We start from the raw sequence: 72,089 nt of genomic DNA on the forward strand, positions 1-72,089 counted from the left end.
AATCTGAAACAACAGAAGACAGACCAGTACAAATAATGAGAGTCTAAGACAGGAGATTTAAAAAAAAAAAAAAAAAAAACTTGGGAAAATCTTGAAAAGAGCAAACTGATTCATCTGAAAGAGGATCAGCAGTAACAACTGACATCAAAAATAATGCAGGCTAGAAGGCAGTGAATCATGTATTTGATGTGATGGAAGAAAAGGAACTATCAACCAAAACTTCAAAATAAATGCCAAATGAAAACATGCCTAGATTCTAATTAACACCTAGAAAGTAACATTGCTAGCCAACTTACTTTAAGAGAATTGCTAAAGAAAACCCAAAAGGCTGAAAGGAAGTTATACAAGACAATAACAAATCCACTGAAAGACTTGAGGATTATAAAAATAAATATTTTTTATATAAAAGACTAATTAGACGACATGTAAAGTGGTTTGTAACAAAATAGTTTAAATTTGGGGTAAGGAAATTAAAAATTATATAGTTATTGTATTTTTTTCAGATTATATGAGTATTATGCTAAAGATGACTTGTAATGCATATTGTAATTACTTGGGTAGTGGCTGAGGAAGCCACAAAAATACAGTTAAAAAATCACATCCCCTTCTGGAATGTGAACACAAGAAGCTTTGCAGACCTGCTTCCCAGCAAAACAGCCATATCTACAGAAAAATAAAACAACCACTTAAAATTGTCCTAATGGCATACAACAAAACAAAAATTTGGATCATTACAAACAAGGCCTAAAATTCAAGAAATTTAAAATATACAGAATAGTCAAAATAACCTTTAAAGAAGAAAGTTGGAGCACTCGCTCTTCCTGATTTTAAAACAACTGGAAAACTAATAAACCGGATGTTGCTGATCTAGGGATAGACATGTAGATGAATGGAATAGAATTGAAAGATCAGAGATAATCCCTCACATTTATGATTAATTGAATTTTGACAAGGGTAACAAAATTTAATAGTGGCTAACATAAATGCCACTGAGAATATCAGATATTTCACATACAAAAGAATGAATTGAAACCTTACCTTATATAAATATCACCTCACAATGGACCAAAGACCAAAATATGAGGTAAAACTCTTCGAAGAAAACAGGTGTAAATATTGTGACTGTATTAAGCAATTATTTCCTAGTTTTTTACAACAAAAGCCCAAACAACCAGAGAAAAACATGTATGAATTTCATGAAAATTAAAGACTTGTGCTTCTAAAAATACTATCTACAAGCAATAAAAAAATAACCTATAGAGTACTAAATTGTGAATCATGTTTGATAAGGTACCTATCTCTAGAACTTTTAAAGAACTCTTACTGAAGAGTAAACGATAAACAGCCCCATTAAACCAATCAAAGTTTCTTACAGAATTTGAAAAAAAAAAATCTGAAACTTAACAGAATCTCAAGGGATCCCAAATAGCAAAAGCAATCTTGGAAAAAAAAAATAATAAGCTACAGTAATCATGATAAGAGTGGTACCAACATAAAGACAGAAAACAGACCACTGACATGGAATAAAAGCCAAAAATAAAGATATATGTGGCCAAATGATTTTCAGCAAGTGTACCAAAACCATTCAGTGAGAAAGATCTTTCAACAAATAGTATGGAGAAAACTAAAAAGCCACATGCAATAGAATGAAATCATATCTTTATGCTATATACAAAAATAAAGGGGATCAAAGACCCAAATGTAAGAGATAAAATTATGAAACTCTTAGAAGAAAACTTCAGAGAAAAACTTTGTGACATAGAATATAGCAATGGTTTCTTGAATATGAAAAACATAAGTAGCAAAAGATAAAATAGACAAATTGGATTTCATTAAAATTGGGGAAAGTTTTTGAAAATCATCTGATATGTTAATATTCAGAATGGATAAAGAACTAAAATTAGGGCTGGGGTTGTGGCTCAGTGGTAGAGTGCTCACCTAGCATGCATGAGGCACTGGGTTCGATCCACAGCATCACATAAATATAAAGATACTGTGTTAACCTAAAACTAAGAAATAAATATTTTAAAAAATAACTAAAAATAAAACAATGAAGCAAATAGCCCAATTAAAAAATGAGCAAAAAAACTTGAATAGACATTCTCCCAAAGAAGGTAGCAAATGTCCAACATGAAAAAAATGTTCAATATCATTAATCATTAAGGAAATGAAATGAAGTAACAATAAGAAGCACCTCAGACCCATGAGAGAGAACGAGAGGATGGGGAGGAAAGAAGTGTTTACAAGGAAGGAAAAATTGGAACCCTTATGCACTGTTGCTAAGAACGTAGAGTGGTACAGCAAGTGCAGCAGTTCCTCAGAAAATTTAAAATAGATTTACTGTATGATCCAATAATTCCAATTCTGAGTTTATATCCAACCGAACTGAAAGCAGGGTCTCAAACATACTTACTCAGATATTAACAATAGCATTATTCATGATAACTGAAAGGTGAAAGTGACCCAAATGTCCATTGATAGATGAATAGAAACAAAATATGATGTGTATATGTACAATGGAATATTCATCAGCCTTAAAAAAAAGAAGGGAATTCTCACATTCCACATCATGGATAAATGCTGTGTGAAATAAGCCAGGTACAAAATGATTACACTTATATGGGGTACTTAAAAGATATATTTGTAGAGACAGAAAGTAAGCTGGGTGTGGTGGCAATAAGCAACTCAGTGAGATCCTGTCTCTAAATAAAAATACAAAATAGGGCTGGGGATATGGCTCAGGGGGTGAGTGCCCCTGAATTCAATCCCCAGTAACCCCCCCCCCATAAAAAAGAGATAGTAAATTTTATGTGTATTGTACCACAATTTAAAATAAAAATTTTGAAAAAAATATTTAAAACTCCAACACAACAACAGCAAAACTGAGCAAAGGAGTCTGAACAGACATCCAGATAATGAAATACAAATGGCCAATAAGCATGTGAAAGGTTGCTCAACAACATTAATTATTAAAGAAAAGCAAATCAAAAAATCACAAGATAACACTTCTCATAAATTAGGATGGCTATAATTTAAAGATAGGCAATAAGAAGTGTTGGCAAGGATCTGAAGCAATGTGAACCCTCACACACTGCTGGCAGGAATGTAAAATGATACAAGAACTTTAGAGAACCATCTGGCAGTCCTTCAGATAGCTAAATATAGGGTTTTCATATGACCAATAATTCCATTCCTAAGTATATACCTAAGAGAAATGAGATTTGGGGTTTTGTTATTGCAGTATAATCTAGCCCACATAATTCTATATTGACATGTCATTTTTGGTACTATTCCAAATCTCAAATAACTAAAATATTGCTGTATCTTCTTCAGGTTAAGAAAGTGTGTTTATCAACTTGGCCATGCCAAGTTGACATTATGTGTGTTCTTCCTGTCCTTTTTCTCCTCTGGTATTCAAGTCTATGTGACACATGAATTTTAATGACAGCCGACAATGAGTTCAATTTTTAGCTGAACCTAATACTCCAATTTTTTAAAATCTTAACCCATTTATTCATATTAGCCATCACCCATAATTATATAAGAAGCTGGGATTTCTTGTGGCCACTTTCAGTGGTATTCTCTATTGTTGTTTACTCACCCTATTGGAGGAAATGAGTATTTCCTTATTTCATGTGGATATGTAAAAATGAGGGTACAAGTTAGCTGTTCTGTGGAAATTGTGCAGTCAATACCAGACAGACCCATTCATAAGTCAGGTTTTCTTTCTGTTGGTGAACTCAGAATATAGTTGACCCCAATTTGTTTTCTTTCTTTTTCTTTCTTTCTTTCTTTCTTTCTTTCTTTCTTTCTTTCTTTCTTTCTTTCTTTCTTTCTTTCTTTCTTCTCTTTCTCTCTCTCTCTCTCTCTCTCTCTCTCTCTCTCTCTCTCTCTCTCTCTCTCTTTTCTTTGGTAGTGCTGGGGATTGAACCTAGAGTCCTTGTGCATGCTAGGCAAGTATACCAACTGAGCTATACCCCTGAGCACCCCAAATTTGTTAAAGCAGGTGATACAGTATGAAGTGTTGACTGAAGTAGCAAATACTCCATGAAGCTTATTTAATCATTATTAATAATTAAATGGTAATAATTATGTAAACTTGAATGTATGATTTCTACTTAGTGACAGTCGTGACTTCTTTGAGAAGGAGGTACAGAAAGCCCTCAATTCATAATAGGCAATTCAGGTCATTTTGTGTGATAGAGAAATTGACATTATATTGACCCATTCTGTGTGTGTTGGGAGATAGATTTGCCTAGAAATTGTTCAAGATACCAGGGATTTTACAACTCATTTGGCTTCCTGGATCATAGGGTCTCTGAAGAAGGGGTTGCTTACTCAGAAACATATCCTTGAATCCAAAACCTTGATTTAAAATTTCCTCAATTCAAACTCACTATAATGACTTCCAGATTATATACTATATTGTGTACTTAGGTTCTAATGCATGTATCCTTGGGCCAACTTATATACTAGTGTACATCCAACTCATCAAATTTCTAAAGCCAAGTTATGCCCTTTCTGAGATTGCTGAGCTGCTTCAGGGTTAGGATGTTAAATATGGAGATTCTACTTTAATATTCTAGAGGGTAATTTAAAAAGATATTCTACCTGCTCTCATCCATTGGAATCCAAATATGCTCATTCACATGCCAGATGCTGAGTTTTTTGTTTTTTTTTTTTTTAAGGATAACAATTTATCCCCTCTTTTTTTTTTTTGGTACGGGTATTAGGAAACACATAAAACATTCTCACTGCTGGAAAGAATTGTTGAATCCGGCAGATGGGCACCCACCCACAAAGCAAAACAAATACATATGTCCTGGAACACAGGCCTGAACCAAGTAAAACCTCCCTGATCTTACCCCAGGGTCTAGTTGAGGATATGCTCAGGCCCTGAAGAGATGGTGAGAATTCTTCCTCTAGTGGGCACCTTTTATTTGGTTTATATGCACAGTGAGAATGAATTATAGGCGCATCCATCTGTGGAGTCTTATTCAAGACTTACCAAATCAAAACACTCTTTTCCCACAGCAATTTACTGCACCAGTTTCCCTCCAATAAGGGGCTGCTCTGCAATTTTCTACCATGACTCTTACCAGGTTTGGGAAGGGCTAAACTTAAGTTGTTACATATGTAGTTAGACTGAGTTTTTTTCTTATCTTCCTTCAAGAACTGTACAAAGTATAGTCTGCTCATGTACATATCCATCTAAGCAAGCATGTGAGTTATAAATGAAGTTGGATGTTTTCCCCCATTTTATCAAACTCTTCGAATAAGTATGCTTTCATTTAAACCTAAATAAATGGTTCCTTCTACAACCATGAAAATTTGTGGCCTAGGTTCAGTAACAAAAAAGTCTCTGAAATCTTTCTAGGATTTTAATTGCAGCCTGGCAGTATTGGCTATAGTAGATGATTTCTTTCAACACACTTCATGGTTCTATGATCCTTCCTCTCCCCCTTCCTCTCATAGTTCCACTTGAACTCTTCCAACTGCCATTGCTTTCAGTGGGTTATCTTATTTTTGTTAGACAGTTTTTTGTTTTTATCTACTACTACTGTATTTATTGGTAATGCACCTCTTATTTTAAATTCTGTTCGCTTGAGACATCTTATTGAGATTAGGGTATGGTGGAAGATCTTGAGGATCTGCCTTTATCACTTCTTTCCATTGGTTTTAAACCTTTGGTGGTGGGAGGGAGCTTCTTGATTGGCAGATTTAACTATCTTCCTCTCCTTTTCTTTGCTCCCTCCCTCCTTTTTCCCTCCTTCCCTCCTTCCTTCCTTCCATAATGAGGACTTGGTTTGTACTTTAAAATCAACAAGGCCCCCTCCCCCTGCGCCGGCAAGGTAGACGGAACTGTGACCACCCACAGAGCAGGTCCAGCGGCCTGCTGAGGGGCAGAGCCGCCCCCCACCCCCCGCGCCTGCCAGGTAGGCGGAACTGTGACCACCGACAGGAAAGGCCCAGTGGCCCGCGGCGGGACAGAGCTTCCAATCACTCCTGCAAGGTAGGCGGGCCTGCGACCCACCGGCAGAAGAGGAGCAGCGGCCTGCTGAGAGGCAGATCCGCCCCCTCCCCCCGCGCCTGCAAGGTAGAGGGAACTGTGACCACCATCAGAACAGGCCAGACCTGCAACCGACAGACAGAACAGGCCCAGTGGCCTGAGGAAGGGTAGAGCCGCCCCCCCCCCCGTGCCTGCAAGGTAGGCGGGCCTGCGACCCACAGGCAGAACAGCCCCAGAGGCCTGCAGAGGGGCAGTGCCGCTGCCTGCGCCTGCAAAGTAGGCAGAACTGCGACCACCGACAGAACAAGCCTAGCGGCCCGCAGAGGGACAGAGCAGCCGCCCGCGCCTACAAGGTAGGCGGACCTGCTACCGACAGGCAGAGCAGGCCCAGCAGCCTGGGGCGTGGTAGGCACATTGCCCCAATTGGAGGAGGGGCAGAGCCGCCGCCCCCGCCTGCGAGGGAGACTTTGCAACTATACAAGACCAATATAAATATATAGGGGGAAAATTCAATAGCACAACAGTTTCACCAAGTAGAAAGGAACGCGAACAGTATGAAGAGACAAGGAAAGAAAGGACCACAAGCAATGCAGGTCAACTCAATGTTAGAAGAGGTAATAGCTGCAGCAGATGGAATGTCAGATAAAGAATTCAGGATATACATGCTTCAGATGATCTGGAGTCTCAAGGAAGACATCAGACAGCAAAATCAGACAATGAAAGATCACTTCAACAATGAATTACATAAACAAATCCAAGAAGCAAAAGATCAACGATACAGGGAGATAGAGGTTATAAAAAACAAACAGAAATCCTAGAAATGCAGGAAGCAATAAACCAACTTAAAAACTCAATGGAGAATACTACCAGCAGAGTAGAACACTTAGAAGATAGAACATAAGACAATGAAGATAAAGTATTTCAACTTGAAAAGAACATAGACAGCTCAGCAAGACTGTTAAGAAACCATGAGCAGAACATCCAAGAAATATGGGATAACATCAAGAGACCAAATTTAAGAGTCATTGGGATACAGGAAGGGACAGAGTTTCAAACCAAAGGAATGAGCAATCTATTCAATGAAATAATACGAGAAAACTTCCCAGACTTGAAAAATGAGACAGAATCCCAAATCCTAAAAGCCTACAGGACGCCGAATGTGCAAAATCATAAGAGACCCACACCTAGACACATTATAATGAAGATGCCCAACATACAGAATAAGGAGAGAATTTTAAAAGCTACAAGAGAAAGGAAGCAGATCACATTTAGGGGTAAGCCAATCAGGATAACAGCTGATCTTTCAACACAGACTCTGAAAGCTAGAAGATCCTGGAATAACATATTTCAAACACTGAAAGAAAATGGGTTCCAACCAAGAATTGTGTATCCAGCGAAATTAAGCTTCAGGATGGAAGATGAAATTAAAACCTTCCACGATAAACAAAAGTTAAAAGAATTTGCAGCTAGAAAACCATCTCTTCAAAACATCCTTGGCAAAACATTACAGGAAGAGGAAATGGAAAATAACAATTAAAACCAACAGTGGGAGGTAGGACATTAAAGGGGGCGAAAATAATCAAAGAGGAAAACAAACCATGTTTAGTAACATAAATAAACAAATATGGCTGGAAGAACAACCCATATCTCAATAATAAGCCTAAATGTTAATGGCTTAAACTCACCAATTAAGAGACACAGGCTAGTAGAATGGATCACAAAACAAGACCCAACAATATGCTGCCTACAGGAGACGCATTTGATAGGAAAAGACATACATAGGCTGAAGGTGAAAGGTTGGGAAAAATCATATCACTCATATGGACTTCACAAACAAGCAGGAGTGTCCATACTCATATCAAATAAAATAGATTTCAAGCCAAAGTTAATCAAAAGGGATAAAGAGGGACACTACATACTGCTTAAGGGAACCATACACCAACAAGACATAACAATCATAAATATATATGCCCCAAACAATGGTGCAGCTATGTTCATCAAACAAACTCTTCTCAAGTTCAAGAGTCTAATAGAACACCATACAATAATCATGGGAGACTTCAACACACCTCTCTCGCCACTGGACAGATCTTCCAAACAAAAGTTGAATAAGGAAACTATAGAACTCAATAACACAATTAATAACCTAGACTTAATTGACATATATAGAATATACCACCCAACATCAAGCAGTTACACTTTTTTCTCAGCAGCACATGGATCCTTCTCAAAAATAGATCACATATTATGTCACAGGGCAACTCTTAGACAATATAAAGGAGTAGAGATAATACCATGCATCCTATCTGATCATAATGGAATGGAACTGAAAATCAACCATAAAAGAAGGAAGGAAAAAGCATACATCACTTGGAGAATGAACAATAGGTTACTGAATGATCAATGGGTTATAGAAGACATCAAGGAGGAAATTAAAAAATTCTTAGAGATAAATGAAAACACAGACACAACATATCGGAATCTATGGGACACATTGAAAGCAGTTCTAAGAGGAAAATTCATTGCTTGGAGTTCATTCCTTAAAAAAAGAAAAACCCAACAAATAAATGATCTCATGCTTCATCTCAAAATCCTTGAAAAAGAAGAGCAAAACAACAGCAAAAGAAGTGGAAGGCAAGAAATAATTAAAATCAGAGCTGAAATTAATGAAATCGAAACAAAAGAAACAATTGAAAAAATTGACAAAACTAAAAGTTGGTTCTTTGAAAAAATAAACAAAATCGACAGACCCTTAGTGATGCTAGCGAAGAGAAGAAGAGAGAGAACTCAAATTACTAGCATACGGGATGAAAAAGGCAATATCACAACAGACACTTCAGAAATACAGAAGATAATCAAAAACTATTTTGAATCCTTATACTCCAATAAATTAGAAGATAGTGAAGGCATAGATAAATTTCTTAAGTCATATGATCTGCCCAGATTGAGTCAGGAGGATATAGACAACCTAAACAGACCAATATCAATTGAGGAAATAGAAGAAACCATCAAAAGACTACCAACTAAGAAAAGCCCAGGACCGGATGGGTATACAGCAGAGTTTTACAAAACCTTTAAAGAGGAACTAATACCAATACTTTTCAAGCTACTTCAGGAAATAGAAAAAGAGGGAGAACTTCCAAATTCATTCTACGAGGCCAACATCACCCTGATACCTAAACCAGACAAAGACACTTCAAAGAAAGAAAACTACAGACCAATATCTCTAATGAACCTAGATGCAAAAATCCTCAATAAAATTCTGGCGAATCGGATACAAAAACATATCAAAAAAATTGTGCACCATGATCAAGTAGGATTCATCCCTGGGATGCAAGGCTGGTTCAATATACAGAAATCAATAAATGTTATTCACCACATCAATAGACTTAAAAATAAGAACCATATGATCATCTCGATAGATGCAGAAAAAGCATTTGACAAAGTACAGCATCCCTTTATGTTCAAAACTCTAGAAAAACTAGGGATAACAGGAACATACCTCAATATTGTAAAAGCAATCTATGCTAAACCTCAGGCTAGCATCATTCTGAATGGAGAAAAACTGAAGGCATTCCCTCTAAAATCTGGAACAAGACAGTGATGCCCTCTCTCACCACTTCTGTTCAACGTAGTTCTCGAAACACTGGCCAGAGCAATTAGACAGACGAAAGAAATTAAAGGCATCAAAATAGGAAAAGAAGAACTTAAATTATCACTATTTGCAGGTGACATGATTCTATACCTAGCAGACCCAAAAGGGTCTACAAAGAAACTATTGGAGCTAATAAATGAATTCAGCAAAGTGGCAGGATATAAAATCAACACGCATAAATCAAAGGCATTCCTGTATATCAGCGACAAATCCTCTGAAATGGAAATGAGGACAACCACTCCATTCAAAATCCTCATAAAAAAATAAAATACTTGGGAATCAACCTAACAAAAGAGGTAAAAGACTTATACAATGAAAACTACAGAACCCTAAAAAGAGAAATAGAAGAAGATCTTAGAAGATGGAAAAATATACCCTGTTCATGGATAGGCAGAACTAACATCATCAAAATGGCAATATTACCAAAAGTTCTCTATAGGTTTAATGCAATGCCAATCAAAATCCCAACGGCATTTCTTGTAGAAATAGAGAAAGCAATCATGAAATTCTTATGGAAAAATAAAAGACCCAGAATAGCAAAAACAATGCTAAGCAGGAAGTGTGAATCAGGCGGTATAGCGATACCAGACTTCAAACTATACTACAGAGCAATAGTAACAAAAACAGCATGGTAGTGGTACCAAAACAGGCGGGTGAACCAATGGTACAGAATAGAGGACACAGAAACCAATCCACAAAACTACAACTACCTTATATTTGATAAAGGGGCTAAAAGCATGCAATGGAGGAAGGATAGCATCTTCAACAAATGGTGCTGGGAAAACTGGAAATCTATATGCAACAAAATGAAACTGAATCCCTTTCTCTCGCCATGCACAAAAGTGAATTCAAAATGGATCAAGGAGATTGATATCAAATCAGAGACACGCCGTCTGATAGAAGAAAAAGTTGGCTACGATCTACATACTGTGGGGTCGGGCTCCAAATTCCTCAATAGGACACCCATAGCACAAAAGTTAATAACTAGAATCAACAAATGGGACTTACTCAAACTAAAAAGTGTTTTCTCAGCAAAAGAAACAATAAGAGAGGTAAATAGAGAGCCTACATCCTGGGAACAAATCTTTACTCCTCACACTTCAGATAGAGCCCTAATATCCAGAGTATACAAAGAACTCAAAAAATTAGACAATAAGAGAACAAACAACCCAATCAACAAATGGGCCAAGGACCTGAACAGACACTTCTCAGAGGAGGACATACAATCAATCAACAAGTACATGAAAAAATGCTCACCATCTCTAGCAGTCAGAGAAATGCAAATCAAAACCACCCTAAGATACCATCTCACTCCAGTTAGATTGGCAGCCATTATGAAGTCAAACAACAACAAGTGCTGGCGAGGATGTGGGGAAAAGGGTACACTTGTACATTGCTGGTGGGACTGCAAATTGGTGCAGTCAATTTGGAAAGCAGTATGGAGATTTCTTGGAAAGCTGGGAATGGAGCCACCATTTGACCCAGCTATTCCCCTTCTTGGTCTATTCCCTAAAGACCTAAAAAGAGCATGCTACAGGGACACTGCTCCATCGATGTTCATAGCAGCACAATTCACAATAACAAGACTGTGGAACCAACCTAGATGCCCTTCAATAGATGAATGGATAAAAAAAATGTGGCATTTATACACAATGGAGTATTACTCTGCATTAAAAAATGACAAAATCATAGAATTTACAGGGAAATGGATGGCATTAGAGCAGATTATGCTAAGTGAAGCTAGCCAATCCCTAAAAAACAAATGCCAAATGTCTTCTTTGATATAAGGAGAGTAACTAAGAACAGAGTAGGGTGGAAGAGCATGAGAAGAAGATTAACATTAAACAGGGATGAGAGGTGGGAGGGAAAGGGAGAGAGAAGGGAAATTGCATGGAAATGGAAGGAGACCCTCAGAGTTATACAAAAGTACATACAAGAGGAAGTGAGGGGAAAGGGAAAAATAATACAAGGGGGACAAATGAATGTCAGTAGAGGGGGCAGAGAGAGAAGAGGGGAGGAGAGGGGAGGGGACGGGGGATAGTAGAGGATAGGAAAGGCAGCAGAACACAACAGACACTAGTATGGCAATATGTAAATCAATGGATGTGTAACTGATGTGATTCTGCAATCTCTATATGGGGTAAAAATGGGAGCTCATAACCCACTTGAATCAAAGTGTGAAATATTATATATTGTGGTAAGCCATTCTTATAGACCGTGGCCGCCATTAGAAGATGGCGCCGGCTTCCACTGTGGCCTGTGATAAACAACTCCTTTTTTGGAGAGTTGGCGCGCAATCCCTTACCACCCTATGAGAGAGATCCATGTGGCAGCTTGGGATTGGTATGCGGGAGGCTTTATTAGGCTGTGCTTGGGCGCTCGGCGGGGGGGTCGCTAGAAGATGATACATGAAACAAGGCCTGAATAAACTGCTGAAAGAAGAATCCTGTCTCCTTTTTTTCCCTTGCCGGCGAGGGGTCGCGACAATTGGTGGCCCGCTCGCGGAATTATATTCCTCGAACCCAGGATCCAGAACTTTCAGCAGTCAGGGTGGTGCACCGGTAAGTTCCCAGGTAAAGTGGGAATCCGCAAGCAAATATCGGGCGCTCTCTCTGTAAATAGAGAGAGAGCGGGAAAAAGGATGCTCCCCTGTAAAAGGAAGAGAGCGGGGATTTTTGTACTTTCACTTTCTTTATAGCTCTAAAAACATTATGGGCGCTACTTCTTCAAGCCCAATTTTGTTGGCCCTAGATGGGTTGCTACGTTCAAAAGGACTTAAGGTAAAGCAGAGCACTTTGCAGATGTTTTTGAGAGAAGCTGCCGGGGCCGCGGCCGCGGTCTGGGCATGAGGATCGCGGTGGGCTCAGTCAAGATGCAGCCACCATGCGAGAACCCGGCCCTGGCCGCGGCGGTGGTGGCGGCGGACAGCGCTCTGCGCCGCAGTCCCAGTGCCCGTGAGCCGGAGCGCGAGCAGCCGCCGGCGTCGCTGCGGCCGCGGCTGAAGGACCTGCTTGCACTGCTGCGGAGCGGGCTCACGCTGCGGAGAAAGCGGAGCGCCGCTGGGGGCCGGGACCGGACGGAGCCGGTGTGGGTTCCAGAACGCCTGACAAGAAGAGCCCCGACATATAAATCTGAGGTTAATATAACCACTTTGGCCATTACTTCCCAGGTGTTAATTCCGTTGTCTCCTTCCAATCAGACCTCTAATGCCACTCATTTTAAGGCTTCTCCTTATTGCACCCCTGAGTATGGCTTCCCTCCTATATTCACGTCTTGTCAAGATCATTCTTGGGAGAAGCGCCAAGTTGCTGTGGGTTTCTCTCTTTCCCCTTCTCTTAAAAGGTATTTGTATAATTCTTCCAAGGATAATTCCACTACAGGAACAGGCTAGTCTTTGTTTCAATGGTTGATTTCCAATGAAAAGGGAGCCACAGCTGATATTTCCGCTTTGGCTCAATTACGAGGAGTCCAACGTTGGCTGTTTAATGTTTCTGGCAGTACCCAAGACTCGGGGTGGGATAGGAGACTCAAATCTATTTCACACAATGCACTATTAGGTAATGCAACGTTACCCTCTGCAGCAGTCTGTCTCCAATCTCCGTTTCTGTTCCTTTTGGCTAATGTTACATCACAGGGGATGCTTAATTGTTCGAATACTACCTGTTACTTGTCTGAGTGTTGGAATGGATCCTGGCCTATGGCAGTGGTTATGAAAATTCCAACTTTTGTCCCGATTCCGGTTACTGCGGATCCGGACTCCTTCCCTATTGTTGAGGTACTCAGGAGCCGTAGGGATTTTGGAATCACGGCAGCTATTGTGACAGCGGTTGCAGTGTCTGCTGCTGCAGCTGTCACAGCTGGAGTGGCCATGGCTAGTCAAGTGCAGACTGCGGCCACGGTTAATCAGGTCATCCAACAAACTTCCAGCATTTTAGAGTCTCAAAGTAAAATCAATCAACATATTTTATCAGGAATTTTGGCCGTTAATCAAAGGGTGGATCTCCTCCAAGCTCAGATTGAGGAATTGTCAGACCTAGTACATTTGGGTTGTGTTGATCATCGTGCACATCTATGTATAACATCTCTCAGATTTAATGATTCCAGAAATACCTCTCAAATCATCGGACAGTACCTGGCCGGAAACTGGTCCATGGAAGCAGAGAAGTTGATCCAGACCCAACTGACACAAATTGCCATGTTGAACAACACTCGTGTGGACCCTGTGACATTGGGCCAATTTACGAATTGGCTGTCTTCTGCCTTTTCTTTCTTTAAGGAATGGGTGGGAGTAGGCATTTTTGGAGCGTTGTGTTGTTTTGGGGTTGTCCTTTGTCTGTGGCTTTTCTGTCGCCTAAGAGCTCGTCATAGCCAAGAAAAGGCTATGATCGTCCAGGCTTTTGCAGCCCTAGAGAATGGTATCTCTCCACAAGTTTGGCTTGCGCAACTTAAGCAATAATTTCCTGGGTTTTGGCCATTGCACCCCAAGTCATCTTTGACATTGCACTGGGTTTGGCATGCCCTCCTCTTCCTGCTTTCCCAGTTATGGAAGGCCCATGCACTCTGCAGGCCTTGTTGCCATTGCACGCAGGTGGGCTTCCATGCTGGCGCTGCACTTTATGCTTTGGACCCTTCGTTTTCTCAGGGGCTGAGGGATGGTGTTGCCACTTCCAACCTCATAGTCACTGTCGGGCTACTTGTAAAATCCCCTTTCTTTTTCACCGTCATCACGATGCAGGATGCGAGGCAAGGCTCTGCACTTGAGTGATCCCTCAATGGACCTCAAGGAAAGCATGTCCTATTGCATGCGGGTTTGACATCCATGCCCCGCCCTACGAAAAAAGGCGTCGGCTGATATGGGACCAGGTCTAGGGAAGGGCCCTCCTTAGGACTGAACCATACATTGCAGCCACTTCTGCACAGTGGGATAGGACCTCTACTTTCGCCTGCATTGTTTTATAAAATAGAAGGGGGAACTGTGGTAAGCCATTCTTATAGACCGTGGCCGCCATTAGAAGATGGCGCCGGCTTCCACTGTGGCCTGTGATAAACAACTCCTTTTTTGGAGAGTTGGCGCGCAATCCCTTACCACCCTATGAGAGAGATCCACGTGGCAGCTTGGGATTGGTATGCGGGAGGCTTTATTAGGCTGTGCTTGGGCGCTCGGCAGGGGGGTCGCTAGAAGATGATACATGAAACAAGGCCTGAATAAACTGCTGAAAGAAGAATCCTGTGTCGTGTTTTCCCTTGCCGGCGAGTGGTCGCGACAATATATCAAGAACTATGTAATGTTTTGAACAGCCAACAATAAAAAATTCAAAAATAAAAATAAAAAAAAAATAAAATCAACAAAAACCTTCCCTAGCTGTGCTGGCATGCCTCACCTATTATTTTGTGAACATTATTGAACCTATGAAATCTGTGGCTGATCTTTTAAGGATATAATCCACATAAAGATTCTGAATTTTCAGAGCCAAACCTTTGTGGTGAACATTTGTCTAAAGTCTATAATAATAAAATTGTTTTCTTTTTGTCAGCTAAAGGTCAATAACTGTTTGCCAAATCAACTAATTATGATGCTGAACAAAAATCATTATGCATCATTCGTTCTTTCACAATTTTTGCCATAATTGCATACAACACAGACTATTGGCTTCTTATAAGTTTTCCTAAAATTGACTTACTTTTAAACATTAAATAACTTTTAGCTACAATTTAAACATAGATGGTCACTATTTAATGTTCTAGTTATGTGTAATTTTTCTAATCCATATTAATTATACAAGTATTAAAACAAAAAAAAGTTTTACACTCAGCTCAAATTGTTCTGTATAACATTAGCAGTAAATATACCATAGATTAGAGAAGACAGATAAATTATTGAGTGTTTTACTCATTGAGGAAAGATTCCAAGGGTGAAAGGTGGTATTTCTGTTCTTTTGTTTAAAAAAAAATGTTTTTACATGGCAGTTTTCCTCCAGTAATTCTGAAAACATGTTATTTGGTAATGGACATACCTAATGTGGCCCAGTGGAATCACATCCCTCAATGAATTTGAATTTTTGCTAAGAAATTATCTAATATTTTTATAAATAGACTATATATATCATTATATAAATATACTTTATAAATAAAAGTTTGTTAAAGTAGAGCAAGATCAATTTGTACTTTTGTGTTTAATTCTCAGATGCTTCTTAGCATACCTTGAGAGTTTCATTATCCATTGTAGGGATGTAGGCTTCCTACATAAAGAATGGAATGGTATGGATACTGTATAGTAGTGACAAATTATCTTTTTTGACTACAAAGCTTTTGACTTAGAACCACCAAAGAGAGTTGACATAGAGTCTTATGTGCATCTGCAGTACTATGTATAAGTTTGTGTTCCTAACTGGGGAATGCATAGTAAACAGGAGGTCTTTATGTGGTAGCTCATTATCTGGACAAGCATTCATCTTATGTTTTGATGGTGTAGTGATAACTTTTATCTACTAAAATCTCAAAAGAAATGGTAGTATCAAAGGTGTTTATAGTGGGAGAGTTGCCTGGAAACTTGGTTTTCCAAGAAGGTCTTAATGATATGCAGCTTTGGTAAATCTTTGACCATAATTTGCCTTTCTATTTTATCTACAAGAGTAGACAGACAGAAGGTTGTTGGAGCATAAATAAACTTTCCAGTGTATCCTAGTTGAATTATATTTTTTTGTTACAACAAACTTGGATTTATTATTTCTATATTGAAATTTCTGTGGTTTCTACACCTAAAGTTCTGAACCCACATTCCAGATCACAAGCATTAACCTACTGAAGGTGAGAATTAAAATTCTCATAACCTTCTCCAGAACTTTTGAAAAAAATGTGTTCTTTTAAATATCATATCATTTTGATATATGTGCTTTTTTTGTAAGTTGCTTTGACAAGGCAATAGGAAGAGTCAAAATCAGTAAATATGACTTAAAAATCTCTGATGTGTGCAAATTGTATTTTTATGTATGTTTGAATAAGCTGGATCTCCTGTTTGTAGTTACAGGATACCAACCTCTGAAGACAAGGTCTTTGAATCATGTAGCATATTGCTCTACAATGCATGTAGTGAGTGAACAAAAATAATGCTATTTATCATAAGAGAATTCATAATCATTTTGAAATATATCCCTTTATTTTTTTTTAAACCCAGACAGTGTAAAAGACAAATGTTGGTGTGTTAGAAGGTTTTGAAAGGAAAAACACAAAGTCAAATTTTATTTTAGAACAGATTACAGCCATAGGATAGTAGGCTGATGTAAGTAGTCTTTTGATGGAAGTTTGTTTAGTTCATTGGAGATCTGAGTTGAAAGTTCCAACTGAGCACAACCATTAAATAGGCTAACACATTTAAAAGTGATTGACTTTTCTTATATATGGACCACTATGACAAAACCATACATATTTTTAATTGATCCCGGACACTGTGAAAATGATATATGTGAAATTCCTAAATCCAACAAACTATCTGGTCTAATAAATCATTTTGTTGATTTTAAAATACGTAAGTCTCCTAACCTCACCCACATCCTGAACTAGCTAAGGAGTTACACTAGTATAAAAATAATGAACATTTAATCAGAAATATATAAACAATATTATTATAGATCACAGTGTCTGCCCTACTAATCTAGTGAATTAAATCTTAATTTAATAAAGAATTATTGTCATGCATTTATTAACCCATAGGCCAATGGCATATACTTAGTTCAACTGGACTACTATAGTATAAAAATATATGACCTACAGCTTGCTGTTAAAACATGAAGAATTCTTATGCCATTGTCAGAAATGACACAAATAACTGATAAACTTTTGAGAACTGTCTTTTTTAGAGTCAAAAGGATAAAGAAATAAGAGTCAGATTAATATATTACAAAAGTGTCCAACAGCATTTTCTTAAAGGTTATTAGTATTCTGATTTTTAAAAATTATATTAAATAATTTTATTAACAGAAATTTCAAAAAGATCCAGCAACATTTAAAAAGCTTCTGCATTATCAGTCTCTATCTTCAGCAGTTTTAGGAAGCAGATGTTTTTGATGATGCTACAAAGTGCTTCCCAAAGAATGACTATATACTGTGCATAAACTGAAAGTATGAAAAATGCAGATTCCCACATCATATTCTCATATCAAATGCTAATTTGTGTTTAAGAATATGCATTTGTAGGTCAGGGTTGTGGCTCAGTGTAGAGTAATTGCCTATCATGTGTGAGGCACTGGGTTCGATTCTCAGCACTGCATTTAAATAAATAAAATAAAGGTCCACTGACAACTGAAAAATACTAAAATATAAAAAAGAATCTGCACTTGTAACAAACACTTGAAATGAGTTTTTTCCCTAAAGTTTGGGAACCACTGGTGTGATTTTTTTAGCAACTCCGACAGACAAGATTTTGAAGGCTAACTGAAATGGCTACCAATTTATGAAAACTTTCTATTTGAACCTTGGATAATTTAAGCAAATGAAAAATTGTGAAAAACACAAATAACAATGCAAACTTTCAAGTGACCTATCAGCATTATTAATAGGTGCTTTGTAGAAAATCTTATGAAATTACATGAAAATATATTTTCAAAATTATGAAGATCGTTATTTTAAACTAATAGTACATGTTATGGTCTAAATCAAGCTTCCCCAAAATTCATATGTTGAAACTTTTTTTTTGGTGGGGCAGGGGGTGGGGTGTACCAGGGTTTGAACCCAGGGGCTCTCAACCACTGAGCCATATCCCTAGCCCTATTTTGTATTTTATTTAGAGACAAGGTCTCACTGAGTTGCTTTAGTGCCTTACGGTTGCTGAGGCTGGCTTTGAACTCGCAATACTCCTGCCTCAGCCTGTGTTGAAACTTTTAACATGCTCAATGTGATGCTTTTTGGAGATAGGGCCTTTGGGAGGAATTAGAGTCAGATGAAGTCAGAAGATGGCCCCCTCAGAATGGAATTAGTTCCCATATAAGAAGAGAAATTTGAAAGGGGCTTCTCTCCCAGTTACATGAAGACACAGTGCAAAAAACTACCATCTGCAAATTAGGATCACATGACGGTTCCCTGATCTTGGACTTGCAGCCTCCAGAATTGTGAGAAAATAAAATTCTATTATTTAAGCCACCTCAGTTTATGGTACTTAGTTTTGGCAGCCTGAGTTCACTGAGACACTGCACAAATTGTTTTTAAAATAACAATTTTTATCAATTCCAGACCTTGCAAATAAAGCAGACTGTTCCCTCTTTAAATTAATTAAAATCTTCTTAAGAAGCACTGTTGGTTAACAAAAGAAAACTAATTGACAAAAATTGTTGATGATTTAGGCAAATGTTAAATCACAAAGTACAACTATTCTCAGATAAATTATTCAAAAGTGACTGTATCAACTATTTTTCACATTTCATTTCAGATTATTAATCCCAAATTTTGTTTATAGTGTAACTTGATTGAAATAATGGCTGCCTGATCATTAAATTTCTGTGCCTTGTGCATGGGAAACATAACATTTTTGCTAAAAATGGTGTGTCCAGCTTTGCCAGTTAGTGGTGGTGTTAGTTTCCCCTTTCATTTCAGCGATTCTTTTTTTTTTTTTTTTTGCTAGATTTTTAAAAAAAAATTAAACAAAATCTTTCTTTCATGAAACTTCCTTCATTAATTTCTGACATGTAGAGTTTTTGTTCAGCTAATATTTGTTGAATGTAAACTATACAAAGTGTTCTGACAAAAACCATTGAAAATTTTCTCCTTATTCTCAAGTGTTTGTAAATAAAATGGGGGGGGGGCGCCTTTCCTTTACTCAATCTGTGGGATCTCATGTATGATCAATAATAGGATATCAATGAAGCACAAGAACAGCAACTACTTCATATTTCAAATAATACATCCAGGACCTAATAGCAAGAACTGTGGCAATTCACAATCTTTCCCTCTACATGTCAGTTACTCCATCTGTGAAGTACAGGTTTTAGAAAAGTTTGCGAATGAGGATAAAACCAATTCTAAAACTCCAAGATTCCATTTCCCCATATCATAATCTAAAAAGATGAGCTGTGGAATAAAAGCTTGCACTTGATTCAAGTCACTGAAATGTTCGCAGATAATGCTAAAATTCGAAAAGAGCAAAGACTGCCAAACCCTCCCAAGGACAGAAAGCGACCAACCGCTAATCTCGCGCAGTTTTACAAACTGAAAAGCCGACCAACTTCTCAGCTCAGAAATTTTGGCCGCTAGACATACTTTCTGCCCAGAAAGAAGTTTTTCTTCTCTCCTTCCTTTTCCCCCTTCTTTCTCCCCGTGTAGTTACGTGAGATCACTATCCCTCAGAACTGCTCACGAACCGCAAGGCGGCGAGTGTGATATACCACTGGCCGTCGCCCCCCTTCCTCCAGGAGCGCTCCTCCCTCCTACAGAAAAATGCGTTTCCAGGCAACGGCGGGCCGCGGCGTCACTTCCTGCCATTTAAACTCCGGTCCCCACCCCCTCGCAGCCCCTTCTTGTTTCCACTCCCCCTCCCCTCGGTCGTGGGCTGCATTCACGCTTCCCCAGGCTCGGGAGGGGGCGGAGCGGCCGAGCGGCCCCGAGTCCGGTGGGCGCCGCGCACCTGTTGTTTGCAGGAGCCCGCGACCCTCCGGGCGGCTCTCTGCGGGCGGGGGAGCGGCGCCGCGGAGCCCACCCGGCAGGTGGCCGCGGGCAGGGCGGGGAGCGCGGTGCGCGCGGGCCCGACCACCCCAGCGCTGGGACGCGATGGCGGCGGCCGAGCCCGCGAGCTCCGGCCAGCAGACGCCGCAGGGCCAGGGCCAGGGCCAGCGTCCTCAGTCTCAGCCTCCCCAGGGGCAGCCTCCGCAACCGCCGCCGCAGCTCGGGAGCGTCGGAGGCGGCAGCAGCAGGCATGAGAAAAGCCTGGGGCTGCTCACCACCAAGTTCGTGTCGCTGCTGCAGGAGGCCAAGGACGGCGTCCTGGATCTCAAAGCGGTAAGCTCGGGAGGCGGGGATGGGGGCGGACTTCGGAGCTCTTAGCCTGGGGAGAAGCCCAGCCCCTCGCGCGTGGATCGGGCGGCGTTTGTGGACGCGCTCCGCGGTTAGTGGGCGCCCGGAAAGTGGGAGCCTGTGGCCTGCGCTGGGGCCCTGGATGCTAGGGATGGGGGAGGGATGAGGGACCTGGATGGCTCGGACCCGTGGCGTAACCAAAAGAGTCCGGCGCCGCGCGGCGCTTTCGACAAAGAGCCCGGGACCTCGAGCGCGCCCGCGTGGCTAGTCTCTGACGCAGGGACCCGAGGGCGGCCAAGTGTCAGAACTGCTCCGCGTCCACCTGTGGCAGAGGCTTACAGGGAACCCGGGTGCTTTGCCCGGAGTTACCGAGCTTGATTTGCTGTGGGGACTCGCTGGTTTTAATAGGGGATTCCGATTGGGACCTTATTCTCGTTGTTCAAGAATATGTTGTGCCACTTCTTCTGCATGAAAAAATGAAAGTGAATTTCTTTCCACACTCTTCCCCATTAACACTATCAAAGTAACATTAAAAACAAAAAAACCTCTTTGTGGTACACTTCCTTTCATCATTCTAACGGTCAGGAAGGGATATTTGACTTGTGACTTGATTTGGAGATTTCTAGAAGTAAGATTTGCCATTATATGGAAAGGGGATGTTTTATAACTTTCACTCAAAAGAGGTGGAAGTGCGTCGTAAACTTTCTCCTGTTTTATGAGAACGTGTGTTTCGCTCTTTGCTGCTGTTCAGATTTTTCAAAGAACATTTCATCAAAAACTGTTCGGTCATACAGAGTGATTTAACCGTTCCAGGCAGGCTTTGGAAGGATTCCACATGGCCCAGGGAAAGGAGATTTGGATGATTTGAATTAAAATTCGGTCAGCGCAGGAAGCAAAGTTTTAAAAACCGACAAAAAAATGCTAACGAGTCAGTAATCACTGCAGATTCCTTCTTTTGACTCCCTACATCTGATCTCACTAGGATGATTGTTCCCAGCATCCAGGAAAGTGCTCAGACCACCCACCTGGCTTGACCTACCCTGCCATCTTCCAGTTACCCTGAAGCAACGGAAGTAGCATCTGAGCTGGAGGTCCTCCAATACTCCCTGGATGTTGGGACCAAAGCCTGTGGGGGGATCAACTCCCTGTCTTCTGCTAGGGGCCCTCCTACAGGGTAGGCCAGAAGGGAGGCGTGACTTTGAATAGCCTCCCCTTTCTTTGGCTACCCTAGGTGTTCATTAAGTGACTATTGAGTTAAATTGCCTGAATTAGTCTACTTTATGCAAATGAAGCACTTAGAACATATTTTGCATTTCCTAGTTTCTGCTATCTTTTATAAAATGTTATTCCTGAAATTTTTTCCCACCTTGAGAAATTCCCTGTACCTTTTTTATCCCCTCCCCACCCTCTTTCCTCCTTACTTAAAAGTGCCTTATGGTATCTATAGTATTTGAATTGTGCCGAATTAAAATGGGTTCTTTTAAATAATTCCACAGAAAACCACGAGCTTATAAGAGAAAACCAGGGATGTTACAAAACAAATTGCAAACTGCTATTCAAAATTTTAGAAGTTCAACTGTAGACTGTGACTTTTGTATAAGAAATCAGGAAAGTTTGGGGTTTTCCAGATAAAACAACTCTGAGGACTAAGCTTCTCCATCAACTTGCCTCACATTAAAAAAAAAAAATTTGTAGTTGTAGAGGGACGCATGCCTTTATTTTGTTTGTTTATTTTTATGTGGTGCTGAGGATCAAACCCAATGCCTCACTCACATGAGGTAAGTGCTCTACCACTGAGCTACAGCCCCAGCCCTGACCTCACATTTTGATGGAACTTTGCCCTTGCTTGACTGAGTTTTTTGGCTTCCTCCTGTTTCATCTGTGGCCATATAATTTCTCCACACAAGTCATAGAAGTAGTACATAGGAAAAAGAGTGTGATATTTCAACATTATTTCATTTCTGCAGTGGTACTATTTCTTATTATATTAATGGCTTTATATTTATAGAAAATATTTTGAATATCATTCTTGATATATATTACATATAGAAATACATACATTTTATTTATACATTTTCAATGTAAAAATTACTTTGAAGTCTTTCCAGTGATATTTTTTATTGTGTACCATACTAAAAGATCATAAAGACTTATATATATATATATATATATTTAGTTATAGGTGGACACAATATCTTTATTTTTTTAAATGTGGGACTGCGGATCGAACCCAGTGCCTCACACATACTAGGCAAGCGCTCTACCTCTGAACCACAACCCCAGCCCATAATAAAGACATTTTTGATAATAACATGGTTGAAGATGTACCAACATAGACAATTATAAAATTTCCTCTAATTTGAAATTATAAAGACAGATTTTTTTCTTATATTCTGTTTGGGGAGTGAGTATATATGTTAGCATAAGCTATTGATTTTATTATTATTATTACTACTATTTTTTTATTATTATTATTTTGTTCCTGGATAGGGTTTTGTCCATGCTAGGCAAGCTCTCTGTCCTTGGGCTTTATCTCCAGGCCCCCCTCTCCACCATTTTTAAGAGTGGGGAGACACAGTCCTGCTAAATTGCTTAGTCTGACTTAAACTTGGGATCCTACTACCTCAATCTCTCTGGTAGCTGGGATTACAGGCATGCACCCCTGCACCGGGTGCTATTGATAATTTTAAGTTGTACAAATTTTAAAAATTAAGTTAATCTTACCATAAATATCCACATATCCTAAGCTGGGTGCAGTGGCACACACCTGTAATCCCAGTGGCTTGGGAGGCTGAGGCAGAAGGATCACAAGTTCAAGGCCATCCTTAGCAAAAGCAAGGCACTTAGCAACTCAGTGAGACCTGTCTGGAAATAAAGTACAAAATAGGTCTGAGAATGTGGCTTAGTGGCCAAGTGGCCTTGAGTTCAGTCCCCAGTACTCCAAAGAAAAAAAAAAATCCACATATCTTGGATATTTATAAAATACTCAAGACCACATAGGTGCTGTTTTTCTTTTTCTGACTTATGTGGTACTAAAGAATAGAACATAATGCTGTATCTTATGTTTCTTTTTTAACAACAACCAATTGAGGACATAGCCTACTTAGCAAAGCAAATCAATTCTAATAAAGCTATTCTGGCATAATTTAACAATTAGGAGAGAATAGAAATATATTGGAAGCAATTTGAGAAAATTGTATTCATCATCTGCCCACCTGCTTTTCATAATTAGTCTCTAATTTACAGTAGTGGAGGTGGGGTAATTATTAATTCATTCCAGTCAGATGAGAAGTTATATGATGTTGGCTATATGGTTTGCAGTTTATGTTGTTGCAGTTAACATTTATTGAAAGCATACTGTGTGCTGGGCATTTTACATAAACTTACATTTACATATACTTACATGTATAATTTTGGGGGTTAAACAGAAATTGAACTCGGGGGCACTCAACCACTGAGCCACATCTCCAGACCTATTTTGTATTTTATGTTTTAGAGACAGGGTCTCACTGAGTTGCTTAGCGCCTTGCCATTGCTGAGACTGGCTTTGATCCTTCTGCCTCAGCCAGCTTCCATATGTAATTTTATCCTCTTAATAACTGTGGAAGTGTAGTTCTAATATTCCCACTTTTTAGCTGATAAAACAGGTTGAGTAGGCTGAGATAGGTTAAGTAACTTGCCCGCTGTCATAAAGTAGAAAGTGAGAGCTAATATTTGAAGTTAGACCATTTGTTATTATTCTCCGTTCTATAGTACATTTCAGTAGTCCTAAAAAACAAATTTAGGTTTTCATGAGTGTAAGGGTATGGGATCTGTCTTATAAATAAAAATGCATGATTCTTTTTACTTCTTTTGTAGAGGAGAGGGAGATAAATGGAGTTCCTGCATTGAAAATAATGGTTTGAGCTGGGAATGTAGCTCAGTGTTAGAGCACTTGCCTAGTATGCATGCCCGTACCACTAAAAAAAAAAAAAAAAGAAAAAGAAAAGAAAATGAGGGTTGGGATGGCAAATTCCCTGTTATTTCACAAACAAAATTAGGATTCTGTTTTTCACAGCTAAGAACTTGAAGATCTGTTAAGCTAATTATGACTCAGTATTGACATGCTATTTTGAAATTTTTAAAAATTTCTTTTAAATATAATTTATAACTGGGTTTCTATATTTCCTTTTTTTGTATCATCTTCAACATTTTAATAAAAATATGATCTAGATTGCTTATCTCTTATTGTGATTGCCTAAGTAACAAATTGCCTGAATGATACCTGAGTTAATGTGATAAAGTATTTATGGTGTTTCTTATCTCACATGTTCCTGAATTATACCCATTTATGATAACTTGAGTAACACACACCCTGTAAGGAACAAAAAACGTATCCTAAGGCCTTAGTTTAAAACACTAAGCAAAGATTTTCAGTAAGTGTTCACCCATGCCTACAGGAGGTAAACAGCCAGAACTTCAGTGCTGCTGAAAAATTTTCAGGACAATTCCACTCCTGGGTATACACCAAAAGAATCAGAAGCAGGGTCTTCAGCATGTATTTGTATACCCATATTTATAATAATTTCATAATAGCCAAAAGGTGGGGACAACACAGGTCTCCATGAGTGGATAAGTGGATAAACAAAATGGTTGATTATATACAATGATGATTCAGCTTTAGAAAGAAGAAAATCATAACATATGCAACAATATACATGAATCTTGAGGAATTACGGTAAGTGAAATAGCCAATCACAAAGAGACAAATACTGGTTGATTCTGCTTATATGAAGAACCTATTCTTAGAAACAAAGTTGAAGAGTGGTTGCTAATGGCCAGGGAAAGGAGAGAATAGAAGTTGTTTAAGGGGTATTAGGCAGAAGTGTGTGCTTCCAGAATTCATGTTTGAAATCCTAACTCTCAGTTCCTCAAAAATACATCTGTATTTTGAGATAAGATCTTAAGAAGATGAATAAGTTAAATGAAGCCATTAGGATGGGCCCTAATCAAATCTGATTGGTGTCCTTATGAGAAGGGGAAATATTGGACATACTGGAAGATACCAGGAATGTTTCCACACAATGTGAAGGTGACTATCTGTAAGCCAAAGAAAGAGTTTCAGAAGAAAACAAAGTGGTCAACACTTTGCTCTTGGACAGAGTTTAGCAGAATGAAGTGTTCTGGAGACTGGTTGTACAACAATGTGAGTGTACTTAATGCTACTCATCTCTTACACTTTAAGTGAGCAAGATAATAAATTTCATGTTATGTGTATTTTACCACAATTAAATACACATATATATAAGAAACGAACAATGAAATACCATTATATACCTATTAGAATGATAAAAATCTAAAACACTGAGAACGCCACATGCTGACAAGGAACTCTTATTCACTGCTGATGGGAATACACCAAAGGTGATGTCCCAATATAGATTGGTTTGGTTTCTCCCCTCTCCCTCCTCCCTCCCCCCACTCTTTCTCTTTCTCTTTTTTTTGGTGGTGTTGGGATTGAAATCAGGGAGGGCCTCACACATGATAGACAAGTGTTCTACATTCGGAGCCCCTTCTTTTTATTTTGAAAGAGGATCTTGCTAAGTTGCCCAAGCTGGCCTTGAATTTGAGATCCTCTTATGTCAGCCTCCTGAGAAGATGAGATTACAAGTGTGTGCCACCATACCCAGCAAAAATTAGTAGTCTTTTAAAAAACTAAACATACTTTAACTATATGATCCAGTAATTGTGCTCCTTGTATTTACCCAAAGGATTGGAAAGTTCATGGAAAGCTGCTCATGATATTTATAGCAGCTTTATTCATAATGGCTAAAATGTGGAAGCAACCAAAATGTTTTTCAGTAGGTGCATGGATAAACTGTGATGTATCTAGACAATTAAATGTTCAGTGCTGAAAAGTACATGAGCTATCAAGTTATGAAAAGATATAGAAGAAACATAAATGCATATTACTAAGTGAAAGCATTTGGTCCAGAAAGGCTACAAACTGTGTGATCCAGCTATGGAACATTCTATAAAAGGCAAAACTGTAGAGACAGTAAATCATTAGTGATTGCCAATGGTTAGAGGGGAGGGTAGATGAATAGAGTGAGAACAATATTTTTAGGGCAGTGAAACTATTTTGTATGAAAGTATAATGGCAGGTGGATGTCCTTATACATTTGTCAAAACCCACAGAATGTACAGTATCCATGGACTCTGGGTGATGGTGATGGGTCAAGTATAGGTTTATAAGTTTTGACAAATGTCCCACTCTGGTGGGGAATGTTGATCATGGGGAGGTTGTGTTGTGCATCAGAAAGGGGTATTTGGGAACTTTCTATACTTTTTGATCAACTTTACTGTGAATCTAAAATTGCTTTAAAATGTAAAGTGTAGGGGCCGGGGTTGTGGCCTAGCGGTAGAGTGCTCGCCTAGCACATGTAAAGCACTGGGTTCAATCCTCAGCACCACATAAAAATAAAAAAATAAAGGTATTATGTCCAACTATAACTAAAAAATATTAAATGTATTAAAATACATAAAGCTGATGATCTGGGTACATCTATTCCAGGGTCTAATTATTAGACAGCTATTTAATACAAGATAGTTGGCTCAATAGAAAAAAAGTTCTCAGAAAACTAAAGCTCTGCAAGATTAACAAAAATGACTACTCATACCCAATGCTGAGTAACTGGTACTGTGCCAAGTACTTTCTTCCTGTGAGTTTATTTACTCCCAGAGGTAAAACTGAAGGATACCTCCATTGTGCTGATTAGGAAATTGGGGATAAAAGAGGTAGTGATTAACCTGATGTCCACAGTAAATGAAACTGAGCAGCACTATAATCTGAAGTTAGAACTGAGGTCCTGAACCACCATGCTAAGCAAACAGTCTATCCAGTACAAAGTTTTAGACTGATTTAAAAAAAAAAAAAAAACAGCTTTATTAGAGAGGGGCAGAGCTATCTCATTTTTTCAGTTCTGTACAAGATAAATTGACTGTTTACAACACTAGTTTTGAGATTTTTTGGTTTTGATGTTGCTATTTCCCATCAGTGAACAAAGCCATGAAATTTGAATAGAGGTACCTATCAATGGACTTACACATATATTTGTCTGGGTGTCTATATTATATTTTGCCATTTCTTTGATATGATAAGTTGTTTAAAATATTTTTTGTTTTTGTATCATTTTTTTAGATCTTGCCAGTGAAGACTGACTTTTCCCAATTAGCCCATGAGTCTGTTTATATTTTAATGTGCTTATGAACGGGAGATCTTTTTTTATGATTTTTCTTTCTATACTTAAAATACAGTTTTACTCAAGTAACATAAAATATTAGAAAAGTGGTAAAAGGTTAATAAATTCTTGAATAAAAATGACCTAGGATGCCACTACCCAGAGAACCATGTTCAACTATTTTTAATATTTCTTCAATTTCTTATACCTTTTTATAATGGAGATCAGCTTTATCTTGCCAAATTATAAACATAATTTTAATACTTTTACAATTCAAGCTATCTTATTATTTAGAATTAACCATTAATTATATTAATTATAGAATCAATTCTAGGTATGTATGTAAATTGTTGCTAGGCTTTTTTTTCCCTCCTTAATCCAGTGTAATAATTTGGATCTTAAATGTCCCTCAAAGGCCAGTGTTAAGGGCTCGCTTAGTTTTCAACTTGGCACTTGTGGAGGTGGAGGTGGAGGAAACTTTAATAGGTATATCTTCCTAGTGGGACATCTTCCATATGTTGAAGGCAAGTCCTTGAAGGGGATATTGGGACCCTTGCTCCTTGCTGTCTCCTCCTCCTCATTCTCCTCTTCTTTCTGCTTCTCTTTGCCCCATCTTCCTTCCTCTCCTCCTTCCTTGCAGTTTTGTTCCACCACACACTGCCACCATGATGTTCTGTCTCAACACAGGCCCAAAAGTGATAGGGCCAGCCAGTCAAGGATTGAAACTTCCCAAACTGTGAACCAAAGTAAATCATTTCTCTTTATAAGTTGATTTATCTGAGTTATTTGTTGTAACGATGGAAAGTTAATCAGCATATTCAACAGATGTGAGTTAACTTATATGTGCCCCAGTTCAATTCAATTTCCCCAGCTGGAAATTCAGAGTTGCACACTTTTAAAAACTCTAAAAGTGGGACTTTGGAAGCACTTCTCTGAGCAAAAGTTTGATGATGCAAGGGCCCTAGAAGGCTTCTGGGAGCAGCTGGAGGCTCACCTGAGAACAAAGAGACTCAAAAAGTCAGATGACATTGACATACATAAAACTCAAAAACTTGAGATCATGTTAGAATAATATCCAAATGCCTACACAGCCCTCCCTGTTGTGGCCCTTCCTCTCATACATCTTCTAGATCATCCTACTCTTCTAGGCCTCTCTTTTAAGCGCCCTCCCCTACCTTCTCCTTCACCTTAGGGCTACAGCATAAGCTCTTCTGCTTGGAAAGGCATTTCTACTTGAAAGAATTCCCCACGCAAAGACACTTCGCCGGGAGAATTCCAATTTTATTGCAAAAAGCAGTGTGCTTATATAGAACTAAGGGGGAGATGGTAGGGTTTAGATAAATGGCAGGCAACCCGTTTATTGGCAAGTTCTTTCAGATATCAGCTCCGGAGCCCAGGAATTAGTTCTCATTGGGGCTATTGGCGCTGGCGGGAGAGTTCACACGGGCGGGAACTTTTCGCGCCACTGCAGAAAAGAAGAAGGTAGGAAGAAGAGGTGCTTAGGCGCCATGTTGGGGTTTTTTCTCTGGGGTATGGCTGCCGTTTATACTTTTCCCAACACTACTCACACACAAATAACTGGCCACTTTAAACCCTCTGGGTGAATTTAAATGTTACATCTTGGATGCTTTGGTAGGTGAAATAATGGCTCTTCAAGGACCTCCATGTTCTAATTCCCAGGACATGTGATTATGTCCAGTTACATGGCAAATGGAAGTTATGGTTAAAGTTGCTAACCAGCTGACTTTAAGGTGGTTACATTTTCTTGGGTTATTCAGTGGGGCTTATGTAATCATGGGAGTTCTTAAAAGTGGAAAAGGAAAGAAGAATCAGAGCCAGTGAGTTGAAGAGGGACTCAATCTGACCACTGTTGGAGGAAAGGGGCCATAGCAAAGGAATGTGGCATGTCTGAAACTGGGAAACATAGAGATAACTTCCTTCCTAGCACATCTAGAGGGGAACTGCACCTCACCAGTACATTGATTGCAACTCAGTGAGGACCATTTCAATCTTCTGATCTATAAAACTCTAAGATGATAAATTTGTGTTGTTTTAAGGCATTAAAATTTGTGGTAATTTATGACAGTAGCAATAGAAAATGAATAAAGGTACAATTTCTGATTCTTGCCTTGTGCTAAAGTGGCTAAAGTAAGTTCCCATTTATTCTCTTTCTCAGCAGACTATTATTTTCCCTACTATCCCTTATCACAAAATATATTTATTTATTTGCTTGCTTGTGTTTCCTTCTAGATCAAGTGCTCTGTGAGAACAGGAACTGTGTCTTGCGTGTTACTATTGCTGACTCAGCTAGTCTATTGTGAGCTTTCAACAAATAGTTGAGGGAATATATCTTAGTATGTTTTATGTTCCTATAACAAAAGTTTGAGACTGGGTTCTTTATGAAGCAAAGAGACTTATTTGGTTCATGATTCTGGGGAGCTAAAAGGCCTGAACAGTGTGGTGCTGGTGTTCTGAAGGTTGCCCCACATGACAGGGAAGTGTATATGGAAATGGCTGCATGCAGAAGAGGCTAAGTGTATGGAATGGCCTCACTTTATAACTGTGTTCCATGAGAGTAGTACCCCTGTGGCCTAATTATCCTCCTACTTGGTTCCACCTCCCAACACTGACACATTGGGGACCAAGCTTCCAGCACTCCAGCCTTTGGGGAACACACTCAAACCACATCTAAACCGTAACAGAATGGATTGCTGTTAACAGAATGAATTGAGTGATGTGAAAGGGCATTCTCAGTCAGCAAGGCAGTAGATCTCAGAGGCCAGAGAAAGAAGTGGGCACATTTGAGATGTAAATCAGATGATAGTTGGATGAATATTGTATTGCGGGCAAGGTTATAAACCTGAACTAGGGCAGAGGCAGTGGAAATAAGAAGCAGAGAGATTTCATTGATTTTTTTTTTTTTTTTTTTTTTAATTTACCCTACTGCAGTGCAGAACTTGGCTGCTAAGTCTATAAAATAGGAAAAATCATAGATGACTGCTCCATCCCTGGCTTGGTCAACCATGTGAATGGCAGTGGTTTTTCATATACAAGTTATGAAAAAGGAAAGATGGAAGAGGAAAGAGAAATTCAATTTTGGACATGTGTGAGATACCAGTGGGACAGCCTAGAAATGTCTGGCATCTTGTAGGAATTATGGGCTTAAAATTCATGATGAAGATGAGGGCCACCTACTTGATTTGGATATGGTTGTTTATGAGGTTTATTGTGAAGCAGATAACTTCTAGTGTAAAGAAGAAGAGAACTCTGGGAAACAGGAGCTGAGAGCAGAGGAAAGGAGAATAAAACAGAAGAGAAAAAACCCCAAGGGTCACAGTGACACCAAGACCAGGAAACCGTGCATTTTAGGAAGGAGGGAATATTTAAGCAGTCAAGTGCTGCAGGGGATACAGCAGAACTTTGTAGTGTGTTGACTTTAAAGTAATATTCCGTAAAACATTTTTTGTAAACATTTGAGATTATTTCACTTCTGATAATCTGTACTAAAGAATTACTGGATCTGAGGCTAATAAATATTTTAAGACCGTTGATGTTCATTGTTGTATAACAAAAATATTTATTAGTTGATACTCCAGGCTCAGCATATGATCATGTGCAGCCATCTCAGCCCATAAGTATCATGGCATGGGAATTAAGAGCATGTACTCTGACTTCATGTCCTGACCTTTCCATGGTCAGTGCCCTTGCGCACTGGTTTCTCATTTGCAAAAATGGGGGCAATATTAATAGCTACCTCATAGTTATTATTGTAGAAGTTGCTAAAATGCATTTTTACTCTAAGACACTTAAGTAGTGCCTGGCACCTGGTAAATACTATATTAAAGTGTTTGTTAAGATTAATGGTACATGTAGTGCCTGGCACCTGGTAAATACTATATTAAAGTGTTTGTTAAGATTAATGGTACATAGATCAAATCAATATTGGGTTTCCTGATTTTTCATATTTTCAGATTTTAAGTGTGATATATAATACCAAGTTTTTTTAGTCAACTTTATAGAGGTATGCTGCCATGTAGGGTTCAGTGAGTTTGGACAAATGTTTACCTTGATAAGCCCTACCACAGACAGGTGTGGCACATGTCCATCTGTTGCCTCTCCCTAGTCAATCTCCACCCTCATCCTTAGCCCCAGGCAATCATGCTTTCTTTCTCATGAAATGGATTGCTCTTTTTCTAGAGTGTTGTGTCAGTGGAGTCATGCTTAGCATCTTTTGAATTTCATCTGTGTTAACTGTGTCTGCCAGCAGTTCCTTTCTACCCCCAAATGGCATTTTGTTTTATGAAAGTACTGCACTTTTCCTGTGCAATGGTTATGTACCTGCTACCTCTGATTCTTGGTTGTTGTGAATACTGCTCTGAATATTCATGTAAAAGTCTGTGTAGACTTATTGTCACTGTTTTAATTTGCATTCCCTTGATTACTATTCTTTTATTAACTCATTAAAAGTTTGAAAACCTTTTGAAGAATACTAATAATTTCTTTTTTCATGAATTCTATCTTGTCCATATTTTAATTAATGGTCTTTACATTTTCTTCTGTAATATATTTAAATTGTTGAGGCAGCCAAATCTCTTTCTTTTCCCTTTTATTTCTTCTATGCATTTGATATACACTTCCCAAGGAAGGATATTTTAAAAAAATTTTTTTTTTTTTGTAGCTGTAGATGGACAGAATCCCTTTATTTTATTTGTTTATTTTTATGTGGTGCTGAGGATCGAACCCAGTGCCTCATCGCATGCTAGGGAAGCACTCTACTACTGAGCTACAGCCCCAGCCTAGGAAGGAGATTTTTGACAGTGCATTTGCTTGACAGTGAGTGAGTGTGTGTGTTTGTGTGTCCTGGGGGCTGTATTCAAAATAGGCTGTTGTTGCCTATGCAGGAAACTACAATGAAAGTTGGGTTTAATTTGGGTCAGTTCACATTCACTGTGATTCCTTTGATATTTTTAGATTATTTAAATGCCATATCTAACTAGTATATTCTTGAATTTGACACATCCTAAAACCATGTTTACTCTTTAGATAATAAGATTTTGTCAATAGCTGAGTTGTCTGATTAGCTGAAGTTTTATCTCTGTTAACATTTCTCATTAAAAAGCATTCAGTTGTTCCTATTTGAAAATTTCCCAACATGAATTACATACATGTCTTTGTATTCATAAACTAAGAATACTGTACACAATTTTTGATAGATTTTCATGATGAATATTGTTTTTTGAATTATTTGTGAATGTTAACCTGAACATTTTTTAAAATATGTTAGGCCACTGCTATGTCCAGTAGCCTCAACTTTGTATGCTTTTTGAGTTATTTTGTCCCTTTTTTGGTTTTTCTCTTGAACCTTGATTGCTGCCCAGGTGCCTCCTTAGTTTCATGGTGGTACTTCCTCCTGTGAATGTTGCCACAATGGTTAAGAATGATATAAAAGTTATAAATAGGTTCCAAATGGGTGAACTCTGAGTAGAAAATTACACCATTTTTATCTATTTTTGCTTTTCAGAAGTTTTTTTTTTCCATGTCTTTGTGCTTGATTGCGATCTGAATTTGTTAAAGTTAGTGGGATAGATTTACCCAGGTAGATTTATCTTTCACACAACAGTATTTTCTCATTCTTTACTTGAGAAATTGGATGAAAATAGTGATGATAACATAAATGTAAGGCTTACTCTGTGCCTAGCATTTTTTCTAAGTATTTCAAATATTATACTCATTTAATCCTCACAGCAACAACAGTATCTTAACAGTACTCTTAGAGATGAAGAAATTGAGGCACTGAGAGGCATGCCCGAGGCCATGCAGGCTTGACACAGAGCCTCTGTACATGACCCTTTATGCTATACTGCTGACCAGTGGGAGGATAGCAGATGCACATGTAATCTTGTCTGTTTTTTAGAAAGTTAACACTTATGGGAAGAGAATTTTCAAAGTATGCAATGGAGGATGTAGATAGTCTCTAGACTTTGTGAATTATAGATTTCAAGGTTCAGCATGATTTTCCTAGTTAAACACTTTACCAAGATTTTTTTTTTCTTTTAGCACTCTTTGGTGACTTGAGTAAGACAGTAAAAATAAAGATAAACTTTTAAAAGTTTGTGCAATGTTTATTAGAAATGAAAATTAGAAAAAAATTTAAAGCTATGTGTTTCAAAAATAGTACAGTAGCAATTTGTGGTAGCAAAACCACTGAAAGGTGTTCTTTAGAAGAGATTCCTTTGGGGTGAGGCATTGATAAGGAATTGAAACACTTATTATGTACTTAGTACGGCTTCTGGAGGGAGCCTTTGTGTCCTTACAGTTATTCATTCTTTGGTATTTAATTTCCTTGTTGATTTAATGGCCCTACAGACCCATTGCAAATACAGTGGCCTCCTCCAGGAACTCTTTCCTTTTTGTCCTCGCCCTAAGAATTTACTTTTTAATCTACTTTTTAAAATACTTTACATTTCTACTTTATGCAACTTTTTCACTGTCCTAATCTTATTCTGTAAGATGTAGGCTACAGTCTCAAAGCCTTATGTATGCACTTTTTTTCTTACTATTGTTTATTTTTGAATAAATAAGTGGCAATTAAGATCTTTTTGCTTTTTCAGACCATTTTACACACTCTGTGTATGAAACCTCCTGTAGACCAGACCTGCTTAACTTGTATATTCAGTGCCACAAATTTGTTTTGTGAATATATGATTACTAATAAACTCTACTCTAATTATTCAAAGCCTACTGATTTTCCTATTGAATGAGTAAAACACCTACTTGATAAAGCTGTTGTAAGGATTAAGTTAGATAAAATCTGTGTAAAATCCTGTTACACAGTTATCCTGTTACTGGATTAAAAATGGTTCTTGTGGCTCAGTGGCAGAGTGCTTGCCTTGCACATGTTCTTCCTGGTGGATTGAAATTAGATGTTCTACACAGTATCTTTAATAGCATTTAAAATTAGGTGATAATTAGTTCAAATCTTACCTTGGACTAGATCAACCTAAGATACCTTATGGCACAATTGAAAGGAAGTCTGCTCGGTGCATTCTGTGCCTCACTTAGGGTCCTTCTGCCTTATTTTTAGGTAGAATAGATTGATTTTATACACTATTGCTCTTATACATTTTTGATTATTCATTCTTTTCCTTCTCATTATAATATTAATTTCTGAAGCACAGTAGCTAAAATATCAAGTGTGCATATATTGACTGTAGTATGCCCTGGAAGGGAAACTACCTGCTTTGCAGATGGAGGACCTGAAGGATGGGGTGTTTTCTACAGTTATTATTCTCATGTTAGCTTTTTTTTTTTTAATATTTATTTTTTAGGTATAGTTGGACACAATACCTTTATTTATTTTTATGTAGTGCTGAGTATTGAACCCAAAGCCTCGCATGTGCTAGGCGAGAACTCTACTGAGCTACAACCCTAGCCCCTCATGTTAGCTTTTTTAAAGGCAACTTTATGCTCCATGAGAAGAACATTCCTGAGCAAGTGAGTTGCAACTGATCCTAACTACCAGATAGTCTCACTCCGTGTCCACTTTGCACTGGGCCTTGTTGGACCCATTTTTTCAAGCAGCAGGTTGTATCATGATTCTCCAAGCTGGTTTTAGCACTTCTCTACAGTTGCAGCTGTCCTGGTTTATTTGGTTTGCCCACCTCTTAACAGCATCACAGGCTTCAATTTTGTTTTGCCTGTGGATATTGCTTTGTTAACCATTGGTGAGACATCATATTTTTAGGATAGGATTTCATTTTTGGAGGAGTGATCTATTTCTTTAGAGGATTATTTTGTTTTCTTTTCCTGCAAACTGAGTTGGTATGATATAATCAGATGCGTCCTTTATGACTGTATCAGTCAAATCTTATTGCAGTAAATGTAACCTTTTGAAATGGAGTTTTCCACCATGCTGCCAGCGCATTGGTTTCATTAATGAGTGCTGGGAGCCATTAGCCAAGTAGGTATGACAATTTCCTTGCCAGCGTACCCCATGTTGCTTAGTGGAAGGACTCATGGAAATAGGACATTTTGCAGTGACATTGCATGTAGGTGACCTTGCTCAAGGACCAGGGCGGATTAGGGTGTTCCCGGTTTAGGATAATCGGGTTTAGGGCGTTCCAGGTTTAAGATTATTCCTGCTGGGAATAGAGCCTATCCTGCTGCCTGAGTTCCCCTTGAGTGCTCACGGGATTCAGACAGTATTTTTTGGGAGACAGAAGCCCAGTGGAGGTGGATTTGGGCAGAGAACGTGGATTTCTCCAGAACGTGTTTGTAGACGGCTGGTGTGAGTTCGGGAATAAAGAGTTGCTGTTTGAATCTACAAGCTGTGTGGTGGCTCGTGATTGTGTGCCCAGCCAGACTGCGGCATTTGTGCCCAGCCAGACTGCGGCAAATGAGGTTCTTGGCATAAAAGTTAACTAGCGAGATGGAAATAAAACACACAGACTCAGTTACCTTTTTCTATGACCAGGTCCGAGACGGCTCCCCTCTCTGGCTCCAACCTCGAACCACCCGTAGGGCAGCAAGGATTACTCAGGGCTAGCAGGAGAGAGAGAGAGCGAGCACGTCAGGGAGTAGCCTTTTATTGGGGAACAAGAAATTCAGGGGAGAATTCCATCCATTGAAGGTTGAGGGGGGCCGCACTCCAAGCTCAGGGTCAGTGATTGGCCCCCGGGGTCAGTGGTCAGTCACACCCCCACACGGACGGGTTCTCTCATCAGGAGAGGGCCAGGAAAGCTCCGACACAGATTAGTCAGAGCGCCTCAGACCCAAACCGGGAGTCGCCCAGTCACGTGTGAGAATGGCTCTCCACAGAGTTTAATGAGTTTAAGAACATGGGCACATGTTCTCCAGTTCAGTAGCAGGCATAGGATAAGGATAGTGACTCACTTTGGTCTCTGCCCACCCCTTGTCTATGCTCAGGCAGTTCTCTTGGGCCAGAGAGAAATGCATAGTAATGTCGTTGAGTCTCACTGCTAAATCATGAGCACCAATTTCCCAAGAGCCAGTAGTGCTGTGCCATATTCCTTCTATTCTGTCTGCTGTCCTGCTTTATATTATTGTCCTATTTTCCAAATAAAGAGATAAGGCTCAGTGAGCTAAGGAGATCAGCTGATGATTAGAAGTAGCAGTGCTGAAACTGGATCTTGGTGGGTTCAACTCCAGAACATAATTTTTTTTTTTTTTTTTTTTTGGTACTGGGGATTGACTCCAGGGGTGCTTAGTCACTGAGCCCATATCCCCAGCCCTGTATTTATTTTTTATTTTGTGACAAGCTCTTGCTAAGTTGCTTAGGGCCTCACTAATTGCTGAAGCAGGCTTTGAACTTGTGATTCCTCCTCCCTCAGTCTCCTGAGTCCCTGGAATTACAGGAGTGCATCACTATGAATAAAATGACTGCTGAAAGAAAAACTTCCTGGAGGTCCTCTTGAGAGGTGTGGTTATATGTGTCAGACATCCAGATATTTAAATAGAAAAGTATTTAAGAAATACTGGTTAGTTTAGAAAGCAAGGGTTAAATATTGTGACTATTAAGAAGTAATAAACATAAATATACTTTTTAACAATTTTGAGCTGTAAGTTCATTCTGATGGCACCCTGCCTGATGACTTGGGGTCTGATTCAAACTTGCTCTAACAGCACACCAGGTGAGCTTTTGCCATGGTAGTGAACACTTTGGTGTGTGAATGAGTACACAGACACCCAGAACACAGCCCTGGCTAGGAGTGTTCTGGGTCACTTCTCAAGTGTGCCTTCTCAGAGGAGAGAGAGAGGTGAATTCTCAGCTTTAGCTTGTTTTGAGGGGGTTCCCTGCAATTGAACCCAGGAGTGCTTAGCCAACTGAGCCACATCCTCAGCCTGTTTTATTTTTTGAGAGAGGGTCTTGCTAAGTTGCTCAGGACATCACTGAGTTGCTGAGGCTGGCTTTGAAAATGGGACCCTCCTGCCTCAGCCTTCCGAGTTGCTGTAATACAGGTGTGTGCCATTGCACACAGCCCGACTTCAGATTTTATGGTTAACTTTGCGGTAGACCGCTGCTCTTCAGGAAAACAGTCTGAAACTCAAAAAACAGAACATATATTCTTTGAAGGTAAATAAATCAGGAAGGGAATTGCTATTGCTAAGTACAGCAAAGAAGATACCAATGAGACTATGCCTAGTTCTAGTCCTGCTCTTAGTTCTCTGGTTCTTAAGAAGAGACAGTGCCAAGTCAAGAGTTGTGGATTCCAAAGAGCCTCAGTTCCTAGTTCTTCCTTCTCTCCCATATCCTACCTACTCTCCTGGTCCACCGATAGAGGCTCTGATCCCTTTCTTGAAGGACTGAATGGGTGGGTGGTAGGTAAGTGGATTTAGAGTGCCTCCACTTTACTAAAGACTCTAAATGCCTGTGAGGAGAGGAGTAGCCATCAGTGGCACTGTCCTTGCAAGGCAGGTCTGGATTCACACTGTGCTCTGCTGGGTTTTTGTAGGAGCTACAGAACCAAGAAAGTAATAATGCCCTGGGATAGCTGGTAACCAATTATGTGCAGTTAAATCCTGTCCATTAATTTAGATACCGTTCTGGAAATTGTCAGTAGGGACATAAATAAACCTTTACATATTGTCTTGAATCTTTTAAAAATATTTATTTTTTAGTTGTAGGTGGACACAATACTTTTATTTTTATTAGGTGCTGAGGATCAAACCAAGTGCCTCATGTGCTGTAGGCGAGCACTCTACTACTGAGCCACAACCCCAGCCCCTATTGCCATGAATCTTAATACGTGGCTGTACTTTCAAAATAGGCTGTTTTCTAACAAACTTTGAAAACGAGATGTAGGGAAACTTTTTTGGGGATTGAACCCAGGGCCTTGTGCATGCAGAGGCAAGCACTCTACCAACTGAGCTATATCCCCAGCCCCTAACCTCCTCTTTGAAGTTCTCTTTGTTCTACTGGGAAATAAATGTCAGAAATGTGAGTGGGAAACTAATTAGAAGAACTATACATTATTCTTGAATTCATTCATAATATGGTAGCATGTAATATTTTTGTTGATCTCATGTAATGTGAATAAAACCACCAAGCTTTTGTGCAATAGTTGTTAGTGCCACAACTGTACAATAATTTTTGATTTCTTATAGATTTTATGCTTTCTGTTGATGGCATGATTCATTTCTGTGTTTTCATTCTGAGTTTTAAAAATGCAGACAGTTATCAAAAAATTCTGTGTCTTAATTAAGAATTTTCCCTCAAGTGACTTAATTACCAAAAAAGATATTGTAGAGATTCAATTTTTCGAGTAAAACTTGTTTTTATATGAGAAGAAGTAGAACAGGAACAGAGAAGTAGAATAGGAAGTGACAGTATAGACAGTTAGCTCTTGCTCAGATTAGTCCATAAGGAGACATGAAAGTATTCTCATTGTGCTTTTTTATTTTTATGGGCTTTATGGCATGACCTTATCATTACCTTTTTCCCTCCCTATCCAACATCTTCTAGCTCTTAAGTAGAAAAAGTTTTTGTGGTATTGTTAATGTTCAGGAGATGCTTTGAACATATCCAGCTATTGTACCCAAGCACCTGACTGGGTCATATTTGGGATTGTACTCTCATGCTGTAAACCTAATAATCAACCTATTTTGGCTTTAAAATATGATGTCCTTTATTTCATTGTTCTATTTGTTTGCTTGTTTTTTCCAAACAGGCTGCAGATACTTTAGCTGTGAGGCAAAAAAGAAGAATTTATGATATCACCAATGTCTTAGAAGGAATTGATCTGATTGAAAAAAAGTCAAAAAATAGTATCCAATGGAAGTAAGTAACAAACCAGCACCCTATTCTAAAAACCTTTATTTTGCTCTGTAAAATTTGATCTTTCTGACATTTCTTCCTCCAAATACTCTTTATTTCAGCTTTCTGGTCACACCAGGCCTCTCATCTTTTCTCCTGGACACTCCTCTGGCCTCTATGTATGTCTCTACTGTTAGAATGTTCCTTTCCTCTCTTTGTTACTTAATTTATACCCAAAGGTCAAATCTTATCATCTCCCTCAAGCTGCTTATTCATTTGGCACACATTGCATACTTCTTTGTATTCTTAATCCCCCTGATTACAGCCCAGGTCTGTACCCAATGAAGAGAAACTCTTTGAAAACAGGAACTACATCTTACATATGAGAATGTGTCTTCTAGGTGTTGGGGTTCTGGCTCAGGGGTAGAGCGCTTGCCTAGCATGTGTAAGGCACTGGATTTGATTCTCAGCACCACATATAAATAAATAAAGGTCCCTCAACAATTGAAAAAAAAAATTTTAAAAAGAATGTCTTCTAAATAATAATTAAGATTCATGATGTTATTAACTGTTGCATGGTTGTAATTTATGACAAATACATTTTGTTCTTCAGAGTGCCCTCTTTGACCTTAGGGTTTTGTTTTATTAGCCAAAATTCCACCAAAATACCAAAAGGTTGTAATTTGTTTTACCAACATCATGAGACTGCTAGGTGTGACCATTTAGCTTTAACATCCATTTGGTACCTCAATCACCAGACTGATGTTCCAGAAGATGTCCAATATTCTACAGCATACTGAGAATTTTTGTAATTTGGTGATTCTTGTCAGTCAATTTTTCAAGAAAGTAGGTTCGGAGCTATTGTGTTGACGTTTTGTAAAGATTTTAATGCTTGATTTAATAAACTAGTTTTATTATTACAAAATTTAAGTATGTTAACCTAGGACTGACTTGGGAATATTAATTCTCTATGTTTTCAAGAGGTGTAGGTGCTGGCTGTAATACTAAAGAAGTTATAGACAGATTAAGATTTCTTAAAGCTGAGATTGAAGATTTAGAACTAAAGGAAAGAGAACTTGATCAGCAGAAGTTGTGGCTACAACAAAGCATCAAAAATGTGATGGACGACTCCATTAATAATAGATATCCTTTCAAATAAGTCATACATACAGCTGTAGAATATGTATGTATATAATACAGTGTTCTAGTCTAAAGGTCAGTTATTTTATTCTGGTGTTTTAGACTTTTGTAAATGAATACAACATTCTGTAATATCCTTCTAATGATTTATAAATATTAGCTTTTTAATTTACATAGTATATTAACATTATTCCTGTGTTGCATTGAAGGGAGAAATTTAATCTATTTTCAATTCACCTATTGATAAGGATGCACTGTATTTGCCAGTGTGCTTAGGATGGGGGGAAGTGTCTGTGAATAGTGCTAAGTGCATACATATTTTTAAATAATTATGTTCTAATATCCTGAAGTGGTCAAAATTCAGCAACTCTCAAAAGTTTTGAAAAATTAATTTTGAAGATGATATATGGGTCCACAGTTGATTCATGGTGCTTTCTGCCTGATATTTTGTCAAAGATACTTTATACTGGAGGACAATATCTTTTTGTAACCATATTGTGTTTGGAGAAAAATGTGATGTACTCCATGTATTTCTTACAAACCAATACCTACTCAGAGATACTTGTGATTCTGGTGGTTTGTGAATTTACTAGCACTTTCATGAAACCTTTTTTTTTTTTTTGGTGGGGGGTGGGTACAGGGACACTTAACCACTTAGCCACATTCCCAGCTCTTTTTGGTTTTTATTTCGAGACAGGGCCTTGCTAAGTTGCTGAGGTGGCTTTGAACTTTGTGATCCTCCTATCTCAGCCTCCCAAATCTTTGGGATTATAGGTGTGCACCACCACATCCACTTCTCATGAAATCTTTAACTACAGTTTATATGTACCACCTTGTGCAGTTTTTACTAATGTGTACAACATAATTTATTTTTCATGTTGTATTTGGTGGACAGGTCATGGTCTTATTTGTTATTTCCTTTCTATGGATCAGAACTCCTTAAGTGTGTGAGAACATTGGGGGTTTTAGCTATGTCCTGTAGAGCCCCCAGGATTCAAAAACCATTGAAGTAGGTGATCTTTGACTTTGGTTCCCTGTTTTACAATCTTATAGCTCTGTCCATCCATGATTTTCCAAACCATGACTGTGTCTTAAATGTATGTATGTATGATTTTTTTGTGTACTATAATATTTGACATCTTTTTTTAAAAAAAAAATTTTAATTTTTAAATTTTTATTAGTTCAAAACATTACATAGTTCTTGACATATCATATTTCATACATTTGATTCAAGTGGGTTATAAGATATTTGACATCTTATAAAAATCTTTCAGGCTGGGGAGAAGCTGCCTCTCTGGGGGCTCCAATTCTTAGAATGACTCAGTGAGGAGCAGGCATTTTGATACACAGACTAACCAGTCCTGAGCTCTACTCCTCTGTCTGACCCATAGTCTCAAGGAGGCAATATTCTGCTTTCATTCTTCCAGGGCTGGAAAACAAGGGTATCATAGAGCCTGCCAAATTTTTTCAAACTAGCCACTCCTGAAATTTTCATTCTTCTTGCCCTGCTGTCCTCGTGGAAACCCTAACAAAGGTTCTAACCTGATGCTTTCTCTTCTCCCCTATTCTCTGCCTCCTGACTACCTTAACATCTTCCCAACATGGCCTACATGCCTTCTGTCTCTTGGACCTGGGAGTATGATAAATTTGTTTTCTCAAGCTTCTCCCTGTCTATACCTGATTGGGAAAGGAGCATGAAACAAACAGTGGCCCAAGAAAAGTCTTGATGTGGAAGCTTGTATGGTTGCTCTCCACTCCTGTCCTTTTCCCATCCATTGCTTTCCTGCCTCCTGCCCCAGGCCCCTGGTGTGGACACTGTTTTTCCATCTCTATCCCAAGAACCCTCAGATGTCCCGGAAATCATAATGGAGGCTTCTCAAAGCAAAGGAAAAGAACTCCTCTTGTGGACCATCTGCTTTTCCAGACTCCCATTCCTTATTATCTGACCATGTATGGCAGCCCCTTTATACATTTGGTGATTGAATTCTTTTGATCTTCAGATTTATTACTTCAATTTATTGTGTGGACCTTGATATAAATTGCTGTTCCTTAACTCTTACGACAGTACATTTTCCTATGTGACTCATGAAGACATCTGTAATTGCTTTAATGGTAAGTAATTACTTTTCCCTATGTTCTTCTCCTGTTGATTGTAGAACAATTCAGAGTTTCTCATGCACTCAGCCTTAGTCGTCAGTTTCAGGAGGAATTTGTAGATATTTTTTCTTATTCTATAGTGTTGTGTGTTGATAGGCTGCTTTTGTTTCCGTTTTCATGGAAATAACTGCTTTTCACAGCTTTCAATTCATTGGCTCCATTGTTAGGCATAAACCCAAGTGCAGGAGGGGAAGAGGGCCAGGGGGTGGAGAGGAATCTAAATCAAAGCAGGATTGAACAGTAATTCCAAAGTCAGTGACCAAGTAATTTCAAAGTCAATGACCAAAACTTGAACAAGAACACAGTTCTTTTCAGCACTGTATGAAACTGTACATAGCAGATGAGCTGGTCACAAATGGAACCCAAAGAAAGCATGTGGAAAGAATTAGATGAATCTTTTTTATAACCTGGAAAATTCTTCCTATTCCCATTCCACCCTCTGCCCCCATGTTTACCCCTTGAAATGATAATATCATGTTTTAATAACTAAAATGAGGTAGGGACTTGTATTCCCAAAACATAAGTAAAATGAAATCTGCATACATATTGATATTTAATTCTGTATCCATGTTTATTAAAAGTATAGCCATATGTATTATATACACTTACATACAAACACAAATGGCAAGTTTCCTTATCAAGCAGAATCTGACCCTCCATAAAGACTCTGTTGGAAATGTGTGTGGGTTTATTGTTCTGTTTTGTCAGGATAGTTCTTACACATTCTCCAAGAAAGTTTGGAGAATTTTTTGTTAATCTTCAGTTCCACAGAAATCAGTCTGTAAAATTTGGCTTCAAAAATAAATTAATTTAAGGCCAACATTTTACTGTCTTACCTAATCTCTAATTTTTCAGCTATTTAAATAGTTTAAATATTTCAAGTAAACAGTATTACTTATTTGAGGCCAAAAGATTTGAAGAATCAGACTTTATATTGAGTTGAGTTGAATTTGTTGAAAGTAATAGAGCTAACACAATTTACTCTCCTATGACACATGAATACATGTATTACCTCATTTAATACTCAAAATAAACCTATGCAATAAGTTATATGTCCCCTATTTTATAAGATCCAAGGTTATCTAGCCTGAGATTTAAACCCAAACTTCTTAATCCTGAGCCTCTGTTCTGGCCTATATAGTCTTTTTCTTTCTTTCTTTGTTTTCTCCCAGTCCAAATATCTATAGTGATTTTTCTCTTTCTCCTTCTTCTTTATTTTCTTTCTTTCTTTCTTTCTTTCTTTCTTTCTTTCTTTCTTTCTTTCTTTGTTTCTTTGTTTCTTTCTTTCTTTCAGAAATTTGCTAGCAAATTACGACATTTATATGGAAATACAAAGCACTTAGAATAACCAACATGAGTGAAAAAGAATAGAACTGAAGGACTCATTACCTGATTTAAAAATTGAAGACAGTATGTTTTTGGCATAAAAATGGACATGTAGGAAAAAATGGCACAGAATTCAGAATTTCAAAAACGACCCACACATACATGAATTGATTTTGAGCAAAGTAATCCAATGAGTAAAGGTCAGTCTTTCCAACAAATAGTGCTGAAATAATTGGACTTCATATTAAACAACAACAAAACCAGAATTCCTTGACACTTGTCCTTCACCAAATAGAAAAATGAATTAAAGTGATCAAATAAATAATACAGATAAAATATATGGATTTATGAATAGTAAAATACAGCATCCAGAAGATAAAAATCTTAACAGCTCAAAGTCTGGCCCTTATATCCTGATCAACATTAATTCTAATATTTTTCTTTTTTGACCAGGTGATACACTTTTGGCCATTCAAGCACCTTCTGGTACACAGCTGGAGGTACCTATTCCAGAAATGGTAAGTAGTATAGCTTTTAAGTAAATGGGAAAAATGGATTTCTTTCTTTTTTTTTTTTTTTAAATTTTTTATTGTTGGCTGTTCAAAACATTACATAGTTCTTGATATATCATATTTCACACTTTGATTCAAGTGGGTTATGAGCTCCCATTTTTACCCCATATACAGATTGCAGAATCACATCAGTTACACATCCATTGATTTACATATTGCCATACTAGTGTCTGTTGTGTTCTGCTGCCTTTCCTATCCTCTACTATCCCCCCTCCCCTCCCCTCCCCTCCCCTCCCCTCCCCTCCCCTCCCCTCCCCTCTTCTCTCTCTGCCCCCTCTACTGACATTCATTTGTCCCCCTTGTATTATTTTTCCCTTTCCCCTCACTTCCTCTTGTATGTACTTTTGTATAACTCTGAGGGTCTCCTTCCATTTCCATGCAATTTCCCTTCTCTCTCCCTTTCCCTCCCACCTCTCATCCCTGTTTAATGTTAATCTTCTTCTCATGCTCTTCGACCCTACTCTGTTCTTAGTTACTCTCCTTATATCAAAGAAGACATTTGGCATTTGTTTTTTAGGGATTGGCTAGCTTCACTTAGCATAATCTGCTCTAATGCCATCCATTTCCCTGTAAAAAATGGATTTCTTATCTCAAGAGAAATACATTCTCTTGAGCTGAACACGAGCTAATAGTTAACGTTTGAGTTACTGTTTTCAAGTTTTATATTTGAAAATATTGATATCTGAATTTGGATGTTGTCAGTGGTAGAATTATAGAAGTAACTGAATAAACTATTCAATGTTGATTACAAATTTAAAAAAATGTTTGACTTTATTTGATTTAGAGTTCATCAAGGAATGAGTAATGATTGTATTTAGGCATTTATGTTACAACATTTTATAGTTTCAGGATATAAATTACTTTTGAAATGGAGGGATTTTATATTTATATCTCTCTAAAAAAAGTCATTGACTTTGTTCATGGTGGGTAACTCCAGGGGATAGAACTTGTGCTTGTAGAGAATGCTTGAGGGACTGCTAAGCATGGACAGATAGTATTACACACAGTGAAAAGTGTATGGCTGTCAGAATTCTATAGCTGAGAGTTTCTGATGATCAGTACTAGAGAAAAGCTTACTTTTTAGTGGCCAGTTGTTTAGAGCCATCAATATCCCGTTCTACTCATCTTTACATTTCAGCTTTATGAGTTTATGTTGTTGTATGATTTCAATTAGTACTTAATGCCTTTGCTTAATTTTTAATGTTTCAGGATAGCTTAAATATTAATATTTATTACTTTGTTTACACCCAATAATTTCAAAGGGTCAGAATGGACAAAAGAAATACCAGATCAATTTAAAGAGTCATTCAGGACCTATCCACGTGCTGCTTATAAATAAAGAGTCCAGTTCATCTAAGCCTGTGGTTTTTCCTGTTCCCCCACCTGATGACCTCACACAGCCTTCCTCTCAGTCCTCAACTCCAGTGACTCCACAAAAACCGAACATAGTAGCTCAGAACCTGCCTGAGCAACTTGTCTCCGAAAGAAGCCAGAATCTTCAGCAGATACCAGCTACAGAAATATCTTCAGGTGGGTTCAGGGGAAAGTAGAAGGGAAAATTTTTTAAAAGTAGAAGGGAAAATATGATTATTATGTAAGTTGGAGATTTATTATTTGTGATATTATTCTTGTCATCTAATATGGGAGGCAAAAGCATGAGTTTAATTTAATCAACATGTATTAATTTAGTATCTCTTATGTGCTTATGAGAAAAAGTTTAAAACACTCTTTAATTATATTGCCAAAGATTTGTTTTATATATGCGTGTACATATATATCAATATATACACAATTCAGAAATACCTAATAAGATATAATGTGTTTATGATTGTGTAAAGAACTGTTGATACTTAGCATGATATTTATGGGCATCAGGGTTTGCTGTTTCCCTTAGAATTCCATTTTTAGGATTAATTAAGTTAAATTTGTTCCTTTTAAGTTTACTTGGTAAGGTCATTATCTCAGTAAGTCTAGTATAAATTATTAAAAATGTGCTTTAACTACTTAAGAAAAAATGAGAACATAGTGACCTCCCATTTCTCCATGTTCTTTGTTGTACTTTTTTTTTTTAGGGAAGCTTAGTTTTAGAGTTGATAAATGGTGTCAACACCAATTACATAGGAACTCTTCTTTCCTATGTAATGCCTTTCTAAATTGTTTCAAGTATGAGATGATATATAACTAAAACACTAAACATTGGGTATCAGGAGATAGGAGTGACAATTCTTAAATTTATTAAAAAAAAAAAAAAAATGCCTTGGAACCCAGTGTTTTCCCTTGGTTCCAGGGCTGGGTCTATAACAACTTCTTACTGATTCCAAATAAAGGGAGTGTGATATGGAGTAGCAATGATTTTTTTAATGAATGAATTAGTTGTGCTACTATAGCTGTCATGTTAGAAACTATTATACATAATGCAAATTGTTGTTTACCTATGGGATGCCTTGTTGCTGCTACTATGGGAGTTCAGAATAGTTAAAAAAGTGAAGTTGAGAAGACGTAACTAGACATGGGATTACTTTTTTGTTCTTGTTGCCTATATTCTCTCCTTCCTTCCTCTGTATTTCTGAACCAGAAATAATAGAAATGCACAATTGAAGGTGTAGTCCTTAGAAGTTTTTTAGTCTAATTAGCATGAATTAAGCAGGCAATCTTTATATGCCTTAGGCATAATTATATGCACCAAATTGTATGTACCAATTTAATGTTTCCAGAGTATTAAATTTTTTTTTTTAGTATTTGGTTCCTATATATGCACTTACATTTGGAAATAGTGAGGAAAATAATTTTGGGACAGATTAAAGAAAGCCTTGAACATCAGAGTAATGAGTTAAGACTTTAGCCAATGAACTAGTTAAGATCTGTAACAAAGGAAAATGGTACAATTAGAGCTACACAGTGGTGAGCACAGGAATAATGAACTAAGAAGATGCTTTGAGGAAGCAGAAGAGACAAGAGGCTATGGAGATTGAAAATTATTTGTGATTATGCAACTGTGCTGGAACAGTAAGGTCAAAATAATGTGATGCTACTGGGATTGGAGAGAGAAATCATGAACAGATTTTGAGAAATACAATTTAGGCAAAATACTTAACATTTCATGTGCGAGATAGATAAAGTGAATAGGAATAATGGAAAGTGATGTTGAAGTTTTAAGGTTGTGTGTCTCGGAGAATTATAACACCAGACTTTATAAAACTGAGTTTATTTTGGAAGACTAATTAGTCTTTTGGTCTGCATCTTGAGTTTGTAAGTTTAAAAGTAATGCCAGGCACAAAGTAGGTACTCATGAAAATGATCTTTTCGCAAAATTCTAGTGAATTTTCTTTGTCAGTGAACCTGGTATTGTGACTGTGTGTTTAAATATAATAGCCTTTTTCTAAAGTTCATAAACAGACATAATAAAATTTGTCACATTTCTTTTTCCAGCAGGATCTCTCAGTGGAGATATCATTGATGAGTTAATGTCTTCTGATGGTAAGCAGTTTAAAATTATACTACTTTATTTAAATCAATAATACTTTCCTACTATTTTTAAGTGCCATGTGATTTAAGAGAAATGAAGAACCTTTATTTTCTAATTGCTTTCCTATGATACATGAAGATTCTCCCTTAATAAAGTACTTTATAGTAAATCAGAGCTATTATTCAGAATTTATTTCTCTTTGCTTGCATCTCAAGGGGAAGGAGTCCATAAAGGGAGATTTACTACTTTTACTAAATAAACTCCTAACTAGCACTTTGCATCCCTGAAGAATCTGGCCCAAGAAGAGTAAAATAGTATGTTGAAATCAATAAGTAAAACCCACACCATTATCAACCCACCAATGTGAATCACCAAACTATTACTAATATTAGCCATCGCATTACCTAATATGAAATTAACTAAAATATACTAATTAATAGTTTCTCTCTGGGCTTCCATTTTTCTATTTAGTTCTTAGATTCAGAGTCCTGGTTCCTAACAAAGTTAGCAGAGACCTAGGAAGTGGTTGCAGTTAAGTTAGCAAGTGGTATAGTAATGACTTAAGAGAACATCAGCAAATTTTAAATCTAGTGCATACATCAGCAATATACTTCACAGAATTTTTAGATTATGTGTTTAAGTGATAAGTTCAACCAATAAAAATTTTAACCTTATTTAACCAATGTATAAATTGCCTTTATGTGAGAATCTTTCAAAGTTTATGTTAAAATTGGTCATTAATGATCATTATTTTATACGTAATTTTTAAAAAATCATGTGTAACCTAGGAGATCATTTGAATTGATATATTTGATACTGTTTTACGTTAAACATCATTATGCATCCTTAACATTGAGTTCATTCTTGTTTGCAGTGTTTCCTCTCTTACGGCTTTCTCCTACACCGGCAGATGACTACAACTTTAATTTAGATGATAATGAAGGAGTTTGCGATCTGTTTGATGTCCAGATACTAAATTATTAGATTCTATGGAAACTTGGGACTGTTATCTACCTCTAACTGTGTAACATTTTAGATTTCTTAATAACCTAAGTATTTAAAATAATGAATGTAACACCTTTTAGTTCACTGATTCTGAAGTGTTCTTCTCTAATACTTTCTTTTTTACTTCACAAAACTTCAACCATAAAAACAAAGGGCTCTGATGCGATAGGGGAAAAATGATTTAATATCTACCAGCCTCCCCTACAAACAATTAGTTACATTTTTGGATTTTAGTTTTACTTCAATTCTGAATCCTTCTGTTTTCTCCTCTTATGAGAGGAAGATAAAAGTAGACTTCAAGACATCAAAACAAAAAATGTTGGCCAAGGGCTAATCACTGTTTGTCTAGTATTTTTACTGCCATGAAACGATTTCTGAATATCCTTCAATCCAAACAGACATTCACTGCCACTTATAAAATGAAGGATGTAAATGAGGATATGTAACTGTTTCAGTGAACAGATTTTGTGAAGTGCCTTCTGTTTTAGCACTTTAAGTTTATCACATTTTGTTGACTTCTGACATTCCACTTTCCTAGAGTATAGGAAAGATCTGTTTATGTAGTTTGTTTTTAAAATGTGCCAATGCTTGTACATTAACAAGATTTTTAAAAATAAAGTTGTATAAAACATTTAATTTATTGGTCTTTTGAAGGGGAATTTGATACATCACCATTACATTACAACTGAGCCATTAATCTTGTAGCTTCATCAACATTAACTGGTTCATTTTCATGATGCTGAAGACTCTGAAGGGAGAAAAGTATTAGTTAAAAATTTAGATAACAACAAAAATAATTTGTGTATCATCTATTATCCAGTTTAATTTTCTCTTTCTCTCTCTTTTTTTTTTTTAAACTGAGGACCTAAACTACACTGTGCCACTAAATAAACTACATCCCCAATCACTTATTTTTTTGAAAAAGGATCTTGCTAAATTTCCAAGGCTGGCTTTGAACTTATGATCCTCATGCCTCAGCCTCCCAAGTAGCTGGGATTACAGGTGTGCACCACTATGCCTATCCATTTTAATTTCTTCTAGTCCACACCTTTTGGAAGTAGAACAATAAATTCATATATTCAGTCTAAATGTTTCAGAGTCTGAATATGAATGCATATGCCATACATACTATAAAGCCAACTACTAAAAATTTCATTCAATTTCTAGGCTTTGAAAATGGGAAGTTTTCATTTTTAATGATTTCTACTTGCCAGTTCTTTCTGGAGAGGTTCCAGAGAAAGGCCTCTTGAGAAGTGTGCAAGTTCCTTCTGTATGTTCACAAAAGCTTTATTCACTCGGTTAACTTTTTCATTATTCACAATGTTTATCTATTAAAAAAAGAAAAAAGGGAGTAATCCACAATCTCATAATAATTAGATAAAGTGTATTCATCTTTACTCTTGTTAAACCTAAAAAGTGGGACAAATTCACACTAAATCTGTTATAGTCTTACCTGGAAATTTTAGCTAAGAGGTTTTGGATTTTTAAAAATGATGAATACGTCTCATTATCTAGACTTCATTGGCATAAGCAGGCCACAATATGTGACCAGTCTTTCGAGGCTGACATTGCTATCATGCTTCATCTGTAAAACAAATCTGATTTAAATGCTTTTAGTCCCCTTTTTTCAGTAGACTCTGAATCCTTGACCACCTTATCTTAATGGAAGCCCCCAGAAGCCCTCTTCCAAAGAGGTGGGGGTAGTGTTCTGACATTCAGTGATACTATCAAAACAATTTCTTTCCTTAAAACCTTCAGCTCCTTTGCACCATAAGCATGAGAACATTCTGGTACCCCATACTCATTGCTGTCACCTACCAACACCACAATTATTAATCCTTCATGAAATATTTCAAACCTTGGCTCACTTACCCCTCTCATGCCTAGTGACATCAAAAATCTAATCATATGGCCTCTGAATTTCTCACCTCCTGGGATCTTTTCCACTATCTACCTCAGCTACTCTTATATATCTTCTGCAACTACTTCCCCTCCTTATAGCTCATTTAGTTTATTAACAATTCTTAAACCTCCCAACAATTTCATGATTTTTCATCTCTTCTATCCTAGTTTTCTCCTCAGCCAGCACAGATTTCATGACCATCATCTTATCACTTAACTTCTTTACACTCAACTTCCCCTCTCATCTTTCCCTTGATCAAACTTGCTTGGCAACCTGGTTAAGCCCAGAACAGAAGCTAGAAAAAAGTCACAACCAACTGACTGACTTTACTTTAAATTCATCACCACAAACTTCAGTTTACCACTCATATATAATGTTTGGCAATCTTACAACCTTACCTAGCAAAGCCTATTTGTCTTGGCTTCATTGTCAACTATGAAGATGATCTGATGTAAAACTCAACTTCAAACCCACGGTATCACTCAGATTTATTTCCTTTACAGCATTTACAAAGCCAAACTGCTGGATTAAAAGCTTAACTCGGCTTATGAGTTAAAAGAAAATATCTCTTTTCTATGACTACTGTGAGAGTCACTGACTCCTGGATAACTGGCTCTACCTACTATTTAATTTGAAAACATTTTCTTAAAAGAATGTTAAAGATATCTACTTGAAGAAATTACTCAAATATTTTAAAATATAAAGAAGGTAAAGAAACTCCTTTTCAAATTTTGCACTTCAAGAAACAAAATAATTTATCTTCATTTGAGTCCCAAGATAAAATTCCTGAGGAGAAAAACAAAGGGTACCGGCTGACATTCCATATGTGAGCTGTATTAGTAGGTTCTTGAATAGAGGGTTCAGAAATAAGAACTGTTTTCCATATAGTAGTTTTTATTTTAAAAAATGATTTTAAAGTTATCAAACTATTACATTATGCCTCACATTTAGACTTAAAATGCCTTTTTACATTTGAATTTGAGAAAGGAAAACATTATTTTTCTTCCATTTTTTGTTTTTTAAACAAAAGAACTTCTGATTTCAATAGAATTCAGCTGTTCGGGAGTTTTACCACTGTGGTTTCCTTGCAAACAATAACAAATACTCACCTTCTTAAGATTAGTAGTAACTGGTTTTGCTTTGTTTTTAGCCTTAAAGTTTTTTTGGCTGGCTATGTGAAATACATTCCGGGACTTCTGCCCTCTTGATTTGTTCTTGCCCATCTTCTAGGAAGAAAGAAAAGGAGTTCAATTAAACTGCCTACCGTTATGAACTAAGTTCATTTAAGTCTTAGAATTCTTACGATACCTTTATTTTAAAACTATCTTATCCCTGATTATTTAAAAAACTACTTATATATTAAACAATTTCAAGGTCTTTCCCTCTGACTAGATTTTTTTGCTCTATTGAGTACAGCATATTTACCAATCCTTTAATATATCCCCAGTATCTGACCATAGGAGGTACTCAATTAATGTATGGTAGTTGAATTCATACTATCAACATGACTTTTTCTCTACAGCATCTGACAATGTTAACCATTATCAACTACCTCTCTGCTTGTGGACATACTAACAATACTATTTTGGTTCCTATCATACTGCTTTGTATCCTTGATTTCTTTCTCCTTTTTACTCTCATTCTCGCCTGATCATCCCATCAAAATTAGGTTCTTGCCCTAAAAACTTACTGTCTTTCCTCTGTAGCTAAACACATTTAGCCTTGAACTTTAGAAACAGCTCTCACATCTGATTTAATAAAGCTTGTGAGGAACATTTTTTAAAATAATAGTTAATACTGAGCTTTTGGTATATGTGCAAGCACTATGTTAACATTTTATGTGCTATAACTCATTGACTCCTCACAACAACTCTTTGTGAGAAGTACTGTTATCCCCATTTCACAGATAAAAAACTGATGGAAAGAGAAGTAGAAGTGCCCCAAAATTACACTGTTAGTGCCAGGGGATACCAGAATTTAAAGCCACGTAGACTAGATCAGTGCAAATGTTGGGTGATATTGCTTTTCAGATATAAATAAAAAATCAGTTCAAAAACATGGTGTAGTATTGTCTACAGCCGCAGTTGCTAGAATCATTTTTTTAGACCATAGACTGGCAAACTGTGCCTATGGACTAAATCAGACCAAGCACCTATCTTTGAAAGTATTTATTTAAACAAAACTTCATCCATTCATGGTGTGCTGTCTATAGTTGCTTTCCCATTACAACTATGGCCCACAAAGCCTAAATAGCTAGTATCTGACTCCTTACCAAAAGTTTGCCAACCTCTTGCTTAAGCCAGTTCACAATAGTCTACCTTGTACATTGCCATGTGATGAACCTTCCCAATTTTAAAAACCTTCACTGTCTCTACTAATATAGAAAGAGAAATATGTCTTGGCCTGGCATCTAAATCTACCAAATATTAACTCCTATATCTACATACACTGCACTAACCATCCTGGCCTAATTTCGCTAAAGGCAACTTCCATATTTTTCCTGTCTCTTCTTTGCTCATATTTTATCTCGACTGAAATTCATATCCTCCATTAATGTAGCCTTAGAAAACTTCACAGAGACAGCACTGCTATTGTACTCCAATGGTACATGTTCTTTAAAGAAGTGAATACAGTAGAGAAGACATGATTATTACACAAGAAGCAGAAAATACACACTAAAACCATTCAAATACGGTAATTTAAAATTTACAATAGTGACTAAAACCCATCCATGCACCTAGTGTTCGTTTATTAATCAACTGCTGTGTCGGGTACAGAACAGAACTGATATGTTTATGGAACACACACAGCCACATAATTATAGTATTATATATTACAAATAATATATATAGCTGGGCACGGTGGCGCAGAACTGCAATTCAGGGCCTTGCCTGTAATCCCAGCGACTCCAGAGGTTGAGGCAGATTTGCAAATTTAAGGCCCACGTTGGCAAGTTCAAGGCCAGCCTCAACCACTTAGTCTCAAATGACATGTGGATACACGTAAGTCAGTGGTAAAACCTCTTGAGTTCAAACCCCCATACCGTAAAACAAACCAACATAAAATTATATATCCTTGTCGGGGAACCCTCCTAATTTTAAGAAAAATTCTCTAGCCAGGCGTGGTGGCGCATATCTGTAATCCCAGCGACACCAGAGGCTGAGGCAAGGAGATCGCAGGTTCGAGATCGGCGTCAGCAATTTAGCGAGGCCCTGTCTCAAAATTTTTAAAAAAGGGTATGACTCAGTGGGGAAGCGTCCCTGGGTTCAATCCCCAGTATATAAAAAAAGAAAGAAAATTATCTGATAACCACATGGAAATCGAGATCGTAACAGACAGTGCCACACTGGGAACTTGCTAAGGGGTGGCACCAGGATTTCGGGCCTGGGTCTGTAGGCCTGCTATCCACTAGGGCTGCCAGAGGTAGAGCATGATGAAACCGAGCCCTCCGGGCCACAGCGGCACGATGCCGGCTCAGGCCTCCCTTAAACCCAGCGAATTCAAAACTAGCCAGTCAAAAAAATTTCATTTACCTCTCACCAGATCTTCGATACCAACGTGCAGCGGCTCAAGCTCCAGGTGACGCCATCTGCAGGCACACTCTTCAGGAAGTTCCGGTGGGAGGATCCACGCAAGGTTCCTCTCCCAAGTCGTAGCTCCGCCCACCGGGCTAAGCCCCGCCCAGGAGACGGAGTCAACCACCCTGCGGGTTGGCACTCAGAGAAGTCCCGCCCACAGGGCGAGATCCCGTCCAACCTTAGCCTTCACACAAGAGGCCCCGCCCACTTAGCGTAGTTCCCGCCCACAGCCTTGCAGAGCGAATCCCCGCCCTTCGAACGCGTGCTCCACCCACAGGGTGGAGTCCTACCCTTCTCAGCAGGTCGGTATACAGAGCGATGCCCCGCCCACCGACAGGAGTCCCGCCCATGGAGCGGATGAAGCCCCGCCCGCCAAGCCATATTCTACATCTGCGAGCAGGTTCCCACCCACCTGGCGTAATCCCGCTCGCTGACTGTGTTCTACCGAGCCAGCTGTCGCTAGCCGCGTAAAGCCCCGCCCACAGAGCAAAGTTCCACCCACCGAAGGAAGTCCCGCTTCTATTGCGTCCCTTGCCTTTCTCGAAATGGGTCTCTGCGCAGTCTCAGCGAGCTTGGGGTTTGGGAGGTACGGCTAAGACTGGTGAACTTTCTGGGGTAGGTTCGTGCACGGAAACTGTCTGAGGTGTGTTTGAGTCATCTGAGCCGTGAAGACCTCCTACAAGTAATCTAGCCTCAGCCGCTGCTCCTGCTCTGCCCGGACCCCCAGGAGGTGGCGCTGCGGTCCTCCGGTGGCATCCCTGGCTTGGCTCATCCCTGGCTTGAGTCTGGGAAAGGTCTAAAGCTATCACTCTTAGGGGAACATTTGTAATGAGCAAAAGTTAAAATGCTTTTCTCATTGTAACTTCCTTTCTTCAAAAAGAAAATTTCTGACTGCCCATTAGAGATACAAGGAACCAGTCACACATAGAATATAAAAACATGTACTAGGTAACAGAAAGATAGAAGAAACCATTTTGCCTGCGGATTGTGTGTGTCTGTGGTTACCATATATAAACGTTCTGGGTTGAAGTTTTTGGAAAATTGACTCAATTCTTACAAGAGGAAATCCCTATTAAAGCTAAAAGTTTTCACATGTTTCTATACTTTTTATGTCATAGGAAAAGCCAGATTTTGGAAAAATGTTGGCGTACTGACATATATATGTTGTTTTGTAACTTACAGCCTACACGCTGCTTTAAATAAGACTCCTTTTTTTTTTTTTTTTGCAAGTGAGGGTACAACTAAGGTTAAGAGTTTAATCCTTTTGCTGGCAGTCTCACAACTTCTAATTGATAAAGCCAGACTAGAATCCACCTGAGAAGGCGGATTTTTTCTGCCCTATCAACTATTTACCTTAGAAAAGTCCTTTTTCTGCCCTATTAACTATTTACCTTAGAAAAATAAGTCACTTTTTAATAAAACCTTTTATTATGTTTATGCCTATCAAAAAAAATAAGGAATGTTAGGCCTAATTACCTATCAGTGTATGTTTATTCGTATTTTGTGTTCTTTCTAAAGATCACCTTCTAAAAATACCTTAAAGTGATGGTATCAAATGCCTAAAATGTGAGGGACCAAAACCAAAATAAAACCAAACCAAAGCTACAGAAAACCATTAGATTATTTTACAAGAGCAGTGGTATTGACACATACTGAAGGAAATAAGACAGGCATAACTATAGTTTCTTCAATGTGAAGTTATTGATATTCAGGCAGAAAACAAAAAGATTTAAAGGAATGACATTACAGTGTTTAAACCTGTAGGCTCTAGCTTTTTTTTTTTTTAATTTAACCTTTGTCTTATTTCTTTATTTACTTACTTATGGTGCTGAGGTTTGAACCCAGGGCCTCATGCTTGCTATGCAAGTGCTTTTACCACTGAGCCAAAACCCCAGCCCAGGGTCTAGCTTTTATATTGAAATGGTGATATGAAGATACACAGATCAAGGAAATAACTTTATTATACAGACAAGAGTAGAGGCATTATATAAAGTGAGGAGGCATGGGTTTGTTTCACCTCTTCCACCAACCAAGAATGTAACCTTGGAAAAATTATTTCATTTCTTCATGCCTCCTTTTTTTCTTATGTAGATGGCCACTACACCCAATTCAAAGAACATTTATCATCTGCTCAGCATCTCCTTCTGGGTACCACTCTTCTTCCATCAAGTCCTGGTTGGGCTAACAGTTCATCTTCCTCCTCTAAGCATTTTCAAAATAGAGCTAATTCAGCAAAAGTTGGAAGAAAGATCCTTCCCTCTATTTCTCAGTTACCTGAGCTGAAACAATGTTTTTTTAGGGGGAGGGGGCATTAAATTGCCTTTGAAATTTTAAAAAATTCTTATACCTTAAAGAATCTCGATTCTTTTCTGTCTACTTACTTCATAGGATTATTGTGCAGTTAATGAAATGCAAAACAAGATAGCATAAGATATTACTAAGACAAAAAAGGAGCATATTAACTCTCTAAAAGCCATATTTTCCTACAAATCAAATGAACATATAAAAAGAAAAATATTGCTCAAAGTTTTAAAAAAAGTTTTAAAAAATTCATGCTAAGACCATATTTCCAGTTTTTCTAACAATCTCAAAGATAAGTAAAATCATAAATGGAAAAAAAAAACCTTTCCAAAATCTTGGTTTTCCTGCTGAGATTCATATGCTGGCTCCTAAAAGAATTGCCCCAGGAAGCAGTTTAAATGAGTAAACAAAGGTAATTAGGGAGAAGAAAATGAGAGTACACATAAATAATTACAAACTGTCTATAACAAAACTCAAAGTCCTTGACCTAAACAAAGCCAGTTTTGTACAAATGATACTGCAGAACAGTTTCATCTATTCAATCTATTCTGCCCACTATTCAGTTTCTTTCAATCAAAACAGTTTGAAGACCTAGGCTCTGTGGGCTCTTAAAGGAAGCACATGGCACATTTCTTTCTTTTTTTAAAGAGAGCACAATCACCTGGATTGAGTGTACAACAAAATGATGATTTTTGACAGAAAGTGGTAAGGACTATGATAAATGAACAAAAAATATGCTACTTATGGAAGAAAATAATTCTGAACTCTGGAAACATCCATGTAAAAGTTCTCATCTGATTGTCTTCCACTAGAAAATGGCCAACTATAACCCAAAGGCCAGATCTGTACTGCTTATTTTTATACAACCTACAAGCTAAGAATGATTTTACATGTTTTTAAATTATTTTTTAGTTGTACACAGACACAATATCTTTATTTTTATTTATTTATTTTTATATGGTGCTGAGGCTAGAACCCAGGGCCTCATGCATGCAAGACAAGAGCTCTACCATGATTTTACCATGATTTTACATTTTTAAATACAGAAAATTCAAAAAAATACTTTCTATTATACTTATAAGCTTTCTATTATATTCTTTGTGTATGTGTGTGAGGGGGTGGTTACTGAGGATTGATCCCAAAGTCTCATGCATGCTAAGCAAGTGCTAGACCACTGAGCTACATTCACAGTCCTACATTTTTATTTCAGTGTCCATAAATAAGGTTTCATTGGCACATAGCCACATTCATTGTTTATGTACTATCTGTGCCTCCTTCATGCTATAGTAGAGGTGAATCACATAGCCTGCAAAAGCTAAGATATTTACTACCTGACCCTTTACCAACTATAATTTTTTAAAATATTTTTTAGTTGTAGTTGAACACAATACTTTTATTTTATTTATTTATTTTTATGTGGTGCTGAGGATCGAACCCAGGACCTCGAATGTGCGAGATGAGTGCTCTACTGCTGAGCCACAATCCCAGCCCTATAAAACGTTTTAAAACTTTATCGGCCTGCATAATAGAAGATGAACAATATGGTGAAGTATTACTTTTATAAGTATGATTTTTATACTCAAAGGTATGGAAAACTTATAAGAATGAAAGGCATTTTTCTTTCCAGCATTCCAAGAAGGCAGATCAATCTTTACATCGGCAATTTGGATTCCTTTGCCTATAATGGTTCTCAATTGTTTTCATGCTTCAGGGCTGAAAGTGGAAGATCTCAGATATGTAGAAAACACTCTTACCTGAATTCTTCTTAAGAAGTGGAAAAGGGAAAAATGGCTTAAAACTGAGGGAGAAGGTGAGCCTTCCCCGAGACTGAGGAAATGGTTGGGAGAGAGTGTGGTTCAGAGATTTCTGTGATTGACCCTTATGTCTCTGTGGAATATACCACATTGGCACCAAGAAGCATCACAAAGGGATCAAGCATTACGTCTTCAAATGAATTAGGACATTGGCCGAGTTAATTGCTATGATGTCAAATTATACTTTTTACTTTTCCCCCATCCTTCTACAATCATCATTTGACACTCCATTACAAAAAAAAATGTTTTATTCTCTACTTATTTATTTATATTACTATGGGCTCATCAGTTGCTAACTTATTATCATAATTCATTTTGATGGTCCCATTTATCATATTCAGCCAGTGAATGCTCCTTTAAGCACCACCTGTCTGCATAATTTTGACCTATTCCAATCACTCTTTGCTTCCTCATTTGCTCGAATGACCAAAAAAAGAAAGGAGGAGAAGGAGAAGAAGCATTCCAGGTTCATCTAGTTCATTAGTTCTTTCTCTTAGAATCAGTTATTTCTCTATAGAAAAAGAAGAAGATAGAAGAAGGAGAAACAGAACAAGAAGAAGAAGAAGAAGAGGAGGAGGAGGAGGAGGAGGAGGAAGAGGAAGAAGCATTCTAGGCTCATCTTGGACCTATGCTTACTGGAATAAGTTCTGTCCCCTAGAATCAGTTATTTCTCCATGGAGCTCTGGTTTCTTTTATTGAAAAATTATATGAAGAAATCATAATCAGAGTATTGATGCTTCCATATCTTTGCAGTGGGCAGAGATGGGTAACCTATTCATGTTTGCATGTACTGTTTTGTCTATCTGCCTGTGTATAAATATTCACATATCTCACCAACTGTATTTATTCTATATGTACAAACCATGAGTTCATGCTAAAACCATAGCATGGGGTTTAAATTAAATACCATAGGGTTTATTTTAGTTTTCTGTCATTCTTACCTATTTTTAATTTCCTTTTCCACTGGTGAGAAACCAGACTCCTATTGGTCTAATATATCCATTTGGATTATCTTCCTTAACTGTTGCCGTCTACTCACCCTGGCCCTGTCCTATGCAGGTGCCCATCAACCATATGGGCTGCTGCCATATTCATAGCTACCACCTGCAGAAATGGTTGGTTTCCTCATCCTGCCCAGTCTGACTTTTCCTGGGATGCTGCCATCTTTCCTCCCCCTTCTAAGATCTAGTGATTTTTTTTAGACTGAATTAGGAAGAAAATAAGGAAGGATGGGGAGGAAGGTAAGAAGACAAGACGCCTGCAGAGTTTTGGATTTTATTCTGTAGAGTAGAAGGACTTCTCCCTACCACACCCTAATAACACACGAGTACATGCACATGCGCACACACACACACACACACACATACACATGCACAATATGGTTTGTTGTAGGGAATGATTCTAGTGTCAGCAGAAAAGTAGATTGGAGGATGGAGGGGTTGCAGACAAGTTGGCAGGCTCAGGAAACACATGATGAGGCTTAATGATGGGATGGACACCCCTTGGATGACCTTGCACTTACTTTGACTCCTCTGACTCTATGAAGAACAGTCCAAAAAATTATATGCATTCTTCGTCTCTGTGTAGTTTCTTTGTGCACCCCCCCCCAAAAAAAAAACATAATAAAGCTATACTCCCTTGAAGTCTGCATTTCTACGCAGGAATGATGACACACCCTTATAATCCCAGTCACTTGGGAGGCTGAAACTGAAGGATCACATGTTTGAGGCTAGCCTCAGCAACTCAGTGAGGCCCTATCTCAAAATAAAAATCAAAAAGGACTGGGGATGTAGCTCTGTGGCAAAGTGCCCTTGGATTCAATCGCCACTACCAAAAACAAACAAAAATCTTAATTTTTAAATTTTTTTATGAGAAGCCAATTAGATCATGAAATTTTTCATTATTGCTTGTGGAAATAGTCTTTTTTAACCCCTCAGTTACAGAAGCATTTATTATAAACTATGAATGAATATTTCTGACCTATTTATATAAAAAAATAGAGTACAGCAAATTCAGTCTTCTACCTTTATATCTAGACCAAATTCCTGGAATATGTGGAGGTTAAGAGCCAGTTAATGAAAAAAATGGTTAACTCTGTGTAGTGAAGGAAAAGTAACTCCTTTGATTGATATGAAGCTGTTGGAGGTAAGTCATAGGCTTTTGCTTTTTGCTGTGTATTTCTATAGCTAAGCTTCAGATGATGTTGCATATTTATCTTCATATCTTCTTCGACCCAGGTCCATTATTCAATCACACTTGTATTCCCATCCAGGATTATATATTTCTATCACATGGGAGATATGTCATAAGCATTTGCTGAATGAAATAATTTCTGAATTATAAAAAGCAAGCAAGGATTGAAACCAATACACTGACAAATATTTTAAAGCATGATTATCATTAGCATGACTCAGACATACCTAGAAGAAGACCCTTATCTTCTTATAGCACTGCTCCCTGGAAATATAGGTGCTCCACAATGTGTTTTTAATTCAATTAAGAAAATTTTGTCAGAGCAATCTAGATAAATGCCTAGATATCTAGAACCCCTACTAATTACAGTCACAAGAAAGGGCTTTCATATGAAACACATGAAGGTTAAGAATGGTCAAATACAAATCACAAAGACAATAAAAATATCCAAGGGGTACACGAAGGCCTTTCACATCTTTTATGACATTTGGTTAAAATGCAAGTAATGATTAAAAATGAGAGGAAATTGTGAAATACAAACAGGTGCATGTTTCAAATGGAAAACTGCCTAAGGCAAAGAAGGCACTGTGCTATTAAATTATAATCTGTCACTCTAAGTGTCAGCAATAGATAAAAGCAAAAATAAAAAATGAGGGGCTGGAGTTATGGCTCAGTGGTAGAGGGCTCACCTTGCACATGCAAGGCCCTGAGTTCGATCCTCAGCACCACATAAAAATAAATAATAAATAAAATAAAGTTTTATATATAAACATAAAAAAGTCAGTCTGCTAGTCTTCAAGAAGTAGTATTTATACTATCAAAAAAAAAAAAAACTAAAAATGCAAGAGAAAGAGATGAAGAATGTAGTGCTTTTTTAATTATCAAGTTTAGTAGATTATGTAAATTCCCAAGCCATCTAAAACTAAATAATGGTTTTGTTTTTCATTGGAAATTATGTTCAGAGTCTACACATTTTTGTTTTTGTTTTGGTACTGGGGATTGAATCCTGGGGTGCTTAACCACTTAGCTACATCCCTAGCTCTTTTTATTTTTTATTTTGAGACAAGATCTTGCTAAGTTGCTGACTCTGGCTTTGAACCTGTGATCTTCTTGCCTCAGCTAAATTTTTTGAGCCTACTCTTGTTCTACAGCAAACCCATTGTACTGAGGTCATACTTTGAATGACATGGGTATCTACATTGTGATAAATACAACAAAAAGTTTTGCAGACAATGAAATATTTTACAAACATTTGGCTCCTTAAAACTTTTTATTTTTCATTTTGAATTAGAAAAATGATGAAGCATTACAGTGGACATTTGGAAAATTCAGAAAAGTATAAAGAAGAAGAAGATGAAGAACCAGCAATCGTTGCATTCTGATCAGCCCTCATCATCTTTCTCTGACTTGGATTATTGTAATGGCGTCCTAATTGTTTCCCTAGTTGTTTCTTAATCTCAGCCTAGCAGCCAGAAATATCAGTGCTAAAATGTTGATTAGATTGTGAAATTCCTCATCTCAAAATCCCCCAATGTTCTTTTCATCACTCAGAACAGAAGCAAGTATGAATAATGGCTTGTGAAGTTCCAATTGACTCCCCTTGACCCCTGCTGCTTCCTTATCACTCATTTATCACACCAGGTGTGCCCTTGCTATTGGACCTTTTTTCGTGGAGCACCCACATTCTCCCTAAATAGGAGCAAGGCTAACTCCCCACCTCTTTCAGGTATTCTCTCAAACATTATCATTCCAGGGAGAACTTCCCTAATGACCTCTAAAATTGTAGTCCTCCAAGATCCCTACCTCCTTCTCTGCTGTCCCATTATCACTATATAACATATAATTAATTTCTATCTGTCTCCTTCTGCTAGAATGTTAAACTCCATAAAGACAGGTCTTTTGTCTGGTTTTGTTTGCTGCTATTGTTAGTTTTCTAATGCTGCATAACAAATCATATCCAAATCAAGTGGCTCAGAACAACAATCATTTACTGTTATGTTTTCAGTGGGTCTGGAGTTTGGAAGGGGTTAGGCTGGGTGGTTTTGGCTCACAGTCTCTTAGAGGTTTCAGTCATATGTAGTCTGGACTACAGTCAGCTAAAGGCCTGATTGGGGCTGCTTCCCAAGCAGCCACTCACATGGCTGTAAACTGGTGCTGGGCTATAACCACGATGACTCAAGTCCTTCCTAAATGGACCTCTCCACAGAGCTACTATAGTATCCTCAGAACACAGCAGCTGGTTTCCCTCATATTGAGTGTTTCAAGGGAGTATGGGAGAAGTCAGTGGTTTTTATGACTGAGTTTTTGAAGTCAAATGCCATCACTTCTGTTGTATTTTATTAATCACACAAGCCAGTTCTGATTCAGCTGAGGAAGGAGACTATACAAAGAGCTGAATATCAGCAGGGGAGAATTACTAAGGACTGCCTGGGAGGCTGACTAGTGCATCTCTATGCCCCTTGTGCCTGAAACAGTGCCTGGAACACAACAGGAGTCCAAGAAATACTTCTAGGCAAATAAATAAGTTCCCCCACTCAGTAGGTTTTGATATATTTCTTTACAGTCATTTTTTCTAGACAACATACTATATTGTTTATTAAAAACTAGAACTTCCCTATAGATAAAATGTTATAATTATACATGTATACATATATTAATAGGTATAGTTTTAAAATAGGATATCTTAGATCCTTTAAAGATTAAAGCTTACCATATAACTTGTTTCAAACTGCTTCTTATCATTAGCATTCCTATTGTTTTTCAATTATTTTCTGTTATAAATACACTGTGATGAAAAAACACACGTTTATATTGAACCCCGACACAAAGAAAAGGCCACCAACTCCAATTTTAAGTCAAATTAAATCAAGCTTGTAATTGTATACACAAAGGCTGGCCAGTGACTGTCTCACCTGCAATCCCGGGCTAGAGATCAGTACCCCAGCTTTCCAGGGACATGGTTTTATAACACCAAAAGTTGTAAAGGGGGTAGCTTGAGAACTTACAGATAACAGGATTTTGACAAGCATAATACAAAGGCAGATAGTAGGTTAATTATCTACATGGCATGATATTTCAAGGTAGGGAGTAAATTCAGATCCCAACATGGGAATTTATGAGATGCCAACTAAGGTTTCTGAGAGAGTTGTTATCTGGTCAGGGAAAGCCAGGCATGGGTGAGTTCAAGGCAGGGGCCAGGAATTCCAAACAAGTTGAGAAATCGCAGTCATTTATAGTAAAACAGAAATTAACTTTTCATGACTTTGTGACGAGACGGCTCCCAATCTTAAAATGGAATTAGGCTGGGTTCATCTGTGTAGAAATAGGATCTAGGGCTGGGGTTGTGGCTCGGTGGTAGAATGCTCGCCTAGCATGTGAGAGGCCCTGGGTTTGATCCTCAGCACCACATAAAAATAAATAAATAAAATAAAGGTATTGTGTCCAACTACAACTCAAAAATATTAAAAAAAAAAAAGAAATAGGATCTAAAGTTATGACCATTTAAAATTGTTGATTTAAATTACTAAGTTGTTTCTAAAAGATCACATATTTTACATTTAGGGGTGGGAGCACACCTATTTGATACCTTTAGAAATGTTAGTAAGAAATAAATGAAAAAAGGTTTTTAAAAAAATTATAAATTATATTTTTGTATTTTGTTTTATGTTCATAGTATCGCTTTCTTTTCTTGTTTTTAAATTAACTGATTGTTTAGATGTTAAAACAGAAAACAATTAGAGGCAAGGAAAAAAAGACAAAAGGAGTAATTGATATAATTATTAAGTTTTTGACTTGTGCAACTGTGTGGATTGTGGTGCCATTTAATAAGTTAGAGAAAACTGGAGGAATCTATAATTCCCATTTCAGACATTTTAACAGCAGCTGTGTGTAATTAGTTCAGGTAGAATGGTGCTGCCCAGTAGCCAGTAGGCTCATGTGACTAGTCTGAATTCAGATTTGTTGTTGGGTTAAAATACACACCAGATTTGAAACACTTTGTAGGAGAAAAACAATGTAAAAGATATGATTGTATCACTAAGTTCCAGTCAGAAAATAGAAATCATACATTATTTCGAACAGGGAAGGTTTACTGTGAAGAATTATTAACTCTAACAAGGAACACTCTAAGATGGTCTGAGAACTCTGAAGAATTCCCTGAGCCTAAGGGAGTTTCTAATGACCAACTCGTTTGGGAGTCAGCGCCTCTCCAAAACTGAGATTCAGACCACTGGAGAAGGCATGGTTGCAACTCAATATGGGGCAGAGAGGTTTGCTGGGTTGTGTAGGTTAGAGCTGGCCCACAGTTGGCAGACAAGCAGGCAATACCACTGCAGGGCATTTGCACTGGTATTATAGACAGGTGAGCTAAGGCTGGTGTGCAGGCATTCACATGTGCCAAAGGACTCAAAAATTTGGGAACTGACTCTCTGGCTGTGTCATGCACAGCCTAGAGTACACATGGTACAAGTCAGAAGAACCCCTTTGGAGATCAGGCTGGTGGGCAGCCATGTTGAGGGAGTGGGGGCATTTGCTTGCCCATAGGGTGGCATGGGACCTGGACTGAGTTGCTTCAGGATGGGCATTGAGATGATCACAAGGCTGGGGTCAGGGCCTGGTGAGCAAAGGCACACTCTGGTTGTACAGGTAGATGCCCTAGAGGTCTTCATCTGAATGGGTCAGGTAACAGCTCAGCAGCACCAAGAAGAAAACAAAAACACAGAACTCTGTAAACAAAAAAGAGATGTTCCTTTCTCCTGCAATGTTCTCCTACCAGAGGGCTTGCTGCAAAAAAGAGGGTTTTCAGGTTTCATGATCACAGAACTGGTAATGCCTGGTGAATTTAGATCTGAGAGGTAATAAGTTGATAACTGATGCAATTAATGTTTTAAAATATTGATTCATATTGAAAAGATAATATTTTGGATACATAGGATTAAATAAAATATATCACTAAAACTAATTTCACTTTTATTTTTATTTTTCAGAATTAACTAATGAAAAGTTTGAATTTATATATGCTGCTTACAGTCATAATTTAACTCACATTGTTTCTCTTGGATTGTGCTAGAACAGATGTCTAAGTTAGATAGCTTATGTGCACAGAAATTGATGGAAGTACCTAGGAAGAGAGTGTAGAGAGAGGAGGGCTCTTAGTAAAAAGTCCCCAACCCCCTACATTTAAAGGTTGGCATGGTGAATAATTTATCAATATGGGCTATGAGATGCTCAGTTATGAGGGTCAGATAAATGGGTATGTAGCTCACTGGTAGAGCACTTGCCTAGCATGCTTGAGGTCCTGGGTTCCATTCCCAGCACCACACACACAGAGATGTTGGATCAGATATTATTCTGGAGTGCTAATGTTATTATTTTGGGGGAAGAGACTAATATTGCATACACAGAATGATTAAAGCAGATAGCTTTGCCTAGTGTGGATGGGCTTTATCCAATCAGTTGAAGGCCTGAATAGAGTAAAAATACCGACCTTTTAAAGAAAAGAAAATTTCTGAAACCACATTGCAATTAAGTTGGGACTTTGGTATTTTCCTACCCTGGGACTCAAACTGAAATATTAGTTCTTCCTGAGTTTTGAGCCTTCTGATTTTTGGAATGAAAATATCTTCCATCAGCTTTCCTGGGTTCCAAGCCCCCAGCTTGTCTCCATAATGAGATGAGCTGATTACTTATAATATCTATCTATCTATCTATCTATCTTCTATTTCTCTACAGAACCCTAATTAATAAGATTGTACAATTGCACATGGAAGGATGAATCTGAGTAGTGTTATAGTAGTGAGGGGGAGCAAATGGGAGATATATGAATGTTCAGGGATCGATTTTCCCATTAAAGAAAAAAATATTAAAACATAAAAGTATGCTGATAGTAGTGATGAAGAACAGGGGGTGGAGTTAGAAATGTAGGCTATGAAAGATATAATGGAATGTTTGGTGGGAGAGGGAGGTATTGATAGGTGTTTAGGGCCAGTGCAGCAAGACTTCCATAGTGGAAAGGTAGGATGCAGATGGGGAATTTCTTGAAGTGACAGCAAATCTCACCTTCCTTAAGGTGAGATAGGGATAAGGGCACTGCTCTTGATAGAACAGTCTGTCCTTCTTAAAGAACAAAAAGGAGTGGATTAACCTTGTACCAGCCAATAATGGAATACCTGTAGCACCCACAATTTCTCTCTTGTCATTATTAGAGTTGACAGCTATAGTGACACTGACTTATTCAATCCAAGTCAAGAGGGACTATTAACTAATTTTTTTAACAGCTGAATTGTTCTGGACTAGATTATTTGAATTTTTCTACACTGATCTGAAAAAGTTCATTTCCTTCTACATTAGTCTTAGCTTTCTTTTTTTTCTCATTGATACTTTACTTACTTCTGTAACATGATTACCAAATAGAGTGTGAATGTTTCTAGTAGGAAATTGTGAATATTAAACTAAAGAACAAAAATGTAGAAAGTAGGTTTTAGCAATGTGTTTTTGTGCCAATATAGGACAAAAGAGATGTTTGGCTCTAGCTTCTGAAAGCTATAATCTGAGAAGAGATTTAAGAGTGATTCATTGAAGTTACCCTTTCAATTTTGGCCTAAGAATCCTCATCTTGGCATGAAATCTAGGTCACTTGGGCAAGTCCTTTAAATTTTTTTTGGACTCAATTCATCCTTGGGAGACTGCATTATTCAACCCTAACCTTAGGATAACTTTAAGAATGGAAAATTAAAGAAATTGAAACCCCATATAATATCAATGCTGTATAATCAACACTCCCCACAAGATAACAAATGATAAAACATATCTGTGGTTAATAAACCCCAGCTGCACAAATCATAGAACTTGATGAGGGAAAACACAGGGCACAAATTGTTGGAAAACACCTTGGACTTGGAACTGTGCAGATTGGAGCTATGTCCCTGACAGTATGCTTGCTTCTCTAGGTAACTGGACAATCTCGCTCAACTCACCTCTCCATTTGGTAAAAATCAGAAGGTAAGAGATAATTAGCTTCACATTTGGAGTTTATAAATAGAATGCCTGAAAAAATATGCATCTCAAAGAAATGCTATTACATACCCTAAGAAAACAATATTAACTCATACTTTGATATTCTTAATATACAATTAAATTAAGTACTTTTATGGCTAGGTTTGACATTTACAAATGCTGCTCATTATGATACACAGTATCTGATTAATTAAAGTGGAGAGCCCATTAAAGCATGTTTTGTTGCACCGGAAGCTTAACCTGGATCTAACCAGTGTTACAGAGCACAGACACTGAGGCAGAATGCAGGTCCCCCTTCAAACCCCGATTCTTACAGTCATGCCACAAAGATTTCAGACCATGTCTTTCCTGCCCTCCCCTTCATGGGAGGTCCAGGGAAGCTTCCAGATAGTACCCAGGTCCACCTCTGAATATATATAGGCAGGAGATTATGAGTTCAAAGCCAGCCTCAGCAAAAGTGAGGCATGCTAAGCAACTCAGTGAGATCCTCTCTGTAAATAAAAATACAAAGTAAGGTTGGGGTTGTGGCTCATTAGCCAAGTGCCCCTGAGTTCAATCCCTGATACCCCATCCAAAAAAAAAAAAGAGTATCTTTGGTGTCTCCTTCTTTCTTTCCCTTACTTTCTCTCTCTCTGTATCTCACATTCTAGCTCTTGCTGTGAACATTATGTGGACTCCTGGATATTTGGAGGGGGATTGTAAACTATTACTATCATTAATTACTATATATATTTGTTGTTGTTGTTTGGTATGAGGGATTGAAGCCAGGGGCACTTAACCCCTGAACCCTATCCCCAGTCCATTTTTACACTTTTATTTAAACACAAGTTCTCACTAAGTTGCTTATGGCCTTGCTAAGTTGCTGAGGCTGGTTTTGAACTCATAATCCTCTTGCCTCAGCCTCCCAAGTGGCTGGTATTACAGGTGTGTGCCACTGCACCCAGACACCCACCTCTTGACTTTCTTTTTTTTAACATTTTTTTTAGTTGTCAATAGACCTTTATTTTTATTTATTTATTTATATGCGGTGCTGAGAATCAAACCCAGTGCCTCACACATGCTAGGCAAGCACTGTACCACTGAGCCACAACCCCAGCCCCCCCCCACATCTTGGCTTTTGACTGGCAGCAAGATGACATCAGATTTTCCAGTCCCTACTGCCATTGACAACTCTGGGTCACTTTGGCCCATGCTCACTGGTTCTAATTGGAACTTGTTATTACAGATTTTATGGTTAGGGGGAATCATCCTTCTCTTCCTGAGTTCTGGGATCTGGTCTGTGTAAAGCTTATAGAAGTTCATACCTTGTGTTCTTTTTGTCAGCATTGGGGCCTGCATTTTCCCTGCCACAAAAGGTTGTTTGCTGAGGGATGTAATGTATTCTGTCAGCTTAAGTCAGACAGGGCTTTTTAAAACAGAAAGTATGTGGGGGTCAGCACAGTGGGCCCAGTTTATAGAATTATCCCCTTAACCACATGTTCCCACTTCTCTGTTTTCTATCATTGGTACAAAGTAAAGGGGAGACAATCACTTTATCGTCAGTCAGGGTCCCCGAGTTCCCTAGTCACAGTAATTCTTCCTCTACTTGTTTACACCTAATGGTTGTAAAGGCTGAGACAGGGGCTCTTTGTTAAGGAGAAGGGGCACAAAGGTTATGAAGGGTTATTTAGTGAGTTCACAGATTCATTGATCAGAGGAGAGAAAAGGGTGATGTCTTCCCAAACTTTTGTTTTAAACAAAATTTAAACATATAGAAAAACTGTAAGAATAATATGGAAACCTACTAAATATCTTTACTAGATTCACTAGTTATTGAATAAGATAAGTGAAAGTTAGTTTCCCAAATCTAGATACACAGCTTCAGCATCTATCTCCTAAAGCATTTCACCTACCATTATCACACCTAAGAGAACTCACATCAATTATATTATGCTGTCTTGTTTACATTTCTCCAACTGATTCAGAACATCTATTACAACTTTCTTCATAACCTAAGATCCCATTGGGGTTCATTCTAGACAGTGTGAGTATTCTATTAATAAATAACCTTTTGCCCAGAAGTTTTAGTACCCGTTACTGATCTTTGCTTGAACCAAATATACTGATCTTGCAGAAATTATTATTTTAAAGTTTTATCATTTTATCTGTATTTGATAGATGGTATAAAGCTTTTCTCAGCTGGGCACAGTGGCACAGGTCTGTAATCCTAGCAGTTTGAGAGGTGGGGAGGCAGGAGATTATGAGTTCAAAGCCAGCCTCAGCAAAAGTGAGGCATGCTAAGCAACTCAGTGAGATTCTGTCTGTAAATAAAAACACAAAGTAGGGCTGGGGTTGTGGCTCATTAGCCAAGTGCCCCTGAGTTCAATCCCTGGTACCCCACCCCCCCCAAAAAAAAAAACCCCAAAACAAAAAAAAGAGTATCTTTGGTGTCTCCTTTCTTTCCCTTACTTTCTCTCTCTCTGTTCTCTCTCACATTCTAGCTTTTGCTGTGAACATTATGTGGACTCCTGGATATTTGGAGGGGGATTGTAAACTATTACTATCATTTTTCTTTTTCATGGTCCCATTACCCCAAATTTGGCAGTGGGAGCTCCTTCAAGGTAGCTCATTAATGTACATGTGTATGTATGTATCATACAACCTAAATTAGTTTTTGAGAAATTTCTAGTTCTCTGGCATATACAGTATGTCCTAGGCTCATCTTAATCTTTCCCTGCCTTAGAACTGAAACCAATCACTTCTCCCAGGAGTTCTGGTTCCTTCTAATGGGAAATGGTGTTTTGAAACAAAGATCTCAGTGTTAGGTGTCTAATAGCAAGGGGTAGAACCATATTTATGGTGGCTGAAGCAAATACAGTTTTGGGATTTTTAAAAAAGAAGAATACAAAATTACAAATCTAAAATTGGGTAGATAGCCTTAGAAGAGGCTTCCAAGTAAGGACCTGTAATTTATATTTTATGAGCTTCCTTACTATTTGGGTGTTATTGCTTTTAGTATCTTTCAGTGAGGAGTATTCAAATCCAACATCATGATGTTCTTTTTTAGCTTCTGCTGTTTTATATTTTTAAATAAATCAGGATGAAAATCATGTTTCTGAAGATCTTCAATATATTTGTTGATTTATTCTTTCTTACAATAGAGACAAAAATGGCTTCAGAATCACAACACCAATATTCTTACCAAAACCAAGCCTATTAGTAAAGTACAAGATTTTGTTGCAATTTTTCCTAATACATTGCCTATTCTATTAAGGATATGCAGCCAGAGTACTACATCCAAGTGTACCTAATTATTTTTCTGTATGGTCATGGTATCAACCAATATATAATTAACTTCATTTGTTTCTATTTGAAACTGAGAGGTTTTACTCTTTAAAATTTTTTTTTAGTTGTCAATGGACCTATATTTTATTTATTTATATGTGGTGCTGAGAATTGGTCTCAGTGCCTCACACATGCTAGGCAAGTGTTCTACCACTGAGCTATAACCCCAACCCTTTTATCCCTAATCTTTCCATCCCCTAACCACCCATCCTGTATAAAAAATCATTTTTTATAATTTGTGGTTTATCACCTGGAAATATTTTTTTTGTCAAAAGTTGCAGCTATTTAACTATTGATTCTCTTTTTTCTTTAAACAAATATAGTATATTGCCACTCTTGAATCTTTTTTCTTCTACCTACTACATGCCAGGACTCACTCCATATCTGCTCATGGAGATCCTCATTCTTTTTATAGCTGGAGAATAGTCCTACCTTGTAGATGCTCTACAGATTATCTAACCAGTCTCCTACAAGTGTAATTTGATTGTTTCCATTATTTAAGTTGCTGTTTTGGAAAAGTGAATAAACTGTACTGTTAATTCAAACCTGAGTGAATTATGTGTCCAGACAATAAAACTAACAATTTGGGAAGCATTTGAAGTTCACCAATCAGAACTTCTAAAATTTTGGTTCATTCATT

The 72,089-nt window shown here is 37.8% G+C and overlaps 2 protein-coding genes across 4 annotated transcripts; one reads left to right on the forward strand and one right to left on the reverse strand.

Annotated features, from left to right (window-relative positions):
- Nucleotides 1–20,159: 20,159 nt before the first annotated feature.
- Nucleotides 20,160–49,958, forward strand: E2f5 (E2F transcription factor 5). Of its 2 annotated transcripts, none has more exons than XM_046458629.1 (8): nucleotides 20,160–20,648; nucleotides 39,571–39,680; nucleotides 40,638–40,799; nucleotides 42,865–42,908; nucleotides 44,733–44,797; nucleotides 46,114–46,381; nucleotides 48,281–48,328; nucleotides 49,192–49,958. In XM_046458629.1, exons 1-8 carry the CDS (start codon nucleotides 20,421–20,423, stop codon nucleotides 49,299–49,301), a joined length of 1,035 nt encoding a protein of 344 aa, XP_046314585.1. In that variant the 5' UTR covers nucleotides 20,160–20,420; the 3' UTR covers nucleotides 49,302–49,958. The 2 variants fall into 2 exon arrangements, with proteins under 2 accessions (XP_046314585.1, XP_046314586.1); XM_046458630.2 differs by having other exon boundaries at nucleotides 48,284–48,328.
- On the reverse strand, nucleotides 49,937–54,914 carry Rbis (ribosomal biogenesis factor). Of its 2 annotated transcripts, none has more exons than XM_046458632.2 (4): nucleotides 54,759–54,914; nucleotides 52,335–52,451; nucleotides 50,534–50,650; nucleotides 49,937–50,070 (listed from the first exon to the last, which is right to left on the reverse strand). In XM_046458632.2, the coding sequence occupies exons 2-4, from the start codon at nucleotides 52,446–52,448 to the stop codon at nucleotides 50,002–50,004; spliced, it is 300 nt and encodes a 99-aa protein (XP_046314588.1). In that variant the 5' UTR covers nucleotides 52,449–52,451; nucleotides 54,759–54,914; the 3' UTR covers nucleotides 49,937–50,001. The 2 variants fall into 2 exon arrangements, with proteins under 2 accessions (XP_046314588.1, XP_046314589.1); XM_046458633.2 differs by having other exon boundaries at nucleotides 52,335–52,448; nucleotides 54,759–54,901.
- Nucleotides 54,915–72,089: the final 17,175 nt, after the last annotated feature.

Source organism: Marmota monax, unplaced genomic scaffold (assembly GCF_021218885.2).
Source record: "Marmota monax isolate L192 unplaced genomic scaffold, Marmota_monax_Labrador192_F-V1.1 WCK01_AAM20220418_F8-fsc00147, whole genome shotgun sequence".
Lineage (NCBI taxonomy): Eukaryota > Metazoa > Chordata > Mammalia > Rodentia > Sciuridae > Marmota > Marmota monax.

What these genes read in the sequence shown, in the direction of transcription:
- E2f5 (XM_046458629.1), top strand. Translation starts at nt 20,421, where the DNA reads ATGGCGGCGGCCGAGCCCGCGAGCTCCGGCCAGCAGACGCCGCAGGGC. An exon ending in CATCTGTAATTGCTTTAATG is followed by an intron (nt 42,909 to 44,732) that starts GTAAGTAATTAC and finishes TTTTTTGACCAG; the next exon opens with GTGATACACTTTTGGCCATT. An exon ending in AGCTACAGAAATATCTTCAG is followed by an intron (nt 46,382 to 48,280) that starts GTGGGTTCAGGG and finishes TTCTTTTTCCAG; the next exon opens with CAGGATCTCTCAGTGGAGAT.
- Rbis (XM_046458632.2), bottom strand. Translation starts at nt 52,448, where the DNA reads ATGGGCAAGAACAAATCAAGAGGGCAGAAGTCCCGGAATGTATTTCAC. An exon ending in TTACTACTAATCTTAAGAAG is followed by an intron (nt 50,651 to 52,334) that starts GTGAGTATTTGT and finishes TTTTTTTAATAG; the next exon opens with ATAAACATTGTGAATAATGA. An exon ending in AACCTCTCCAGAAAGAACTG is followed by an intron (nt 50,071 to 50,533) that starts GCAAGTAGAAAT and finishes TTCTCCCTTCAG; the next exon opens with AGTCTTCAGCATCATGAAAA.